The sequence below is a fragment of the Pelodiscus sinensis genome, chromosome 4 (genome assembly GCF_049634645.1).
Source record: "Pelodiscus sinensis isolate JC-2024 chromosome 4, ASM4963464v1, whole genome shotgun sequence".
NCBI lineage: Eukaryota > Metazoa > Chordata > Testudines > Trionychidae > Pelodiscus > Pelodiscus sinensis.
Window position 1 is genome coordinate 67473175 of NC_134714.1, and position 71372 is coordinate 67544546.

A 71372-nucleotide genomic window follows, 5' to 3' on the forward strand; every position below is an offset into this window, starting at 1 on the left:
TTTATCTAACTTCTCTTTAAACTCTGTTATAGTTCTAGCCTTCACAGCCTCCTGCAGCAAGGAGTTCCACAGGTTGACTATGTGCTGTGTGAAGAAGAACTTTTGCTTATTAGTTTTAAACCTGCTGCCCATTAATTCCATTTGGTGTCCTCTAGTATTTATATTATGGGAACTAATGAAGAATTTTTCTTTATTCACCCTCTCCATACCACACATGATTTTATATACCTCTATCATATCCCCCCTCAGTCTCCTCTTTTCTAAGCTGAAAAGTCCCAGTCTCTTTAGACTCTCTTCATATGGGACCTGTTCCAAACCCCTAATCATTTCAGTTGCCCTTTTCTGAACCCTTTCCAAGGCCAAAATATCTTTTGAGGAGAGGAGACCACATCTGTACACAGTACTGAAGATATGGCATATCATAGTTTTATACTTCCCCTCCTCCTTCTTCCCCTGGCTTCCCCCTTCCAGCTCCCTCCTCCCAAGTTCCCCCCCCACCCTCTCTCTTCCTCTCTCCTACCTCCTTTTCCCAGTCTCCCCAGAGGTTAATCCCCCCCTCCCAGTTTTGTTAAATAAAGGGAGTTTCTATTTTTGAACACGTGTCCTTTATTTTTTACATCAGGAAGGGGGGGCTAGGGAGGGGTAAGTGGAAGGAGGTGAGGGAGGAATGGGGCACGAGCCCCCAATGGGGAGGACTGGGGTGGCTCTGCGGGCTCCTTGGGATGGAAGCCCTCCTGCAGGGCCTCCTGGATCGTGACAGCCCCCCGATTGACCCTTCCAGATGGCAGACTGCAGCAAGCGCAGCTGGGCTGATGGCTGAGTGCTGTGATGTGCTGAGTGTAGGCACTCAGGACACTCCAGGACAGGAGTGCGTTGCTGTCCCTCGAGTTAGACAAGCAAGCGGGGAACCCTGAGAACTGTCTGTCCGGGGTGGGGGTCGGGTCCCTTTAAGCACAGCCCTCGGCTAACCTGAGGCAGCAGCTCCACACTCTAAGTCCTAACCTGATGCCCTGTCCGCACTGGTTCCGGCCAGCCTTAACTTCGGTTCAGGGTCCACTCAATGTGGACATGCTATTTCAAATTAGCAAAATGCTAATTCGAATTAGTTTTCAGGTCTAGATGCACTAATTCGAATTAGCTTATTTCGAATAAACTAATTCGAATTAAGTTAGTTCGAATTAGTGCTGTAGTGTAGACATACCCTCAGTGCCTTTGCAGTGAAAGAGGATTATATTTTGTGCCCATTCTGGACAAATCTCTTCCAATATTATCTCTGCAAGATAAGTTATTGCAGTCCACTGTGTTTCCCCAATGTGCTTTTGTCTTCTTTCTGCCCAGCTGTTGGACTACAGCCTACTTAAGGCAGGGACTGTGCTTCTGTTTGTAAATATGTGTAAACTGTTGGAACTTCACAAATTAAAATTAATAGCAAAAGTGAGAAGTTTTGTTTTAAAACAGAGTAGCTCTATCTTGAATTTAGTCTAAAAAGAATTCAAACACAGTTATTATTTTATTTTTTTCATGTAAAGAGTTGACAACACATTAGTCACTACACAAGATACATAATATAAGAAATCTCTCCTGTGAAGAATTTACAATCTGTCCTAGAATCAAAATGTAAAACAATACTGTGGGAAGACGAGCCAAAGATACGGTTATGAGAATCCATAGGCAGTGTTTATGCCAAGCAAAAATCAGATTTATTTAGGGAATGCTGATCGGATGTTAGATAGTGTGAAATAAAAGGCTCTAACAGTAACTAATAAAAAATAATGTAAAACTGAAGATTAAAAACTTCCCTAACTAAATGAGGTAGTGCTCAATAAATAAATGTTTCAGTTATTTAAAATAGGGAGCTTTATTTAAAAATAAATAACTGACTTGTAATAGGGACAAATGACACTTGATGGAACTGAAGTACATCACCAGTTGCCAGGCAACTACTGTAAACAGCTTGGGGATGGGCTTTTTAGATACAGAGAAACTGAGATTTAGCATACTGATTGTGCCCGTTTGTACAAGACCAAGACTGTGGGAATCATTCTGTAAGGTAAATGCAAAATCTTTCCTGCGTTCCTAAGTGGAGTGGGTTTTTTTTTTGTTTGTTTTTTTTGCTAGCCTCAGTAGAATTAATCTGTAGTATCAGTGGAATCTGATGGCATACGAACCAAACAGCAAGTGCTGACTGATAGGAAAAATAAATTAGATGGGATATGTTGCTTCAGGGAACTGGTAATGCTCTGAATGTTTCATCTCAATGTTTCTGATTCAAATCCCACTGAGAGTGGTAGTGAACAAAAGTTTTGTTACTACTGGGTGGATGAAGTGGCCTATATAAAATGAATTTTATAGATCAGTAATTTCTATTGGACAAATCTCTGTTATAAAATCACATTTCTAAAAGGAGGTATCGGCAGAAGGGCTGACTGAGGGGATTCTTAGAGGGCCCTTCAGGTTTGGGTGAGGCATCCTGATAGGGTGGGAGAGCACCCATGATGCCTACCTGTTCTGTGAACAAAGAGAGCCCTTCATAATTCAGTAACTTTTGCAGACAGGAACAGCTCCCTGTAAAAGGGCTAAAAGTGTTGAAATATATGTCTGTATGAGTCTTACAGCAGTGTTGATTGATGGGAAGAGTGCTAAAATATGATAGGACTGAATGAATAATGTAAATGGAATCAGTTCTTTTTACTCCAAGATAGACTCTCCTCCCTGTCAGGGCAGGATGATATGGGAGGAGTGTGACTAAATTGCCTGTGCTCTTTCTGTGGTATGGAATGTCTGCATCAAAGAGAAAAGAAAACAAGCTAACGGGAAAGAGAATGGATTTTTGCTTATTTTCTTTTCCTCTCTCTCTCTCTCGCTCTCTTTATCCCATTCTCCTTTGTCCTTCCTTTATCATTCACAGAAATGTAGGCTCCAGTTCATCAAAGCTCTTAAGTATATGCTTAAGTCCCTTTTCAGTGGAGATTAAATATGTACTTAATTGCTTTGCTGAACCGTTACCTGGGTAGCAAGTTAATTGTACCAGCTCTGTCCTGTCCTATTCCTATGCCAAATCACATTTCACTGGCTGGTACTAGGAAAGTGTGTCTTCTAGAAATGCAGACTGAATGTATCTTCACTGTTAAAAGATGCTTCTACTGGCAACAGGGGAAATTGCTATGATGGAGCTTCCCCTTCCTGCACAATGGAATGGGATAAACTGGGGTGGCCTTCTTCTTTGGAACATATGATGGACTCCAGCAATAACTTGGAGAACCATGAGATGCTATTGTATTAACGCAGCTTTTCAAATTGATCTTTATATTTTTAAGGGCCCTGTCAGCAGCAGCACTCAGGATTTTCGCCAGTGCTAGCAGGATGAAAACATCAGCCTTTTACAACAGCACTAATCAATTCCCTCTTGATGCTGAACTGAAGGTCACAGTCTCTGAGGACGGAGATGACCCAGCCAAGCACTTGGTGTTGCACAGCAGCTCCACTGCAAGTTTTCGGACTCCAAAGCCCTCTACCCCCTCACAAGACCTTTGCCTTTCCAAGCAGCACTATAGGCTCTACCAGAAAAAGTACTTCTTGAAGGTAGCCACAAACCTGAGGTTCTCCAAGGAAGTTGTGAAGCACAGAGGACTGCAAAGCCTGTCCTATAAAGAGTATGATTTCAAGGATCTCTACAATGCTTCTGACATCATCCAAAGACCAAAAAGGAAAGACCCCACTGCTAAGATAGTAAAGCAGCAACCACTCAAGCCTCGCCCTTTGAAGCAACCACCTCACAATATGAAACTGGATTATTCCCCACCTAAGGACATCAAGATTAAAGTTCCCATGGAAGAGAGACTGCACACAGCCAAACTGAGCAGCTCACTCAAAGAATCGTCTCTGCCACCTATTACTCCATCTCTTCCTTTTGAATCTCTTGCCTCCCAGACGTTCCTGACAGAACCCTGTGAAATGTTATCATCCTCCATGGCCAGAAGACAGACCAAGAGAGTATCCATGGATAACACGCAGGAATCAGAGAGTGAGGCCAAGGGATGGGAGCAAATGTTGTTGGAGAAGCTAAACAAGTCCACGGCTCAGTGGATTGTGAATCAACAGACTGCCTGGGGTGGCTGGATACAAGAGAAAGTACATGGCTTCAAAAAACAAAAGTTTGACTGGAGCAGAATCAGGGATGAGCTCTCTTGTGAAAGCGAGTTGAGATTACTGGATGCAATTCAAGCAGGAGAAGATACTGTGGAATTCAGTCCACAGAGCCATGTGGAGAAGAAAACAGAGACACTGCTTCCTGTTTATTACGGGTGAGGACTCATTCAAGAGGCATAATACTGCCTCTTCCGGCTTAGAACTGAGTGGTAAATACAATCCCAGCTCTGGAGAAAAATGTCAGAGTTTTGGAAAATGCTTTGAAAATCCAAAACCAATTATTTGTTTTTTTAAGAACTTAGGAGTGCATTTGGTTGTTTCAGAAACACTGCAACAGGAATGTGTTGGTGTTTCCGAAACAAAATGTGTTCCCAGGGTCCCCTGGCGTTGTGGCAGCCTACCATGTGAGCTGCTGAGGTGCCTGGGAGCTTGGTAGCCAAGACTTCCAGGTTTTCCCAGAGCCTCACTTGCCTGCCTCGTGTGCTGTCCAAGGGTCAGGAAGTACTGGTATTTCTGTGTGTCTGGTAGCTGCCAGATGGGATGCCGCAGATCCAGGAACCCTCAGAGCCCAGGCTGCCCAGCTGCCATTTAGCTGGACTCTCCAGGAATGAAGGAGGGGTAGCTGGAGGAAACAGGATTCTGTTTCACCAGAATTGATTCAGTCCACAACAATGTTTTGATTTTGATAAATCAGCATTATCTGAAAGAAAAATGTTTCATTGGAAAATTCCCAGCCAGAACTACAAAAGTTTTCCAAAGTGATTCAATACCTACATCTTTCATTGTCAAGCTAACATTCTTCTTCCCTTTCCCTTATCTCCTTATTGTACTACTTATATTGCCATAGTACCTAAGAACCCCTGTCACACACCAGGACTCCACTGTGCTAGGCCTTGCACAAACACAGAACACAAAGAAGGTCCCTATCCCAAGGAGCTTATAATCTAAATATAAGACAAGAGCTAACAGATAAATAGAGACAGATGTGGGAGGTGGGGCTTCAAGGGACAATAATCAGACAATATTAGTGAGCATGATAGGCAGTGGTCTCAGCACACCAACACCCTAACTGCTTTTTGTATACATCTTGGCAAAAGAGAGTTTTCAGGAGGGTCTTGACAGATGACAGTAAGAGAGTTTTGCAGATGTTTATAAGGAGCTTTTCCTGGCTGTGAGGGGATGGCTGGAAGAGAGTATGAAGGTATTTGTTTGAAAATTTAAAAAGTGGATAGTAGAGACTGTCTTCACAGGCCAATAGGAATAAAAGTAAGTATCAACATCTTCATACAAAATGAGAGATGATAGAAAGGGTGGAGATTGACTGTGATGGGTTTTGAAAGTGAAGACAAGTAGCTTATGTTTTATTGGTAGAAAAGGAGGATCCAGTGTAGGGTTGCAGAGGCATGACATGGTCAACACTATAGGCAAAGAAAATGACCTTTGCAGCGGCATTCTGAATGGATATGAGCTGGGGAAGTTTTCATTTGTCCAGGCCAGAGAAGAGCATGTTGCAGTAATTGAGATGTGACACTTCTTATTTAATAGTGACTGTCAGCATAGTACCTTTCTTTGTTTTGAAAGCTGCAAGGCGAAACATGGATGCTGTTATAAGTGCCATTTAGTCCTCAGTCAAGGTCTGGGATCCCAGGTGACTCATATTGCTCTGATGCACGCAGTTCTAGTGGAGTTGGGTTGCTTACTGAGGACCACATCTGTTACAGATGCTCAGCTAGCCTCCTCTGAGAAGTGCTTTCAGCCTGGCTGGCAGCTCCATGCAGAAGAACTCAGCAGTGGGGGATGGGTCTACTGATCCTACACACCCAGGTGATGGTAAAAGTGCTCTGATAGCAGATAGCCAATGGAGTGACATAGATGATCCTGAGATTGCTTCAGGGAACAGGAATTTTTAAAGTGACAGTCTTGATCTTTGAGACAGAATGGCCTTTTGTCTGGGAATAGTGACTGTGCACACTCACAAGAAGCTACCCTGATCAGCTGCTTATGGTGATCATTTCCCCCCTACATGCATAGGTATCCTGGTATGGACTCAATTTAAAATCTGTCTTAAAGAGATCTCTTTGTTCCCCCCTGCATGGCTAGCATGGCCTTATATTTTTAATATTTGATATGATGCATATCACCTATTTGAGCAACTCTCAAAATTGTGAAGTGCACAAATAAGATAAACATACCTCTGTCTCTCATCCCAAAATATCAGGGCTTTTTATTTTCTTTCTGAGAAAGCTAGGAAGTGAGGGCAGGGAATGAGGCTGAAGAGTATGCATTAAAGAGAAAGAAAAAATACCTCATGGTTGCACGACAGCAGCCAAAGAGTGCTGAATGAAGCAGAGGTGGGCATGCTTAGTCAATCAAGATGAGCTAGGTAATGACGATGGTAATACAAGTGTTCCTGACCATTATTGGAGTTGGTGAGAATTATAAAAGCAACAATTCAATATTTTTAGAACAGCATATAATAGATATTAAGTTAATTTTTTAAAAATACAGCAAATACTGTCCCCTTTCCCTCCTAATTGCTTCCCCAATAAGCCAATGCTAGGCTAACGGCATGTTTATTTTCTGCCAGGGTGCCTGCGTACTGTCCGAGAGTGCTTTGGACAGACGATCCAGTTGGTACCAACAGTACAGCTCATATAATAGGAACGAAGTGTCTTAGACCAGCATCTCATCGGGAATGGCTGAAGTCCCGTGTTGGGAAATATTCCTACACCGCTAAAAATGCCTTTGAGCAGGAGCTCTACTTTGGTAATGTGAACTTCATCTGAACCTCTTGCAAATTCCCATGCATGGTTTTATATGGTGGATGGCTGATCTGGCCCAGCCCGAGTATTCAGGAAGCAGCTTGTAATCACAGGATTAGTGACTTTGAATCAAGTGTTATCAGACAAAAAACATTCACATAAAAAAGAATCTGGCACATCAGAAAAGGGCAGACAAATAAACAGTGACAAGTTTTTAAAGTGCTTGTACACAAATGCTAGAAGTCTAAAAAATAACATGTGTGAACTAGAGTGCCTTGTGTTAAAGGAGGATACAGGCAGTCCCCGACTTACGTGGATCCGACTTACGTCGGATCCCTAGATACGAACGGGGTGAGGCAACTCCAGCACATGCGCAGCAGCATTCCCGGGGCTCGCTCACCTGGGTCCTAGGATCCTCCTCCTCCTCGGGCCGGCTCCGACTGGGGTCCCGCAGAGCTGCCGGGCAGAGGAAAAGTGCCTCCCCACGCCCGCTGCCCCCCCACCCCCCTGCCAGCAACAGGCTGCCCCCTCCCCTGAGCAACAGGCTGCCGAACAGCAGACAAAAGCAGCCTCTCTGCCCCTCCTCCCCTCTATACATGCCGGGCTCCCGGAGAGCAGCAGCGTCCCGGGGGCTCGCTCACCTGGGTCCTAGAATCCACCTCCTCCTCCTCTTCGGCCGGCTCCAACTGGCCTCTGCCTGCAGCAGCTGGCCACAGGGACAGGGATCCCGCAGAGCTGCCGGGCAGAGGAAAAGTGCCTCCCCACGCCCGCTGCCCCCCCCCCACGGCCTCGCATCCTGCACGCCTCCCCCCTCCCCCCCTGCCAGCAACAGGCTGCCCCCTCCCCTGAGCAACAGGCTGCAGAACAGCAGACAAAAGCAGCCTCTCCGCCCCTCCTCCCCCTATACATGCTGGGCTCCCTGGGCAAACAAAGACTCCACCAAAACAAACAAAGTGCTGGCCTCATTGTGTTAGCAAAAAAAGGACCCTCCTCCTAGAACCCTGGGTGGTGTGGAAATAAAGCTATTAGCTCAAAGCATGGTGCAGAGCTGTTTGGTATTTGACGAGTTACTCCTTTAGTCCTGAGTTTGTCACAGGGACAGAAATAGATGTGAAATCTTTTGAACAGGGGAACAGACAGCAAAACAAACATTAGAGGGGAGTTAACCTTTCCCTATGCTATCCAAAACTAAAAAAAATGTTTGGCTAGAGTTTCCCCTACAATATGTACCAGTTCCGACTTACATACAAATTCAACTTAAGAACAAACCTACAGTCCCTATCTTGTACGTAACCCGGGGACTGCCTGTACTGAAATATTAGTCATCACAGAAACCTGGTGGAGTGAGAACAATCAATGGGACACAATCATTCCGGGGTACAAGAGATATTGGAAGGACAGAACAGGTCGTGCGGGTGTGGGAGAGGCACTATATGTGAAAGAAAATTTAGAATCAAATGAAGTAAAAATCTTAAATGAATCAACACGTTCTATAGAATCGCTATGGATAGTAATTCCCTGCTCCAATAAGAATATAACAGTAGGGATCTATTATCGACCACCTGACCAGGACAGTAATAGTGACTATGAAATGCTAAGGGAGATTAGAGAGGCTATCAAAATAAAGAACTCAATAATAGTGGGGGATTTCAACTATCCCCATATTGACTGGGTACATGTCACCTCAGGAGAAGATGCAGAGATAAAATTTCTTGATACCTTAAATGACTGCTATTTGGAGCAGCTGGTACAGGAACCCACAAAGGGAGAGGCAATTCTCAATTTAGTCCTCAGTGGAGTGCAGGATCTGGTCCAAGAGATAACTATAACAGGACCACTTGGAAATAGCGACCATAATATAAATAACATTTAACATTCCTGTAGTGGGAAGAACACCTCAGCAGCCCAATACTGTGGCATTTAATTTCAAAAAGGGGAACTATGCAAAAATGAGGAGGTTAATTAAACAGAAATTAAAAGGCACAGTGACTAAAGTAAAATCCCTGCAAGCTGCATGGACACTTTTCAAAGACACCATAATAGAGGCCCAACTTAAATGTATGCCCCAAATTAAAAAACATAGTAGAAGAACTAACAAAGAGCCATCGTGGCTTACCAACAATGTAAAAGAAGCAGTGAGAGATAAAAAGACATCTTTTATAAAGAATAAGTCAAATCCTAGAGTAGTGAATAGAAAGGAGCATAAACACTGCCAAATTAAGTGTAAAAATGTAATAAGAAAAGCCAAAAAGGAGTTTGAAGAACACCTAGCCAAAACCTCAAAAGGTAATAACAAAATGTTGTTTAAGTACATCAGAAGCAGGAAGCCTGCTAAACAACCAGTGGGGACCCTGGACGATCAAGATACAAAAGGAGCACTTAAAGACGATAAAGTCATTGCAGAGAAATTAAATGAATTCTTTGCTTCAGTCTTCACGGCTGAGGATGTTAGGGAGATTCCCAAACCTGACCCGTCCTTTGTAGGTGACAAATCTGAGGACTTGTCACAGATTGAAGTGTCATTAAAGGAGGTTTTGGAATTAATTGATAAACTTAACAGTAACAAGTCATTGGGACCAGATGGCATTCACCCAAGAGTTCTGAAAGAACTCAGATGTGAAATTGTGGAGCTATTAACTATGGTTTGTAACCTATCCTTTAAATTAGCTTCTGTATCCAATGACTGGAAGATAGCTAATGTAGTGCCAATATTTAAAAAGGGCTGTAGAGGGGATCCCGGCAATTACAGACCGGTAAGTCTAAGGTCAGTACTGGGCAAATTAGCTGAAACAATAGTAAAAAATAAAATTGTCAGACACACATAAGAACATAATTTGTTGGGCAAAAGTCAACATGGTTTCTATAAAGGGAAATCATGTCTTACTAATCTATTAGGGTATGTCTACACTGCCACCCTAGTTCGAACTAGGGTGGCTAATGTAGGCATTCGAAGTTGCAAATGAAGCCCGGGATTTAAATATCCCGGGCTTCATTTGCATGCTGCCGGGCACCGCCATTTTTAAATCCCCCTTAGTGCGGACTCTGTGCCCACGGCTACACGCGGCACGGAGTAGGTAGTTCGAATTAGGATCTCTAATTCGAACTACCGTTACTCCTCGCGAGGTGTACCGGTAGTTCGAATTAGAGAGCCTAATTCGAACTACCTACTCCGTGCCGCGTGTAGCCGCAGGCACGGAGTCCGCACTAAGGGGGATTTAAAAATGGCGGCACCCAGCAAGATGCAAATGAAGCCCGGGATATTTAAATCCCGGGCTTCATTTGCAACTTCGAATGCCTACATTAGCCACCCTAGTTCAAACTAGGGTAGCAGTGTAGACATACCCTTAGAGTTCTTTGAAGGGTTCAACAAACATGTGCACGAGGGGGATCCAGTAGATATAGTGTACTTAGATTTCCAGAAAAGGTTCAGAGAAGGGCAATTACAATGATTAGGGGTTTGGAACAAGGTCCCTCACCAAAGACTCTTACGTAAATTAAGTTGTCATGGAATAAGAAGTAAGATCCTTTCATGGACTGAGAACTGGTTAAAAGACGGGAAACAAAGGGTAGGAATAAATGGTAAATTTTCAGAATGGAGAGGGGTAAATAGTAATTCCCCAAGGGTCAGTCCTAGGACCAGTCCTATTCAACTTATTCATAAATAATCTGGAGAAAAGGGTAAACAGTAAAGTGGCAAAGTTTGCAGACGACACTAAGCTGCTCAAGATAGTTAAAACCAAAGCAGACTGTGAAGAACTTCAAAAAGATCTCACCAAACTAAGTGACTGGGCAACAAAATGGAAAATGAAATTTAATGTGGATAAATGTAAAGTAATGCACATTGGAAAAAATAACCCCAACTATACATATAATATGATAGAGGCTAATTTAGCTACAACTAATCAGGAAAGAGATCTTGGAGTCATCGTGGATAGTTTTCTGAGACGACCATGCAGTGTGCAGCGGCAGTCAAAAAAGTAAACAGGATGTTAGGAATCACTAAAAAAGGGATAGAGAATAGGACAGAGAATATCTTATTGCCCTTATGTAAATCCATGGTACGCCCACATCTTGAATACCGTGTACAGATGCGGTCTCCTCATCTCAAAAAAGATATACTGGCATTAGAAAAGGTTCAGAGAAGGGCAATTAAAATGATTAGGGGTTTGGAACGGGTCCCATATGAGAAGTGATTAAAGAGACTGGGACTTTTCAGCTTGAAAAAGAGGAGACTAAGGGGGGATATGATAGAGTATATAAAATCATGAGTGGTGTGGAGAAAGTGAATAAGGAAAAGTTATTTACTTGTTCCTATAATATAAGAACTAGGGGCTACCAAATGAAACTAATGGGCAGCAGGTTTAAAACAAATAAAAGAAAGTTCTTCTTCACACAGCGCATAGTCAATCTGTGGAACTCTTTGCCTGAGGAGGTTGTGAAGGCTAGGACTATAACAGGGTTTAAAAGAGAACTAGATAAACTCATGGAGGTTAAGTCCATAAATGGCTATAAGCCAGTATGGGTAAGGAATGGTGTCCCTAGCCTCTGTTTGTCAGAGGGTGGAGGCGGATGGCAGGAGAGAGCTCGTTTGATCATTCCCTGTTCATTTCACTCCCTCTGGGACACCGGGTATTGGCCACTGTTGGCAGACAAGGTACTGGGCTGGATGGACCTTTGGTCTTTCCCAGTATGGCCATTCTTATGTTCTTATGTTCATACTAAAACACGAGAGCTACGTCTATATTGGCATGATCTTGCGCAAATACTCTTCAATGCAAGAGTTCTTGTGTTAAAGTATTTGCGCAAGAGACCGTCTACACTGGCATGTGCCTTTGCGCAAGAGATGTACTTTTGCGCAAGAGCATCTGTGCCAGTGTAGACGGTCTCTTGCGCAAGAAAGCTCTGATGGCCATTTTAACCATCAGGCTTTCTTGCGCAAGAAATTCATGTTGCCTGTCTACACTGGCCTCTTGCGCAAGAACAGTTGCGCAAGAGGGCTTATTCCTGAGCTGGAGCATCATAGTTCTTGCACAAGAAGCACTGATTTCACACTTTAGAACTTCAGTGTTCTTGCACAAGAACTCCCCGCCAGTGTAGACAGGCAGCATGTTTTTTGTGAAAAAGCGGCCACTTTGGCGCAAGATCGCGCCAATGTAGACACAGCCATGGGCAATTGTTGTAAACACTGCAAGAATGTACTGATTTAACTCTATTGACACTTTTAATCTCAAAGGACTGGTGCCTTGTAATGTAGTGCACTCTGTGGGGCCACAGCTGGAGACTATTTGAAAAAGTTGCTAGTGCAGAATGCAGCAGCATGCTTGTTAAATGCTGCTGCAAACAGAGAGCTCATTGCAGCATGAGGGGTTCTTGACTCTGGGACTCACTCATTTCATTAGTCTTACAGATAAGTTTTTTAGGATACAATGAAAAAGATCTGTCTGAGGTAGAGGATTGTATATATTAAGGGTCTGGATAATCTTATATTCTTAAAAAAATACCTTATATTCTTAGGTAGTCTGTCATTTGGCAATCGGGTTGGACTTGAATGGGCAAGTTTGTTTAGATGTCTGTTGTTCCTTGTGTGCATTTTAAATAATTGAACAAGTGCATAGAGCTTTGAGGTAGGAAGTAGTTAAAGGGGCTCCATCAAGTTAAGCATATTTTTGTTTGAAATAGTCTCCCTGCTATGGTTACAAGTAATGCTGGTGAACACAGTAACAAAAAGAGATTGAAGAAAATAATTTCTTGCTTTCTTCAGTTTGTTCTCTGTGTGTATTTGGCAGCATTTTGTGAATAGTCAGATCCAGTTTCCTCTGGATGTTTAGTTTTAAAGAAACAAGAAAAATGTAATGGTAAAGCCAAAGAAATTAGCGAGGTAAGGGCACTGGGGCAGTCTCTGAAACAATTTTTGACTTGTTATTTGGGGTTGATGGTAAGTTTTTCATTAAATAATTTTGCCATGTCCATGCTGATATGCTAACATATGGATTCTATGCTCTTATCTATGTAGACCTTGTGAAATTATGATCAGCTCCATCATCCACAGGATCTGAGAAATCAGTGGGAAAAGATCTTCATTCCCGTTTAAAAGTCTCAGAAGGGCACCCGTGTTGATCTGTAATGTTAAAAACAACTTTAAAAAAAACAAGTAGTCCTGTGGCACCTAGGAGACTAACAAAAATATATGTATCAGATCATCTCATATGGAGAAGTGGGTTTTGACCATGAAAGCTCATAATACTATACATATTTTTGTGTTAGCCTCTGAGGTGCACAGAACTACTTGGGTTTTAAGTTATTCCTGTTTAAATGAGACAAAGTAGAGGATAGCTAGCCTACCGGTTGTGTGTTTCTGGAGAGAGATGTAGCCTCAGGAATGACCCCTGTGCAATTGACCCCTGGACCGGCTTTGTTGCAAAGTTAACATACTGATCAAAAGTTATAAATTTTTTTCTGAAATGGACCCAACAGCTAGCTCTAAAGCCACAGCTACATTGTAACTGACTCTTGAAACCCTCCCTGGGCTGCATTATGAAGGCCCTCCCAACAGCAGCAATAGCATTCTCAAAAGTCTTGGGGGAAATAATAGATTTATCCCCCTCTTAGTATGTTTCTAATCTACAAAGCCCGACAGTGGATATAGACAGTGAGGATCTACTGTGTACATTATTTGTTCCTGTGTATATTTAGGGACAGTCAAGATTGTCCATCAGATAGATGAGATAGGGAAGGATCGCATCGTCCTGGAGAATCATGATGAGTACTACAAACACCTTCAGCAGCACTTCCCAAGACCTCCAGAGCACTGGAGTTTCAGGTCACAGAAAGCAGGTATGAGACTTATGTCAGCATGGGAGACACTGAATACTTCAGAGTACTGCTTTTTACAAGTAGATTATAACTCTCAAAGAGATTGTGTAGGGGAAATCATTCCTGTTTCTTGTCTCTGGCTTTCCATTGAAGTAGACTTCCTTGTTTACTTGTGATTGAGTCCTACTAAGTAGTAGCACATAAATCAATATGGTAACTTTTGTGGTGTACCTTTGAAATGCATGGGCATATAGTGCCAAAAATTCTAGGGTATATCTGAGTAGTTTTTGTTGAGAGGCGATGAATATGGGGTTAAGGTATGAAAGAGGATGAATGCTCCTGCTTTCAGTTGGACTTTCCTACTTCGTGTGACTTTTGAGGAACACCAACTGATCAAATATAGACCCGCAGACTGTCCTGTTGTAGTGACAGGCTTTTGAGCTGAGATTTTGTCTTTCTTTAGCTTTCTCTATTCTGCAAAATTTTTTTACTCATTCACTAATTTATAGCAAGACCCCCATCCCTGTATCAAATCCTGTAATAGTAAGTTATTTCATAATTGAAAAGGGGTAGAATTAAGGTTGCACAGATACTTTCTAACTTCCGAGTGCTTGATTTTGCTACATTAACTTTTAATGTGATAATAAAAAAACAGGGAGGAGGAACCCACAACAAATTATGTGTAACTCTAATGGCCCCGAGAAGAATCATCAGCAGATTTTGGACCCTAGGACCTTTAGATTTATAGGCTTAGCACAGATCTCTACAACTGGAGTTAAAGAAATACCTCCTTAGCTGTCAGAAGCAGTAGACTGTTATCTTCCATGAAAGAGCCATTTGAGGAGACTAGTTAACACATGGAAAGTACATACCTTTGGCAGTTTATTTCTGAGAGGCAGAAAGATCTGCATATTAGAGAGCTTGGTTTTGTTCCTTACCTGCTCAGTGATCTTTTGCAACCTTTCACATTCCTTTTGTAAAATGAAAAGGGACTGATACAGATTTCTCTCCTACAATAAGGGTTTGAGGCCATCCATACTCAATAAAGACTGAAGTTTGAAAAATTATTAACATCAGTCAGTAGAAGAAGTGCATCTAGAACTTATGGTCTTTTGGACAGTTCAGTGCATCCCTCCTATGCCAAAGAATATTTCAAAGGGAGAAGCGGTAAGAGGAGAAGGAGGAGGATCCATCTTATTTGGAGGGAGATAGTGTTTTGTAGGCCCTCAAGAATGATGCAGAAGGCTCAGTGGGGCCTGGGTGTATATATAGTCTAATTGTTCATAATTGTACTCATAATTAAAATTAAAGACAAGTCTTGAACAAGTTCTTCTGAATATATGCGACTGGCAATTTTCTGGTGCTCATAACTTGGCAAAATATGGACAAGCTTTCATGGGGACAGAGAAAACACCTCTTTGATCACAGACTTATCTCTTGCACTGTTTTGACTTGTGCTTTACCTGCTCTATGTGTGTGTGGAGGCTTCAGTTGTCCAAGCTATTCAGTAAAAACACACTGTATGAGATAAAACTCTTAATTCTACTCAAAGGGGACAGCTTCCAAGTCTTCATCTATCCCCAAATTCACTGTATTAAAGTAGCCAGTGTCCTGCCTTTATTTCTCTCCATCCAAAAGAAGGCTAGGTACAAAAAATTAATTTTTTTTTCAGAAACACTGAGGTGTGTGGTGTTTCTTAGTTGATCATTTTGGGGATAAAGTGGGCTGGTACTAATCTGTTTCCAATAATATTGTCTAAGCAGCTCGGAGGCCTGTGAGAGGAGCTTTCCATTGGATTGCTCTGCCTACCCTTGCTGATGATTTTGCACAAAGGGACCAGGAGTCAACTCCTGCAAAGGCCAGGAGAAGGAGAGTTAAACACAAGGAGCCTACAGAAGTCCTGTCTCAGCACATACATATCCTCAGAATTATGCTGGAGCAGTGGAAGAGTGCCTGGAAGCTGAGTGAGTAGAGGTGCTTATTGAAATTCCAGTCTCTCTGGTCTATAGTGGCTGAAGGTAGACATTAGTCTGCTTGGTGAGTCATGCAAGAGGAACTGGCAGTCTTTGATTGCCTGTCTAAAACTCTTTCCTATGCATATGTCTATAACAGTAAATAATATTTTTTATTCTAAGAGGTCACATAGTCGCATCTCCTCCATGCAGGATTGTTCTCACCTGTAGATTATCCTATGCTTTGTCCAGTTTAAAATGAACCCAGAGATGGGACTTCTTCACAATTGGTAGATGTGTTAAAGATTCCAGTTCTTTGTTATCAGAACATATTTGCTTCTGTCTCCTTCCTTCCTAATGCTCAGCTCCCCGTTGGCAGAATGCAACCATTGAAGGCTTAATGAGAGCTCTCACAGATATACATGATATCAGTCGGGTCACAGCTCTAATAACCTGTGCCACCGCAGTAGTGGAGCGACCCAGACTAGATAGTGACAGCCAGGAGTCAGGTGAGAGAAGCCTAATTTAACACTGTTGACTTACACTGTTAATGTGAGGAATCATGTTGCTGTTATATAATTGGGGTGAAAGTAACTTAAATTTTTTATAGCTACTGTCCTATTGCAACCCGGGTCCCTGCCAGCTCTTTAAATAGCTCCCTGCTGGCTTTTGCTGCAGCTCATCTGGTTCTGGCTGGAGCTACACACCAGGGTGCATGCCCTCACTTTCATCATGAAATACAGTTTCTGAACAAAAATAAAAGGAATGGCCTTATATTACTGGAAGCAGTGTTATGACATCACTGGTAGACAGTAAGAATGCTCCAATTTGGACTAATCTTTTAAAGCCATTTCATACATGACCTGTATTAAGTACCGTAAAATCAGATGATTTGATCAGTCTTATTTTTAAATATATATAAATTCTGAACACATCCTCTGCATTCCAGATGGACTATCCTGCATATATTAAATATGAGAGGAACCATGTTCTTGTGGTTAATGTACATGGCTGGGAATGCGGAGATAAGGTTGTCTCCCCTGGTTTGCCACTGACTTCTTGATGTGTCCTTGGGCAAGTTACATGCCCTCTCTTTGTCTGTGTGTCTATCTATAAAATGGATTTGAGCATGCCGTGGGTTGTGAAGTTTAATTCATTACTGGTGTGAAATGCTTTAAGATTCTCAGTAAGGGGGGAGGTATGTTTGAGAAGGGCAGTATATTTGTAAATTAACATTTAATCAAACACTCCATATGGCAAAGGGATAAAAAATATGTTGCTGTTTCCGTGTGGATAGCAGAGGGAGAAACAGAAAAGCTGCAGTCTCATTTAGAGCTCCTTATTTCCTCAGTTGTAGGACTACATGGTATTGGAAAGGCCTCAGTTATTCAGGATGTGCCTGTAGAATTACAGCCTTTGCTTAGCAAGACTTTGAGGGATGAGAATGCCCATGTGAGAATGGCAGCTGCCGTGTGCCACTACACCACTGGGATGTGGAATGATGAGGCACGGATGATCATGAAAGATGCTCTGGTGCATGGTAAGTGGCTTGGCTGTTGCTTCCCTTTGTTGTTTACTTTTCTCCTACACCTTTATCAGCTTCAAAATTCCTAGTTTGCAGCTACACCCTTCAGCCTAAATGGCATAGATACAGCTCCCTCCCAGTCCAGAGCCATTCAGTATATTAGCAGAGTGGTTCACTGGAAAGAGAGGGAAGGTGGGTCTTTCCCAGTTTGGAGTGCAGTGCCTCTGAACATTATGTGCCTTGCCAGTCACAAAGAACTGGGACTGGAAATGATAACCTTTATAAGAGAGTGTAATGTGCTAAACCACCAGTGCTCCCACACAACCACTTCATGTCATTCTGATTCAAGATAGAATGGAGGAAATCTGGTTGATCCTTGAAAAACATTCAGTTCCTTCTGCTTCAGGGCTTAACAGTTGTTCAGCAGTGCACAACACTGCTACACTATATTTAGAAGGGGAAGTAAAGAATATTGTGTCCAGCAGACAATTCTGCAGTGATACTTTAGAATGACTTTTGTGGCCCAGACAGTTAAATGTACTGCAGCTATTTTCACTGACTTTCATATAAAGAGAAACAGGTATCTGGTATTTATTAGTGTTGCTCAAGAAAAAGAGAAACATCTTTAAAATTAGCTATCTCAAGAGTCTGGGTGCATCACACACTTCACATTTTAAAAGTGAGATTGTAGTTAGTGGTCTGTCATTTCTAAGAGGCCTACTTAAAACAGTGGCACTTGCTTGGTGTCATTTTGGAATTAATATTTTATTAATAATTCTGTTGACCCAAGCATGAGTCACAATTTGGAATCTTGAGGGTGTTCCATTTGAGAGTAGAAATTGATGATGGATTATGGTGGGGGGGTTTATGTAATCTTTGTTGTATACAGGTAATATACAAATTATAGAATCATAGAAGATTAGGGTTGGAAGAGACCTCAGGACTTCATCTAGTCCAACTCCCTGCTCAAAGCAGGACCAACCCCAATGAAGTCCTGCTTCTCCAAAAGCTAAAGGAGATAGTTCCTTTGCACATTCTCTCTCTGACTTCTTTCTGCCCTGATCACGAACTTGCTTGTCAATTCTGCAGGACATGGGGGGTGACAGCCTGAGTCTTCAGTTTGGAACATTAGTGCTGGAGGTTGAACTGTCAGTGCTTTTGAGATATGCTAAAGAAAGCATTATAGCAACAGAATGGACATCATATATCCTGTGGTACAGTAACTTCCCCTCTCTCTTTTTTCCTCCTTGTTGGTAGGCAATTCTGCAGATAGCTGGGCAGCAGCACAGTGCCTGGCATTGGAGGGCATTGTCACTGTCCCTGTAGTAAAGAAGATCCTTTCCCAGATGTTTGATAACAATGACAGTACCACAGAGGAGCAGGCGTGTCTTCTATTATCTCAGCTAAGCGAACACTCAGTAGGTACCCTCACTGGGGAGGAGAAAGATGCCACAGAAAGAGAGGAAGGATCTTTGTGGCTGGGATCGGCCCTGCCTTCTGGTTCTGTCTCCCTGGGTGAAATTCACCCCATTCAGAGGTCCAGCACAAGACCTGTGCACCACTTAACTCCTTGTCCTGAATCTCTGCACAGGGGTGATTTTCTCACTCTGCAAGAAATGACTGAACAGAGTCTGTTCTGCTGTGGTTTATTTATTACTTTATCCAAAGCTCTATTTCAGGTCTTCTCAAGGTATAAATGCACTGCATGCTCCTTTCAGCAGCATGTAGAATACATATACTGCATGTCCTCTGTAAATGTGGGCATAAATAGTAGTGTGGATGGTGATACACTGTTCAGGCATGTAAAAACACATCTGAACCCTCTAAGTATGCTCCTGGATATGTACCCTTCAGGCAATGTACCCTCTAATCTTTTCCATCCATGTGCAGATTTTTTCCATCCAAGTGTAGATTCTTTTTTTTCTGTACAGCAAGGCACATACAAATGTGCACCACAAGTAAAAACAAAAAATCTAGCTGTGGGCTAATCACCTGGGCAGCATTGGAATCTGTCCTGCATGGCCGCACAAGTGCACAGATTTCAGGGAACACTGCCTACAGGGCTTTTTACTTGCCCATGCAGGGCTTCCCTGTAGCAGTGTAGTGTCCTGCTGATTCCCCACTTCTAGAGTCTTTTTCCCCACAGGGAGCTGCCAGAGTCTTTCCCTGCCACAGTGAAAGACTTAGGCAGTGGAGAAAGGCTCTGGCAGTTTCTCAATGTTGAGCCTTTCCCTGCTGCATCCCTGGTGCTGGAGTCTTTTACTGATGCGTAGCTACACACCATAGTATGGCTGCAGCCTGGTTTTCACTGTGCTATGCAGCTACACATACCATACATACCACTGCAAGAGTATGTGCAGTGCAGGATGTATCCTCCGTCATTTGAGAGCAGGAGCACTTCTCTCTTGGTTCTACATTTAATGTTGTTTATAATTGGATAGGAAAATATAGTAAAAATAAAAGCAAACAAAAATTAATTGAAGAACCAATTTTGCTATTTATCTATCTGTCATTTCTCGCAGCAAGAATTTCTGCTGCTTTCATTTCCCATCCCCTAAAAGCTGCAAAGGTTTATCGTTTCCTGTGAGCCATGTCCACGATTCTTCCTCTACCGTAAGAGAGACTGTAGCAGAGTTTTAACCCTCTTTAATTGCCCTCCCTCTTGTCCTTCTAAAGAAACCAAAATCATCTTATCTCTCCTTATGGTTTCATTGGGATTTTTTTTATTAGGTGTTTTTTTCTATACAGTGTATCATAGAAACCTTCCTGCTCTGACCAAACAAGGGCTCGTCAGCTGTGTTAGGCAAAACAGCATAAGCTAATTTCTGTAAAATATTGTGGGCATCTCTAGGCCCTTCTGGGTGAGGCTAAGCTCTTTCATTGTGCTACATGAGGCTAAGAGTGGGCTGTAAGTGACCGATACTTAGCTTTTGATGTCGTTTGGGTGTTGAATATAACAGCTCATCCAGGAAATGTCTTTGTTCAGTTCCTGGGGAAATGTGTCAAATTTCTATATGAAGGCCAGTTCCTCAGTCTCTCACTCTCTTAGTTGGTTCCTGAAATTACTCTGCAAGAGAATATCTAGCTATTATGTCAGTTCTTAGTGTACTTGTTTTACCCTGCACTCTTTATAAACATCTTCCTCCTTTTCCAGAGCTTGGTTTACTCCCTACTAGCAGCCAAACTGAACAGCTGCCAGTGGAAAGATCGGATTTTAGCCTGCAGGGCTCTCTCTCGTATCCGGGGGAATATAAGCCAGGTAAGCTTGCCTCAAGCTCCCTAGACATAAGTGACTTTCAAATTCTAGTGAGTGTTAGCATACTGCAGCCGCTTAAGAAATGGATCATTTTGGCCCTGCACAAATGGAAGTCAGTGGCAAGACTCTCACTGACTTCACTAGGAGCAGGACTGGGACTTCTTATTGTCCACACTTCTAGTAGTTTCTTCTCAGCCATAGATTACACAGTTTATTCAGGACACCACTCTTCATGACAGCTTCTACTAAAAGCAGAAGCTCTTTCTCTGTGTTCCTCTACCGGGAAGGTTTGACACACCAGAGTAAAAAGTTATCAACTAAATTGTGTTTTAATCTAAGCAAAATGGTGGTGATGTGATCTCACATTAAAAGATCATTGCACTACTGTATTTAAATCACTGCCCACACAGCAGGAGGTTGACAGGAGGAAAAGCTCCCATCAACTTTCCTTACTCCTCATGAGGAGCAGGAGTACTGGTGCCGATGGGGCACCCTCTGAGTTCAATTTAGTGCATCTTTACTAGACCCACTAAATTGAATCTGGAAAATCGACTGCGATAGCATCGATCTCCCCTATAGTGTAAACATGCCTGCAGTGTTAGTCTAATTTTACTTCTACTAAAGTCAATAGTAAAATTCCCACTGACTTCAATGGGATCAAAAATAACGGGTCTGGTGGCACTTTAAACACGAAAGAATTTATTAGGTAATAAGGCATAAGCCAGTGTTTCTTAAACTTTTTTAGACCGAGAACACCAAACAATAACTTTTATGAGGAACACTAAGGATTTTTTTGTTGAGCAAAAAAAAAAAAAAAAAAGTTGGGGGAAATATGGACGGTGGGGGGGGAGTTATTGAGCAAAAAAAAAGGTTGCCTGCCCCTTTAAGGGCAGCCATTTTGAATTCTGTTGTTCTCCGCAGCACATCTCCAACTGCCTCGTGGCACACCGGTGTGCCACGGAACACAGTTTAAGAAACACTGGCATAAGCTTTCATGGGCTACAATTCACTTCATCAGATACTGAAAAAAATTAAAAAGGATACAAAAATGGGCCTATCGAGCCTCTCCCCTCACTGTCACCAGCTAATTAAATCAGAGTAGACTTGGCTCCTCTCTAACAGTGGTGAGAAGGTAAGAGTACCTGAATGGGAAATTACCTATTGTAATGCAAGAACCATTCCATGTGTCTATTTAAACCTTGGTTTAAGATATCAAATTTGCATATAATTCTAGCTCAGCAGTTTTCCATTGCAGTCTGTTTTTGAAGTTTTTCCCCCTGACAGTGGCAACTTGCAAGTCAGAAACTGTGTGCCCAGGGAGGTTAAAGTGCTCCCCCACTGTTTTTTGTATGTTGCCATTCTTAATGTCTGATTTGTGTCCATTTATTCTTTTGCATAGAGACAGTCTGGGTCGTCCGATGTACATGGAAAAAGGGTATTTTTGGCATGTGATGGCATATATTACATTAGAAGATGTGCACGTGAATGAGCCTTTGATGGTACTATAGCTGATGTGGTTAGGGCCTGTGATGGTATAGACGTGTGTGTAGCAGAGATCGGGTCAGAGCATCTCTGAGCCCCCTACCCTCTCTCCGCCTCTATCCCCTTGTGGCCCCTATCGAGCCTCTCCCCTCACTGTCACCAGCAGTCCCACCACGGGGGAGGTCCCCTTTTCTAGCTTCTCCCTCGTCCACCGGCTCGCCTCTGGGTCGCTTGTCCAGCTGAGATGGTCCCGGCTTCCTGCCATCCGCTCCGTCCCCGGGGCTACCTTCGCTCCACCTGCTGGGGTTGAGTGCACAACCAGCTCCTGCTCTGCCCCTCTCCTGCCATCTGCCCTCCCTTTTGTATTCCCCGCGTTACGCTACGCAGCGTCCCTGCATAGGGGCCGGTAGCCACGGGGTCCTAACACCTGCGGATTCAGGCTGGGGCGCCTCTACGCATGTGTGGCCAGCTCACTGTTCACCGCTCGGCGCACCGCCAGCAGCAATGGTCGGGTGGCTTCTTGTGTGGGGGTCTGGTCCCCCATCACAATGTGGACAGAGATGGCAACAGGATTTGTGACAGTAATAGGTTCCTAGATTAGTGTTTCCATTGTGGCGTGTGAAATTGGTGGTTTTTGTCTCAAAGTGGAGGGCTGTCTATAAGCAAGGATTGGCCTGCCTTCCAAGATCTATGAGAGTGAGGAATTATCATCTATGACAGGTTGTAAATCCTTGATGATGTGCTGGAGAGGTTTTAGCTGGGGGCTGTAGGTAATGGCTAGTGATATTCTGTTGTATCTGCCCGACTTTATCAATCTGTTTCTTCACTTCTGGTGGTTATTGTAGTTTTAAGAATGCTTGAGCGAGATCCTGTAGGTGTTTGTCTCTGTCTGAGGGATTGGAACACATGTAGTTGTATCTTAGGGCTTGGCTGTGGACAGTGGATCATGTGATGTGTTTTGGATAAAAGCTGGAGGCCTGAAAGTAAAGCGGTATTTATGTGATCATCACTTATTTGTACTGTAGTGTCGCAGAAGTGGATCTCCTGTGTAGAGTGGTCTAGGCTGAGATTGATGGCGAAGTGGAAACAAAGTTAGGCCAATATGCGTTCCACCATTCACTTCAATGGCAGCAGAATTAGGCCCATGCAAAGCTTGTTTGAAAATCCCATTCTAAATTGGTGTCTTTGAATTCAAAGCCCAAGGTTGGTTAATACTGTAATGAGTCAACTTCAGCTCGTGTTGATCTTGTGCATAGGACCTGAAGAACAAGCTTGCACAGTTGATGTGGAATGACTGGAACTCAGAAGTACGCCAGGCAGCTGCCCTAGCACTGGGTCGTATGAAGCTTGGAAAAGAAGTCCATGACCAACTCAGGTGAGAGTTAACCATCATGGTAGCTTTGCTATGGTGAAATGGAGATCAGAACTATTATCACTCAAGAGTTTTGGTCACTTTTGACATCCGTATAGCACTACTTAGCAACAACCATATTAGTATTGCCTTTGCTGAATGGTGGAACCTATCTAGACAATAGATTGACAATGGCACATCCACAGGACTGCTACAGCACTATATTTTTTGGAATGATGATGTATTTTGTAATCCTAATCTATGACAGAAACTTTGCTTTCTAATACATATTGAATGTATGGGTTTCTTTGTTTACAATTACAGCCATAATAATTGCAAGCACATCCCATTGCACGTATACGACTGTTCTTGACATTACCTAGAAACTCTTGCGGGGAAGCAATTACTATATATACTTTTGAATCAGATACTTACATTAAAATTTCAATCCACTAACATGGACTCAGCCTAATTCAGTGTCTGAAAACTGTGAGACCCAAGATAACATTGACGGCTAGAAAAGTTGCATGTCGGCAGCTGAAAAAGAGACCAAAGTTAGGGGCAAATTTTATAGAGCCACTTACATGCATCACTCACTTTTGTTAGTTTCTAGATTACAAAATGATGGGCGCTATCCACTTTATTAGCCTACCTGTGAATATGTCCATTAAGTATTTACAAGCAAATCTCCTATATACTCCAGGAGACATTAGTCTGCAGTAAGGAGTATGTGAATACTCTCATTGAGGACTTGTGTGAAGTGTAAATATAGGTCTCTTGCACAGTGTCCCCAGGAGTGCTGGGACTCATTATAGAGAGACTAAAGGACTGAGTTTTTTTTTTAAAGAGCAGTAAATGGGAAAGGAGCCAAATGGGGAAATAATGAGTCTCAGTCAGTATAACGCTCCCATCTTTGTGTGACTGTGCATCTGCCTGGATCATGCAGACCCCCCACATCCCAGCAGTTGTTTGTTCAGAACTCCTTTGTGCTCTCAGGGTGAAGCTGATCAGAGGAGATTGCCGGATGAAGGTGGAAGCTCTCTCATTGATTGGCTGGCTACGGCTTATGACAGCGAAGTTGCTCCCAGGCTTCCTTAAGTGCTTCTCCAATGACTTTATTGCAGTCCGGAGGGAAGCTTGCCTTACAGCCGGAGCACTCAGAATCAGAGATGAAATGGTAAATGGTGTAAAAAAAAGTCCTGATAAATGATCCTAAACACAAAAGAGAAAAAATGATTGTTTCCTAAGTTAATGCTAATTCTAATTTGTGTATTCCTTGTTCAAGGCAGGATGTACTAATATGGAGCACTCACTTTTGATAATTTCTAGTTTATAAAATGATGGGAACTGATACTGTTAAAGAGTTTATTGTGAGTTTTGAATATTTTTCCCATATGGAATGAGAAAAAAATTATGTATCTCCAAAATATTGGGCAGGAACATGCATGCTGTAAAAATAAAATTGAAGTAAATTAAATTGAAAAACCAGTCTGCTCACCAGTATATAAAAGGGATCTAAGGGACAAGGAACGTGTTTGTAGTGAAAAGCATGCTTCCTTCCACTCCCTCCCTACACAAATCTTCACCCAGAATATTAATCAAACTGTTCTTCTATAAGGCTTGGGAAAAATTGATTAATTTTTAGAATCATTTTTTTCGGGTTTGCATTCAGTGTCTGAACCAGGGACAGAAGACTAGAAGAGAGGCTTGTGGTACAGTATGTGTGTGCTTTGCTCTACTTTAAAATCAAACGCAGGTGGTGGTCTTCAGTTGCAAATAAAAAAAGGAAAATAAACCAGACTGGTCATTCTAACACAATCCAAGCAGATATTGCATTATGTAGGAGGCAGTGTCCCATCCAGAGAACCATGGTTTTTTTTTTTTAGAGTAAGTGACTTGGTAGAAAATAAAACATTTAGGCTACATCTAGACTGCAAGCCTATTTCAAAAAAGAGAGTATAGACTGCAACCAGTACTTTTGAAAAAGCAAACTGCTTTTTCAAGAGAGCACCCAGGCAGTCTGGATGCCCCGTTTCGAAAAAGCACAGTTTGCATTACATTACATTATTCCTCATAAAACGATGTTTTCCACGGTCAAAAAAACTGCCACGTTCTTTTTATTTACTTTCAAAAGAACACGGCAGCAGTCTAGACTCAGGGGAAGATTTTTTGAAAAAAGGCTACTTTAAAAAAAAACCTGTAGTCTAGACACACCCTCACAGAGCCACACTGCTTGCCATCTCTCACATACCTAAATCTAGTATGTCCATGCAATACAGCCCCTTTTAAAAGATCTTCTGGCTCTACCCTGTATCTACTATATATTTGAAAAGTTTGTCTGTCTATGCATGAATCTGTCTCTGTCTGTCTGTTGGTTCAAGTACTCCTCCTAAAACAGGAGTGGGGAACCTATGAGCTGCCCCCAGCTTGCCTGGATCTGGCCCCCAAGGCTCAGGGCTCCTCGCCAGCATTGGGCAGCCCACACTGATGCTCCAGTGCCTTGCCCTGCCATCCCCTGCAGGAATGGAACACACAAATCCACTAAGTTGCACCCCACCCCCACCCCAGGCTTTAGTGTGTGAGGGGAATGTAGGGAGTGTCTTTCTGCTGCTCAGTTTGAAGGCCACGTCAGTGAGGGTTTGGGGTTTTTTGCTTCTCACTTATGTGCAGCCCCCAAATGATTTTTCTGTGGGTCAGCAGCCCCAAAAAAGGTTCCCCACCCTTGTCCTAAATGGTATACAGCTTCAGTATACAGCTTCTTCTTATCATAACTTAAAGCAAGGTAAGGGTTTGATTGTGCCAGGAAAGCAGGATGTGCCTGGAATGAAATTGCTTCTCATAAAATCATACAGAAAAGAGACAACCTCCAGGCAGATGAAAGTGGCTGGCTGCGAATGCTCCCCTCCCGCAGTCTGGGACTGATCCAGACCCAAGCCTCCCATCCCCAGGTGCCCTTTAAGGAGGGCAAGGGGATTGAAGCTCCCTCCTGATTCATACAGGAACGTTGCTGGCTCTTCCCCTTCATCATGGACTAAGAGGAAAATGCACGGTTTGCTGCATTCGTCACTCTGACTGGGGAGCATGGGGGGGGGGAGAAATAAACCGGGACCTGCCCTAGCCAAGGGAGATGCACCCCTCCCCGGCTGTGCTGGCTGGAGCCAAATTGCTGTGGTGAGAGAGGGCTCTAGTCTTCTCTCTTTGGGGCAACCTGCATACTGAATCCCTCCTCTTCAGCCCCACCCCAGAGCAATGATTTGAAGGAAGCATGTACATTTTCATTTTATTTTCCAAAAAACAAAAATTGAGTTAAAGATCCGAGCAGTGCTGGGTAAATCTTCTAGGATTACTGTATGTTGTGTTCTGTCCTGTATTGTTTTCACTTGTGCTTTTAGTCTCATTAGCTCTTTAGGACAGCGATTTATTATTTGTTGTCGGTCACATCTTGTATGGTATCACATGCTCATATGATCCTAAATAAATAATAAAGCATGATGATAATATCTACTAACAGCTGTATCCTTCCATCTCAGGTGCTAACGTGCCTCTTTAAGATGATGCAGACTGACTCCCATTGGAAAATCAAAGCTTTTGCCATCAGAGGTATAGCAGTTAGTTGCTGAAGACCAGTTGTCTTAATAGGCTATTTGTTTGTAAGGATTTTAATATTTTAATTTCTTAAATTATATTTAAGATTTCAAAATCTGCAAGTTTAATGTCAGATGTGGCACATGTGAACAGATAGAAAATCTAATGGGAATAGAAATACAACAGTAGGATCTTCGATATAGAGTACTAATTTAACAAAGTTCATAAACCTCTGCTGTGTGGCCTGAAAATAGTAGCTGTTAACATTTTAAATTTAACTACTTTCATGGATCCTATGCCAGGAGATAAAGCTCTTTCACTGGTAGATTTGCAAAAGGGGCACAGCAGCACACAAAAACTTCTCAGTCCGCTACAAGGAACAATTCCTCAAATTCTCGAGATTCTTTATTAACCAATTGTTAAATATCAGGGTCCTGTGCAGCAAATTTGCTTTGTATCCCCTCTCTCTCTCTTCTGTGAAAGTTTTTAAGTAGCTAAGAACATCACTAGATGACTTGGGTAGATTTATTTTGGATTTAAAAAATACAGTGATTCAAAGCAGCAATTTTATTGCAGGCTGAGAATTCTAAACTGTGTATAAGCCAGGGCCAGAAAGCATTATTCTAAAAAAATTCATATGAATGAAAATATTCTTTATACTTTTATCTTGGATTTCCTCTGAGGATCTTTGACTCGGATCCTCAAAGGTACATAGGTTCCTAACTTCCACTGAAGTCACTGGAAGTTAGGAATGTAAAATACCTTTAACTTAAGGCCCAGATCTTCAGTGTACACAACACACATTCATTCAGTCTTGCAATCCTAAGCCAAGTACTATATCCATTTTACAGATGAGAAAACAGACAAATTTGGCTTCTTCTTACTCCAGACACCTCCCAGAAAATAGCAATGGGCAATTCTTCCTTAACTTCTAAAATTCTCACCTATGGGGTTCCTCAAAGTTCTATTCTCTCATCATTATGTGAAACCGTGAGAGAAGCACGAGGATCTATGGTCTTTGGTGTCACATGCGAAAAGTACGCAGAAAGAATTCTGCTTTACATCTCCTTCACTCTGACACAAATAGCAACAAATGTCCCAGTGCCTGGCTAAAAGGCAGCTGGCTGAAGCTGGACCCAGACAAGATGGAAGTGATATTGCAGGGAAGGAGGAAACACTTTGGAAAGGAGTTAATATTCCACCTTTCTTTACTGAGGGTGTCTGTCTCCGGACAGTCAAATCAATTTGCAGCTTTGGGCTCCTTATTAATACTGAAGGGAGCGACATCTGCAAGAGAAAAAAAGCAGCCTTCTTCGACACGGGATAGTTAAAAGATTATATCCAATGTTTTGGCTGTGCTGATCCACACATTTGTGATGTGCATTACAGACTGGATTTACTGCATGTCACTAGAGTTAGATACAAGTTGCATCTACCAACCTTAAGCTTTTCTTTTTTTTAATTTGTAGTCCCCTTACTATAGGAGCCTCTGACTTTTACTGGGAGGATCCTTTGTGCTGCAATCTAGCTCTAGAGATTACAACTCCCATGAGCCTTTGGGGAAAAGGGGGAAAAACTTGCTCTCTTCTTCCAGACAGGGAAAGAGAAGGATGGTGGGCTCCATTTTGGGGAAAGGAACCAGATTGCTGGTGTGGAGCCTTTTCCAGGTCAGGAGCTGTGTTGTTGAAGTGAGAGCCTGTTACTCAGAGCCTGCTGGGGCTTGGATCTAGCAGGCTGCTTCAGGGGTTATTGGTGATTATCCCTGGAGAAGAGAGACCCTGGCTGTGCCTGTGGCTGAGAAGGGCCTGCATAAACTTGCATAGAAGTAACTGAGAGTAACTGTGGCTGTTTGGGAAAGTGCTGCCTGGGATGGAGCACAGAAGACAAACTAACTTTGGGTCTAAAGAGAGCCAGAGTGATCTGCCCAGTGAACCAGAGCTGCTAGCATTTGCTGGGGACTGCTCTAGTGGCAGAGGGATTTTGTAGTTGACTGCTGAGCTTGGACTGACACAGAACCCGCACAGTGCTGTCTCCACTCCAGCTGCAGACCTTCAGGCGTGTCCACACAAGTGTCTGGAACGCTGAATCCAGAGGAGTGCGCACTTTGGGGTGGAATAAATGGTGGCAGGGTAAATGCCAGTTAGATAAGTTTCCTTTATTTCTGTGTACTTAATTAATTGATTTTATTCACTTTTAATCTGTTAAACCCTGTTTAAATTGTTAAGTAAAGGGCTGTTAATTCTAATTCAATCAATTAGATGTATATTATTTAGAATTGTTGTTTTGGTGTTAGATCCAGATTAGTACCATAATTATTTTATTCCTGGAGGCTCCCAAGGCACACCATTAAGTGTGTACAGGGCCAGCCAGATGGAGGCACCACAATTGTATATTCCTTTAGGACAGTGGTCCCCAACCTTTAGAGGCTCCTGGGAGCCCGGGGGTGGGGCCACTCACGCGCCGGGCGCCCAGGGGCGGGGCCACGTGTCCTGGGGCACGCCAGGGGTGGGAATGCCCTTGCACCCGGCGCCAGCATGTGCCCCAGGGCCGGGGCCTCCCGAGCGCCTTGTGCCGTGGGCTGGCACCGCCGACCGAGCCGCACGCCTGGGGCCAGCACTGGCGCCAGGCACCCGCATGTGCCCCCGGGCTGGGGCTGCCTGAGTGCCGCACACCAGGCGCCGTTGCGTGTCGCGCGCCTTGGGCCAGCGCCTCCAGTGTGCCGCGCGCCGGGGGCGGGGCCGGCCCAGGTTGTCGGCAGGCACGCACAAATGCCCCGGCAGGTGCCATGGCACCCGCGGGCACCGCGTTGGGGACCACTGCTTTAGGAGCAAGGGACTGCAGCAAGGGAGTGGATAGGAGATCCCCACCTAAACAACATCACCACTGGGGTACTTGGGATCTCCTTTAATGTTAAAGCCATCAGGTGCCCAGGCACACATGTGAGTGTGGCTTGCTCTTGAGTAACCACAGGAGGAAAGAGGGGGGTTACAAATTAAAATTACCTTTAATGCAGATTATCTAACTCCTGGCATCAAACACACAAAACCCCAGGCCAAAGACAACTGCCAGGGAGAGAGAGCCGGAAAAGTTATACACAAAGACCGTGTCTAGACTGGCCAGTTTTTCCAGAAAATCAGCTGCTTTTCCGGAAAAACTTGCCAGTTGCCTACACTGGCTGCTTGAATTTCCGCAAAAGCACTGACTTCCTACTGTAAGAAATCAGTGCTTTTTGCGGAAATACTATGCTGCTCCCGTTCGGGCAAAAGTCCCTTTTGCGCAAAAGGGCCAGTGTCGACAGCTGAGATTTGTTTTGCGCAAAAAAGCCCCGATTGCGAAAATAGCGATCAGGGCTTTTTTGCGGAAAAGTGCGTCTAGATTGGCCACGGACGCTTTTCTGCAAAAGTGCTTTTGCGGAAAAGCATCCGTGCCAATCTAGACACTCTTTTCCGAAAATGCTTTTAACGGGAAACTTTTCTGTTAAAAACATTTCCGGAAAATCATACCAGTGTAGACGTAGCCAAACTTTGGTTGCAGAGCAAGTAATTGAACCCAAATCTTCTAAATCCCAGGCTAGTAGCCTAACCACAGGGCAATCCTTCCTCTCTGCAGAATATGTAACATTGCTATGGTGGCACAATTTTTCCACATTGAGGAGGCAGAGCCTTTTGACTGCTATACTTAATGTCAAAATGGTATATTTACATTAGGGATGTAAAATCCCATTTAATCAGTTAACTGGTTAAACATTTTGTTGAACTGGTTAACCTCTTAAATGGAGCTGGACTGGAGCAGCTCTCTGCCCATGGCATGGTGCAGTGGGCCAGTCGGGCTGGAGCAGCCAACTGCCCGTAGCACGGCAGGCTAGGCCCACTGTGGGTGGAGGCTGCTCCAGCCAGGCTGGGCCACCAATTAACCATTCACATCCCTAATTTACATGTCCCTATACACCTCATTTTTCAGTATTTCTGAGGCCTATTATTTACCTCCCATATTACTTTCTTAGGGCTTCCTCCCCAATATGATATCACTAAAATTAGAAAGTAATACATTTAGAACAAATGTTTTAAAATGTTACTCTCATTACCCTAGAATCTTGTAGATTTTGATGCCATAGGATGTGAATAAATCAAACTGTGACTGGATTTCTAAAAAGAATGGGATAATGTTATGATTGAGCCAATATTTGTAGATGGGTATAAGGCTAAAATAGATGTAATCAAATCCATGCAGGAGATAAGTTGATTGCTACACAGGGCAGCAAAGAATCTTCACCTCTTGCCCTTTCCCAAGCAACTCTGCACAATTGACAAAGCACGTTGGAGATGTGTTTTTGTTTTATGGGTTTTTTTTAACCTTTGCTGTTGCATGGGATATTAGCTACTTGCCAGAGGTTTCTTCTGCCCTGTTTGGAAAATCTGTGTTCCTAAGTTTCCACAAGCAGGAAGCCCTTTGGAATACTTAAGAAAGAAGCACATGAGTTAACACAACCAAATCCTGACATGAAAGCATTTAAACAAAGCAAAGTACTTGTTTTCTCATTTTGTGGCAGCACTGGGCCAAATAGGTCATGTGACCCCTCAACTGAAACATCATCTTCTTTGGGCTGTTCATCATGAGGAAGAACCTGGAGTACGAAGGGAGGCCTGTCGTAGCATTGTAGCTCTCCAGCTGCAGGATGAAAGTGTTCGGGCCGTGTTACTAGAGCGGTTGATTCTGGAACCAAATGAGATGGTCAGAGAGTAAGTAGCCAGGTTCCAAAAGCAAAACATGCTCAGGGCAAAATAAAGCCTCTCTCATTATGGTTTTTAGTGGATACTCCCCAGACTTCTGAGTGTGCGCTGTGTGCCCACCTTCTTTCTAAGGGATACTGCTTTGTTTCCTAACACTGCATCTTCACAACATAGCAGGGATGAGGCAATACATAATTTCCTCAAAGGGCTTCTAAGGATTAATTTGATCACCCCTGAATTAACCCCTCTTTTACTGTCTCCAAAACTTACCTTTCAAAGCAGCTGATGATTGCTAGGTAGGGTTGGGGGAAGATGGAAGATGGTACAAGTGTTCCTTGTACCATTATTCCAATTCTCTGCACCCACTTCATGAAGCTGTTGCCATCAATATCAGCCAAGATTTCTGAAAATATTTCCACGGGTATCCAACCTCTCTTCTTATTCAGATTTTCCGGCCCTTTCCACACTCGATTTTGAATGTCTTACTAAAGTAGGGAGGTTTGGTCAGACTTTCACATTTCACATAACTTCTCAAGGGAGACAGAATACAAATACCCCAATTCCATGATTCTTGAACTGTGGTCCATGGAGACCTTGCAGATCGTTTGGGAGAGCTGGCAAGTCATATGGTGTCAGCTGTTGTCTTTATCCAACATTAAATGAAGAGAAAAAGGTTTTCCCAATATTGAGTTTGGTCCATATAAATTATTGTCACAGTAGTCATTGATATGTGCTAAGGGCCAAACAGGAAATGCAATATCATAGGAAAATCTCTCTATTAAGCTGTGCTCCATGCTATGGCAAATATTTGAGAATTCTTGCCTTAACTGGAATGTGGGTATTACACTTCTCTTCTGATGAAAGATACTATCATATAATTAAAGACCAGGGTCCAGTTCTGATGTTACTGATGTTGGTTTTACATTAGCGTGACTCAGTTGGCTTCAATAGTTACCCCATAGATGTACCTGTGTAACTGAGATCAGGGTCACAAGTGGTCAGGATCATCATTTTTACTTCTCATCTGGAAGTGTGCCCCAGCATCACGTCCCCTAACATGTTACAGCATTGCTTCAGTATCAACACAAAGACAAAAAAAATCCTTAAATATGTTTAAATCACATGTTTAAATATATTGTGAACAGTATTGTGTTAATACTGCTTCCAGCAGCACCTAACAAATCATTAAAGCTAGTTATCTTACCTACTTGCTCCCCTCTCTCATCTGCTACCTCTATGCAATTCTGTACTTGCTCCCCCGCCAATCCTCTGAAGCCCAGACCAGCTGGTGGCCCAACCCATGCCAGTGTGGGAACACAATCCCTTCCTTCAACAGTTTACAGTGATAGTTGCTGTTAGCTCTTCTTCACACATGTATGTGAGGCAAACAAGAGAAGGCAGCACATATTGAAGGGCTTGGCTGGTTCCCAGATAGCATTTTAACTTCATTGCTCTTTGTGGCTCTCGCTTTTCCTTCAAGATTCTACCTTAGTAACAAGTCCTCTGTCACTTCTGTTTAGGGAGATGAATAAAGCTGTGAAGGCTCTCAATTTTCAACATGCAGAGGAACAAGAAATGATTCAGAAGATCAAGAATGAGGTAAAGACACTGAGACCCCAGCTCATAAATGAAATGTGGTCTGGGCTTTGGGCTGGAAGATAAGGGAACAATATAACTTTGTATTTGGTGGTGGGTAGAAGGCAGCAGATCTCTCGCATACCACAGAGCTAATATAAATTTGAGTAGAAGGAGGCATGACCATCCCAGCTAGAGGATGGATGTTCTAAGAGATAGTAAATAACCTCACTTACATGGGGAAATAGAATCTAATGTGCCCCTGCCTACGCACCACAAAACTGCATTGGCCTTTTTTGTTACCAGACTTAGATTCATTTACTGCCAGCTTCTCAGAATTGGAATATTAAATGGTGCTTCAAGGAGAAGTCAAAACAGAGAAGTCTCTGTCCCAGGTGCATGTGATCACTCATATTATGTGCACTATATAGCAAAGGCTCTCACTTTTTATCCAATGTTAGGCACAGCTACATTCAGAAAATTGAATATAAAAATATTTCTCCTTTTCCTACTTAAAAAGGAGGATTTAAAAAAATTGTCAAATAATGCTCTCTCATAGTTACATGTAGTTCATCATATATTCAAGGTGCTGTGTAATGAAGGACTGTACTGCATCATTCCATCTTTTTTTCCTGTATTTCTGGACACATCCATGGGAGGACTGCAACTCACACAGCTAGCATTCAGGCCCACCCATATCTGAGCATGGGTGTAGCCCCAGCAGCTCTGTTGGTAGACTTGCATCAAGTTTCCTGTGCAATATATAGGACTTTACATATACGTTTTTCCATTCAAACTACCAAAAAAAATCATTTGTAGATTTGCTTTGTAGGCCATGGCAATTATGATGGTCCCATCCCACACTGTTTCATTCATTTGGTACTCTCACTTTCACAAAAATACTGATAACTGGAACTACCCAGAGTGCTCTCTCACAAAGTGATAATGTCAGAATTTAATGAAAATAACTCTGCAAGATTTAATAATCCAGCCAAAAATATATTTGCCCTCCTCTTTACCATGATAATTAATAATGGAAAAAACTAGTCACTGGCCCCAAAATTGCTCATGGCACTCAATTTTGCAATTAAGAATTTGAAGAGTTATCCTCGGAGTAACTGGTCTCTTGTTCTATGTTTTTTATACAGATTTCCAGGCTAAGCCAAAAGGATTTGGTGACCCAGAAACTGATAAAACTTGAAGAGCTTATAGATCACCTGTGGCAGGAAGTCAATCGAATATATCATGCAAAGGAAGAGCACGGCTCTGCCCACAAGGATATAATAGAGAGACTCATAACTGAACTTGGATCCACTGTCTCTGGTAATGAGAATGCATGGGTTAAAAGCGATGCGTTACATAGACCTCTTTTTGGAAAAGATCGTAACAGTCTTATAAGTTACTTGTTCAGTGGGAGGAGGTTATATCATTCAATAGTTCTTCCAAGAGATTCTGCATATCATTCAAAGGCCAGGAGAGTTGTAGATGCAAAAGATATAAAACACGATTTAATAAATTTTCTGGGCTGCTAAGCTACCTTGCACTGCTTGGCTTTAAAATGGCTGGAGCTAATCAGTATAGAATTCCTCTTGCATAGGGAAAACTCTTCACACCTAGAACACTGACCTCCTACTACCACCTGCTAGTGCAGTGTTGGACAGAACACATAGAAGCACTTCTTACCAGTCAGGAGAATAGAATGTGCTGAGTAAAAAGGTTCTGGTGGGTGGAGGTGAAACTGCCATTGTCATTAGGAAGGCAGACAGGGAGCCAATTACCCCAATTACCAATTACCTGGTAATTGCACATACCAGCCGCAGTCTCCAGGAGAGGGGAACGGAGAGCACAGTGCAGGCAAGCTGGCTGGCCTGCAGGAGGGGAGCTGCACTTGCGCCGTGCAGCCGCAGCCAGGCACAACCCACCCTCCTCCAGGAGGGAGGGGAACGGAGAGCGCGGCGCAGGAGAGCTGGTCTGCCTGCGGGAGGGGAGATGCACTCGCGCCCAGGCAAGTAAAAATAAACTTGTATACCCCGAGGACACGTATACCCCGTGGGGCGGTTGCGGGGTTTGTAAAAACTTTGTATAACCCGCAGGTTATATGTGCTAAAATACGGTATATAAATCCCTTCCTCATAGAGAAAAGTTGCTGATAGAGAGGATTCTTTACTGTTCCTCTCCCCTGACCCCATTTTCAGAAACTGGAACAGAATCCAGATCTGATCTGTCAAGAGTTTCCTTGCTCAGATCTGAATATTGTAGAGTAGGTGGATTTGAGGACTGGGCCAAGGTTGACAGTATATAGGGAGGGAATGATGAGAGGGGTCAGGGCATCTGACAAGAGCCAAATGATATCCTACCATGAAGGGGACAAAGTCAAAAGGCCTACAATTTTCATGGCGCAATAAAAAGTGGGTTCCTCCTTCTAACCCAATGAAACACTCTCCGCAATGATTGTATTAGGCTTGCCATTTGAGTGCTGACCACAAGATCAAGAGAACCCAGAAAGCTATCAGTGAAAACTATCACTCCCAATTTACAAGATCTCAATGGGGGATTGGATAGGCAAACAAAGATGAGATTTAGGTAAAAGGGAGTGTTCCTGTGGTCTGAATAGACTGGTAGAATACCAGCATTACACTATTTGAGAGAAGAATTTGGCCTGGTCTTTTTCATTTCAGTACTAAAATTATCATCATAATCAACAGCATGGAGTCAGGGGTGGGCAAATTCCAGCCCACGGGCTGGATCCAGTCCACAGGGTTAGTCCCTGGCAGACCCCCACCTCCATGTCTACTTGTGCCTCCACAGGTCTTGAAGGACTGGAGTTCTCATTGGCTGCGGATTGCCATTTGGGGCCAACGTGAGCTGCAGGAAGCGGCATCCTGGTCCGTGACGCTTCCTGCTGCTTTCATTGGCTGCGAATGGCAATTTGTGGCCCACCAGAGCTGCAATCCTCCAATTACCTGTCCATCCACAGGTAAACATAGTGGCGGCGGCCCACCAGAGACTAACCCTACAGGCTGCCATTCTTTTATTACCCACCCATGTTCTAGGGCTATGTCTAGACTGGCATGATTTTCTGGAAATGCTTTTAACGGAAAAGTTTTCTGTTAAAAGCATTTCCAGAAAATCATGTCAACAGAAAAGTTTTCCATTAAAAGCATTTTCAGAAAAGTGCGTCTAGATTGGCAGGACGCTTTTCCGCAAAAGCACTTTTTGCAGAAAAGCATCCGTGGCCAATCTAGACGCGCATTCTGCAAAAAAGCCCCGATCGCCATTTTCACGATCGGGGCTTTTTTGCAGAAAACAAATCTCTGCTGTCTACACTGGCCCTTTTTCGGAAAAAGATTTTTGCCCAAACGGGAGCAGCATAGTATTTCCGCAAAAGCACTGACAATCTTACATGAGATCATCAGTGCTTTTGTGGATATTCAAGCGGCCAGTGTAGACAGCTGGCAAGTTGTTCCGCAAAAGCAGATGATTTTGCGGAAAAACTTGCCAGTCTCAACACAGCCTCGGTGTTTACATTACATTAATGCTTATATTAAAATTTTTCAATTCTACCTTATGCAAAATAGATTTGACTGCACTTATATTTACTAGATGTAAACATTGGTTAACCAAATCATTCTATAATAGGAAATTTATAAACTGTCTAGGACTTTGACCTAATGAGGAGCTTTAGCTGGATTCAAAATGCTTAATCATTAAAAAAATTCACAAAACACTTCATGATATCAAAGAATTAATTTCTGTCATTTCCAAAATCCGTTCTGGTACTGGCCCCTGCAAAAAGCTTAAGCTACTACTGCTGGTGTTGCAGCAGCTATTGACGTCCTTATTTCCAGTGTTACATAAACATCAGCTTCAGAGGGGTAGCCGAGTTAGTCTGTAACTGGAAAAACTTAAAAAAAGAACAAATAGTCTTTAAGGTGCTGCTAGACTAACAAAACATGTACAGGCAGTCCCCGAGTTACGCGGATCCGACTTATGTCGCATCCGCAGTTACGAACGGGGCCGTTCCTCTCCCTGGTCTCCAGCAGACCAGGGAGAGGAAGCAAAGTGGCGGAACACGTGGGCAGCGGACAGGGCTGTCCCCTGCCCACGCACTCCGAGGCTTGGCTCTGCTTCCCCCCCCCCCGTCCTCCTGGTCTGCAGACCAGGGGGATGGAACGGGGGGCAAAGCAGAGCCAAGCCGCGGAGCGCCCGGCCAGCTGACAGCCCAGACGCGTCTGGGCTATCAGCTGATCGCGCGCTCCGCGGCTTGGCTCTGCTTTGCTCTGTTTCCCCCCCCCCCCCCCCGTTCCCCTGGTCTGCAGACCAGGGGGACGGGGGGGCAAAGCAGAGCAAAGCCACGGAGCACGCGGGCAGCGGACAGCCCAGACGCGTGTGGGCTGTCCGCTGCCCGCGTGTTCCGCCGCTTTGCTCCCCCTCCCCCTGGTCTGCAGACCAGGGGGAGGGGGAGCAAAGCAGAGCAAAGCCACGGAGCCCGAGGGCAGCAGGACAGCCACGGCGTGTCTGGGCTGTCCCGCTGCCCCCGTGCTCCATGGCTTTGCTCCGGACACCTGTGGTACAGCAGCTGGGGCGCTGCCAGTTGGTCCCGTAGCGCCGCTCTGGGCGCTACTGGACCAACCGGGCAGCACCCCAGCTGTTCTGCCCCTGATTCAGCCACTGCTGGTCAGATTCAGCAGCGGCTGAATCAGGACGCCTGGGGCAGAGCAGCTTGGGTGCTGCTGGGTTGGTCCAGTAGCGCCGAGGAGCGGCGGCGCTACTGGACCAACCCAGCAGCACCCCAGCTGCTCTGCCCCAGGCGTCCCCAAGTCAGCTTCTGCTGAATCTGACCAGTGGCTGACTACAGGAAGCCCCTGCCCCGGGCTTCCTGGAATCAGCCGCTGATCAGTTTCAGCAGCAGCTGACTTGGGGATGCCTGGGGTTCTTAAGTTGAATCTGTATGTAAGTCAGAACTGGCGTCCAGATTCAGCTGCTGTTGAAACTGATCAGTTTCATCAGCGGCTGAATCTGGATGCCAGTTCCGACTTACATACAGATTCAACTTAAGAACAAACCTACAGTCCCTATCTTGTACGTAACCCGGGGACTGCCTGTAGATGGTATCATGAGCTTTTGTGGGTACAACCCACTTCCTCAGATGATACTACTGCGTGAGCAAATTTCCCAATCTTTTTAATAGTAGGGGGAGAATGTGGTAATGAATGCATAAGTCAATCAGATGTAAATGAGACTAAGACAGTGCAATTAAGGTGTAAAAATCAAATCAATCTCTCTCTCTCTATATATATATATATATTTTAAAAAGTTTTTCCTGAAGGACAGAGCGACATCACCACATCACTCTGCATCCTGCCTGCCTTCTCCCGCTCTCCCCTCCCCCATATTGAACTCAACCTTGCTGCTTCCCTTTGCCACTTGGAATTGCTATTTTAAACCAAGACCCTACTCCCCTTCTGGCACCTCCACCCTGCAGGGCTTTCAATGCCAAGAAACATTGCACAGTAGCCAGCAGACGCCACATTGCAGCTGAGACAGCCCAGTGGTGGGAGGAAGAGCAGCCCAGGGACAGGCACTAGGAGTGGGGCTCCCAGCTGGTCTTATGTGTCAGCAGCAGGTTCTTGGGGGCTCCCCTGCTGCCAGGCTCTTGGGGAGCCAGAGCATGGTGCCCAACCACCCAGAGTCTGGTTGCCCCCACAAAGACTCACTCCCTCCCTAGCAGTTGCACTTACCATAGTGGTCAGAGCACTCCTGCACCATCCGGAGGAGCCACCGCACTGACCTGTCTGCTCCTTCTCTTCCACTCCTGGTGAGCAGCTCTGAGCTCTGCGGGCAGGGCTAGGGCACTGAGCAGTGCAGGTGGGAACACATACGGGGGAGGGCAGGACACTGCTGCTTTCCCCACCTCAGCAGGCTGCACTGCCCCAGAGCACCACATGCACACGGCACTACCTGTGCCCCACACAGGGCGGGTAGGCACCCCTGTGTCTCCCTGGCCGCCAGGGTTAGAGCCAGGCCTGATGCACACTGTGCCCCGGGTGGGGGGGGGAGGGAGTTAGGATGGGCAGGAGGCTGGGCTGAAAGGAGGGGGGGGGGGGAAGGGAGAAGGGGCCCAGGATGATGTGCAGACAGGGAAGAGGCCTGCCCTCCCCAGTGGCCAGAGGGGAGAGATGAGGTTGTCTACCACTCACGAGATGGGGGCTGGTGAGCACAGCGAACAGGGGGCACAGCCTCCTAGTATAATCTAATACCCCAACTTTCTTACAGCTCCAAGACCTCCCTCTCCATTGGGCAGAAGCTAGAGACAATAGGGGGGCAGCAACATGACCCCAGATTTTTGCCAGGTCTTGCCTGGCTCCACTCAGTCACATGCTACTGCTGGACCCCCTCCCTGCATGACAGCTGCTGGAGCCAGGGAGCTGCAACCCTGGGGAGAGGTAGGGGCCAAGAGCTAGCAGCTGAAGGGAAAGTCACTGTTTTTGCTGCAGCTGTTTTACTCAGGGAGCTATAGCTGTGGCCCTTCCCTACAGCTTCCAGCTGTTAGCTCCACATGGAGAGGTGGGGGCAAACACCTGGAAGCTGCACAGAGGGACGGGTGCCAAACTGGTGAGGTGGGGGCACGAACCTTTAAATTGTGCCCCCACCAAGTATCAGTTGTCTCTGGCAGAAGCCTCCAGCCTCACCAACCCACCACAGAAACCCTGAGGTCCCCAGCCTGCCCTTAGTCTAATGGGTGGAGAATGGGGGCTCCATGAGTGGCAATTAATTATAAAAGATGCGCATGTGGCTTGCTAGTCACAGCTTGGCCACCTGTGCTGTACTATGCCTGGAATCGTAGGCTGCTACCCTTTATTTTATCCCATAAAAGGTAAAGAACATATAAAACTAACTTTCAGAGGGTATTGCAGGTACACTAAAATGGCAGGGAAAACAAAATTTAATTCTATGCTATTTTGGATAGGCTATATACCTACTTGTATGCATATCCTTTAGAAAGTGTTTAATCTGTCTACCCAGGTCAAAGCTGTTCGAACAGGATGAATTTTCAGATCTGGACCTCCGATTCAAATTTACCAGTAAGTGTAAGATAGCAAACAGATTTTTTTCTAAACAATATATTTACTTTGATCATAATTCAACAATTACATAGGCACCAGAGGTTTCTTGGTAATCAGCAGGCCCTTTTCAAACAAGAGGGTAGCTAAGGAGATCTTATCATCCAAGGTGTCACATGGAAGGGTATCCACACAGACATACTTAGGATATGAAGAAAGCAGAAACTCTATACCATCTGTAAACTCAGGATCTATCTCAAAGTATTTGGGTTCCTCCTTGTGGTACACTCTTGAGTTTTCTGTTGTGTAATACAGCAGCACACCATTTCCTTCATTACACAACCTAATGATGCCATGACGGAGCAGCCGTACCTGAGTCTCTTTCTTTATTGGTATATCAACATCACGAATGTCTCCATCTTCCCACCTGGCTGGAACACCATGTATACTCAGTGCCCTTTCATGCTCAGTTAGCACGGGAGGGAGGCAGTCATGAAGAAACAACTTTGCTTTCTGATCCACTGCAGCATCAATTGGTGCATAGTCCACTACTTTCTTTATCAAATTCTGTACTCTCTCTATAAAGGCATCTCGGCGAGAATCTACCACATCTGAATTCAGGACCCCCATATATTCTAGGTAATCTAGAGGGAGCCCTCGCCTGTACTCCACATCCTCTTCTATGGCCATCTGCAAGGCAGCTGGGAGGAGTTTCTCCAGCAGATCTCCCCAGGAGTTCCTCTGATAGGAAGAAACAGTTATGTGGAGTGAGTGTGCATCAGGAAGACAGTCCCCCTGATGGATAAATCCACGGGGAAAATAAAGCAGGTCCCCGGCTTCAAGTACTGTCTCCAAAATGGGCTCTCCAATCTCTTCCTGAGCAAAGTTACAGCTGGAGAACTGGGGCAACACCTCTGTATCATCCCTAGGACCATAAACCCGCCAGTGCTTCTTCCCTTCAAGCTGGATCACAAATGCTTCAATGTCATCGTAGTGTGGAGCAAAGCCCTGTGTTCCTGCAGGAGTCAGATAAGTGTTTGCTCCAGCCATGCTCCCAAACTGCTCCTGTAGGATGGAGAGGAAGTGCCATACAGTGGCAGAGAAGGCTTGTGGATTCAGCATCCGTAGGGAACAGCCATTCCTGTAGAAATCCCACACAACAGCAGGCAGCGCCCTACCAATAGGATTGTGGGTCTCCCTCGTCCCATCCACATAGCTTGTTACGTCCAAGTTGACCCCAAACTTAACAACATTGTCCCGCAGGATTGCATCAAAAGTGGAAGTGGAGAAGAGCCCCTGGTAATATGCTAGATTGCGTCGTTGGATCAAGAGGGGTTTCTTTTCCCAGCTCTGCTCAAAGAATTGCTGTGGAGAGATGGGTGCAATCAGCCACCCAAACAGCTTTGCTGCACGCTCTCTGCTGTGCTGGACCTGACCCAGCTCCCGGAGAAGGTCAAGCAGAGAGGGGCCAGTGACAGGCTCCTGGAACTCCAGGCTACTGTCCCCAGTCTCTGCTGCCACCAGTTTCTCCCCTGCCAGCTTTGGTCTAGAGTTTCCCTGCAGCCCCGAAGTTTGGCTTTGCCAAGGGACCAAAGAGCTGTCTCTATTCTTCCCTTTCTGGGGTCTCCCCAGCTTTCCTCCTGCTGCTCTCCGGGCAGGACCAAGGGCTCCGGGCCGCTCCTCCTTGCTGGGCCCCTCTGCTGCGGGGCGGGGGGGTCCGGACTGCTCCCCATTGGCGGGTCCGGCTGGAGCAGGACAATCCCCAGCCAATCCCCTCTTGCTCTGCCTGGGCCGCTTCTTTATGCGTTTGCCCCGCAGGGAGATCGCGAGGCCGGGACGCCGGGGCCCCGCCGCGGAGCGATACACCCAGAGCGCCGAGACACGTGCGCCGGCCTCCATGCTGCTGCCGCTGGGTGCGCCGCGGTGCGCGCTCCCGCTAGACACGTCACCTCCGAGTCCGCCCCTCCCCAGCCCGAGCGCGCGCGCGCCCCAGAGCCCCGTCGCTGCCGCGAGCCCTCAGGGGTTTGGCTTTGGGATGGCGCTTTGCGGTTCCTCGCGGCCCGGGCTCTGGGGATCGTTTTTTGCAGCCCCGCTTTGCTTGGGACTTTGCGGTTTGTGCGGGCAGCGGGCTGGGCTTCCCCCGCGCCGGAAGGTTTTCGGATCGCTCAGTTTCCCAGTTCCTGGGTAGTCGCCCGTGGGCCGCCGCGGACATTACGGAGGAGCCCCGGGAAGCTGAGTTCGGATCCCGCCCAGGAACCTGCACGGCGCAAATAACCAGCTTAGCACGCTCCGGTGGTGCATCGTGGATAGTTTTGAAGTCTGAGTTTCAGGTAGTCACACCACAAGCAGAGGGTGTGGCGTGTCCTAGATCAGTGTCTCAACTTTTTTTTTAAATAAAGTATCCCTTTAAAAAAAATTATAAGTACCACCAGTACCTACAGTTTTCAGCCACACACTTTTTTTGCTACCATTTCAAGACGTTTGTTTAAACAATTTAATCGTAGCTGGGCAGATGATGAAATTTTGGGTGTAAAAAGTACAAAAATAATAAGTGCAGTAAAATTTAAAACAAAAATTCAGTTTTCTCCAAATTTCAGTTGTGTTGACATACCCTCCAAACTTCTCCTGAGTACCTCTAAGGGTATCATAGAATCATAGAATACTAGGACTGGAAGGGACCTCAAAAGGCCATCGAGTCTGGTCCCTTGCCCTCATGGCAGGACCCAGTACTGTCTAGATCATCCCTGATAGACATTTATCTAACCTACTCTTAAATATCTCCAGAGATGGAGATTCCACAACCTTCCTAGGCAATTAACCACCCTAACAGTTAGAAACTTTTTCCTAATGTCCAACCTAAACCTTCTTTGCTGCAGTTTAAGCCCATTGCTTCTTGTTCTATCCTCAGAGGCCAGGAAGAACAATTTTTTTCCCTCCTCCTTGTGACACCCTTTTAGATACCTGAAAACCACTATCATGTCCCCTCTCAATCTTCTCTTTTCCAAACTAAACAAGCCCAATTTTTTCAGTCTTCCTTCATAGGTCATGTTCTCTAGACCTTTAATCATTCTTGTTGCTCTTCTCTGGACCTTCTCCAATTTCTCCACATCTTTCTTGAAATGTGGTGCCCAGAACTGGACACAATACTCCAACTGAGGCCTAATCAGCAAAGACTAAAGCAGAAGAATGACTTCTCTTCTCTTGCTCACAACATACCTGTTAATGCATCCCAGGCTCATGTTTGCTTTTTTTACAACAGCGTCACACTGTTGACTCATATTTAGCTTGTGGTCCACTACGATCCCATGATCCCTTTCTGCAGTACTCCTTCCTAGACAGTTGCTTCCCATTCTGTATGTGTGAAACTGATTGTTCCTTTCTAAATGGAGCACTTTGCATTTGTCCTTATTAAACTTCATCCTGTAGTTCTCATACCACTGATTGAGAAACACTGTCCTAGGTCAGTCTGAGTGCAGTCCCATCCCAGGTAAGTGTGTGGAAGGAAACCCCACAAGGCCTGTCCCTCGAATCCGAGTGACTTGCAGGGTGGCTGGGCATAGATGTTCCACAGAAGTTCTACTCCCCAGCCCTTTTTTAATTGCCCGCTCTAGTTCTGTGGCATATAACATTGTTACACATTACAACGATTAAACAAATACATTTGAGTGTATCTACATTAGAACTAAAAAGCCTCTGGAATTTACATAAGCACCCTCATTCTCCTCTTTCTGAAATAGGCTGGGCTAGTTTTGCAAGGCAATGCTTTTTTGCTCAGACTTGGCTATGAGCGGAGCAGGGCTGAGTTTTCCTGTGGCAGGAAATGGGAGGATGTTTGAAATGTGACATTTTGTCCTGATCCCTGGATCCCCTTCAGTTTCCATTGTGTATGGTCCATTACTTGGACTTGTGATTTACACTGCTAACCAAGGGCAGTTGTGATGCTGTTTCTGAGCTATCCAAAAGGAACTGGACTGAGATTCCTTCTCCTCTTTCAAGTCACATCATCCAGGCCACAAAATAGAAATCAGATGCTAACATCACTGACAACAGATGCTTGCTCTACTTATCTGAACTGGTTTTCCCTGGGGCTCTGTATCCTTGTCATGTGTTAAACCCATGACATATCCAACCTGCCCAGTTCACTGGTAATGTGTTTGGATGGCATTCCCAGGACAATCTTAGCTCAGATTTCCAATGATGTATGATTAGGACCATGCAATATTGCCAATCAAACATGCAAACTGAAGAAATGAGTGTCTGCACATTTTGTTTCAAATTCATAAAACTTTCATTCCACAAAGTTCCTTAACCTTGTGCCTTTTTGTTAAAAAAATAGAGCTTGTCGTAAATGAAAGTGGGTCTGTTATTGAGGGGGAAAAGCCCTCTGTTTTTTAAAGTTTAATTTTATTTCAGATGAAGATTGATGTTCATGAGTATTGATGAGAAACTAGCAGTGTCATGAAAAGGCAGAACATTTGGGGATGGTGGTGGCAGGGAAATGTTCCAGTATGCCAGTATTATTTTGTAAACATTTGCAGTATATTTTTTGTTATTTTTGCACACCAATTTTTGGGAATCTTTTTGTAATTTTCCTGGCTAGAATTATTTTTTTATGCAGAGCTATGGCATTTAAGGCCAAAAGCACCAGCTCATCTAGTCTCACCTGTATATCACAGGCTAGGCACCAAGTCAGTAACCAGACCAAAGTAGTAAAGTTCTCAGGAAACTAAACTGTTGTCTGCCCCCTGCAGAGAACAGGAGGGAATCCAAGGAGCATCAATGCATGAGGCCTCTGCAATAGCAGGGAATAGATACATGAGATAATCCTACCAAGTGACCTGTGCCCAAAGCTGCAGAGGAAATGATGAGTTGAAAATGATCAGCCTGACTAATCCCCTGTACACTCAAGGGCAGAAATGATAGAAAGACATGTTCAAGAATAATCTGTAAATGTTGTTTTAGAGCAGGGGTGGAGAAACTTTTTTGGGTTGGGGACCGCTAACCCCCAGCCAAGCAGATTGTGTGTGCTCTAGCCCCATAGTGGGATGGAGGGGGAGAGGACCATTAGAGTGCCAGTGCAGAGGGGGGAGACCTGAGCCTAGGGGGCGGGACCCCTGTTTTAGAGTCTTTCCATGAATTTTACTGCTTTCTCTAAAATACAAGTTTTCACTGAAGAAAATGAAATTTCTAATTATACTAACTGTGAAGAAAACTTGGTGTCTGTAACTTGAGGTGCTATTATTCAATTGATTAGAGGAAGCAGACCAAAAACAATACCAGTAAGGGTCGAATCTTTTCCTGTGCAGAAATAATTTAAACAGGGGTTCTGCACAAGGGCTAAGGGAATAGAATCCTTTCCCTGGGCTGTTGAAGATGAACAGAACCACTTGGCTACAGCAAATGCTACATATGGGACTACTATAAGGCTACAGCTACATTGCCTTTTTTTGTGGAAGAGGATATACAAATTGCACTCGCATTTGCATATCTTCTTCCAATTCTTTTTGCGGAAGAGGTTTTGCCGATAAAAAGCCCTGTGTAGACGGGGCCATTTGTTGGGGAAAAAAACCTCTTTCACAAGATCCTGTAAACCTCTATTTTTGAGAAATAAGGGATCTTGCGAAAGAGGGTTTTTTTCCGACAAATGGCTCTGTCTACACAGGGCTTTTTATCGGCAAAACCTCTTCTGCAAAAAGAATCGGAAGAAGATATGCAAATGTGAGCACGATTTATATATCCTCTTCTGCAAAAAAAGGCAGCATAGTCATAGCCTTCGTGACAAGTAAACTTGCATAATTATGTACCCGTTGATTGTGCCTCCTTCTGTAGCCAAGAAACCTTCCACACTATCACAGAAGGCATTTTCACAAAGCTTGTATTTACTGCTGATCAAGGAATGACAACAATACTGTGTGACTTAGGTGACAGACATGTGGTGCAAATTAGTACACACTTATTGTGACCAGTTCATGAACAAACCATAGATTGACATTTGTTTGCACCAACTAATCATCAAACAATTGCAGTTAGTGAACACATATGTAAAATCCATACTTTGTTCAAGGATAATTTGCAAAAAGAAAATAAGGAGGAGATGTATTTAATACATTGTTTTCAACTAGTTTTAGTTGTGCATCTGTATTGTTTGTTTAAACTTTATAGTATAGGTTGAACCTCTTTAATCCGGCTCCCTCAGGACTTGATTAGTGCTGAATCAGAGAATTTGCAAAACCATGGGAGGTCAATATTGTTTAGCAGCATTACCAACACTTCCACTGCTTACTAGGCTCTTAGAAGACATTTAAGAGTAAATTAGGGCTAAAGAACAGTACAGAATATTCAGGCACCAGGACTGGTGGCTGTAAACAAACTTTATGGAACCATAAGAAACGTGGCCACTCCCATGATAATGGACATCCGGCTAACTAAAATCATGCCTGACTACGGATGTTGCCAGCCCAGAGAGTGCCAGACTAAAGAACACCTGGAAAAGGGATGCAGATTAGACACTTTGGAATAGGCATATCCGCGGGGGATTTAAATATCCCCGCAGCATTTGCATTAACATGGCTGCCGCTTTTTTCCGGCTTGGGGATAAGCCGGAGAAAAGCGCCAGTCTAGACGTGATTCTCCGGAAAATAAACCCTTTTCCGGAGAATCTCTCACTTTCAAGTAAGATTTGCCTATTCCAAAGTGTTTAATCTGCATCCCTTTTCCGGAAAAGGGGTGCAGTTTAGACACAGCCCTGTAGTATCTAAAGACCGTAATTGGCTATGAAGTATAAAGTAATATATTTGTATGAAAAATACCAAATAAGATCATATGACTATACTGAGTGGAGGTAGAAATATCTAACAGGTGTTTAGTAGGGGAGCAGGAGTCATTTCTTCTCAGTTCTATTTCCAATTCTGCTATTGCCTGACCAAATCTTATGAGCTTTAGTCATATGAGAAAGTCCACTGAGTTCAGTTAGATCTCTCATTTCAATTAGTGGGACCAACACTGAAATGCTGTGTCTCCCCCCTTCAAAAGGTATGTTAAAAACATTGGAAGAACTCAGGAAATAGCTACAAGAATGATTGGAAGTTTGTATAATGGGAGGCTTAAGAAGCTCAGTCTACTTAGTTTATCCAGAAGACGATTAAGAGGTGACTTGATAGCAGTCTACAAGTACCCCCGGGAAGAGACTTTCTGATAGCAGATGGCTGTTTACTTTATCAGAAAAAGGTGTAATAAGGTCCAATGATTGGAAGCTGAAGCTAGACAAATTCAGAATATCAATAAGGTATACATTTTGAGACGTGAGGGGAACTAACCATTGCAGCAACTTGTGTAGGGGCATGGTTGATTCTTGGTTTAAATCAAGATTGGCGGTTTTTCTAAAATATATCATAGAGCAGTTTTTCTCAACCAGTGGTATGAGTAACCATGGGGTACTCAGGAGAACTTTGGGGGGTATGTCAACACAACTGAAATTTGGAGAAAACTGAATTTTTGTTTTAAGTTTTATAGCGCTTTATTATTTTTGTACTTTTTACACCTAAAAACTTCATCACCCGCCTGGCTATGATTAAATTGTTTAAACAAATGTCTTGCAATAGTAGAAACAAATGTTGTGTGTCTGAAAATTGTAGGTACTGGGAGCATTTATGTATTTATTTATTGGAAAAAGGGGTATTTTATTTAAAAAAAAGTTGAGAAACACTGTGATAGAGCTCAAAAGGAAGATACAAAACACTCCCAAACTGCTCCTGTAGGAATCACTTGGTGCAGTTCTATGGCTGGTGCAATTCAGGAGGTGAGACTAGATGATCTTATTATATATTAAAAGTGTTTTTAAATGCTTGTACAAAAAATGTTGCAAAAGGACAAAATATGTTTATTTATATTGTATTACTATTACTTTCCTGTAAAAAAAGCAACTCAGATTAGATCAACTCAGACTTTAATTAATACTAAATATATATCTGGGCATTTGATCAGAAATATTTCTTCAGTGATAGTGTAAAGAAGCAGTCACACAGTTCCTCATCCAAGGTTTCATCTTTGCCTTGATTCAAATTTTACTTCAGTTCTTTTATTTCAGCCATTTATGAAAATCTCTTCAAGGCCCTGGACACGAGAAGCCATTTTGTCATCAATGGACTCTCACCACAGCGATATGGCATCATGTATGAGTGAACGGTCAAATCCAATGGAAAGAGGACAGTCATCAGGATCACTTTGCAGAGAGAAGAATTCATTAAACCTCTTTAGCCCATGACAAAAAACTAGATGGTTACTTAGCTAAACCTCACATATACTTTATGGGGAAGGAGGTACAGGAAATCTGACTGATCCCCAAAGTCATAAAGACATCCCGTTAGACTTTGGAAGCTGTGTTTGACCTTTGGCTGAAAGCATGAAATATGTTTCAAAAACAGGATTTTTTTTCCCTATGGCTGGTTTATCTGTAAATTAACCCTGCTCTGCAAGAGAAGTATATCACTTTCTTTCTCTATTATCATTGGTGTATGGAGGTGGTAGATAATGGGATATTTTTTACTGGACCAACAAATTATTTTTACATATATGACACAAACTTTGAAGCTAAAAAGTTTTTCTCAAACCCTTTTTGTCTTAAAATACAGTGAGCTAGCATAAATGAATCTTATTACCTACCATGAATTCTTCTTAAGAATGAAAAGAGCTACTTTTTTTTTGCATGTCTTTTAATTAAGATGGATAGGTAGAATTAGGCTCTGCAGGAAAAATATCAAAAGCACAACATCAGTCTAATAGAACACCATAACCTCCTTCAATAATGTAAAAGAGAGGAAAGTATTTGAGAGACCAAGGCTAAGGTAGTTGAAGCAAAATGCAGGACAATGTAGCAGGTGAGTCACACCCTTGACTCAATCTCAGGTATTTAGGGAGCATATATTTCCTGACTGGAAACCACCTTCCTATTAATGTGCTACAATTTGGCCTACAAAAGGTTTTTCAAAGTATCATCAGGTGTTATTTTGGGCTGTGCTCAGTTACTTTGTAACCACACAGAGCCTGATGTGGGCAGACTTACTTTACAAGGTTATATTACACCTGGAATGGAATTTGAGTTGGGTAGGATCCAAGTTCTATTATATTTCTATTCAGACACCAAATTTTGTTTATAATGGAGTTGGGAGACTTCAGGTGCCAAACTATATCCTCTGAAGGAATTCCAAGAGCAAAACGCTCTGGCATTACATAGCATTTTATGCCAAATTCATTAAAGTATCCCCGTTCCAATCATCCTTGTCTGTTCTCTCCCAGGACTTCAGACTTTCCAAAATGATATAAATGACTGTAAACTTACACAAGTTTAGGGAAATACTCCCGTTTTTGAAATGTCTATTACACAATGTTAATTCTACGGCTAGGGGAACTTTACTCCCCTGTGCTCCCATGCAATTGTTATTTCAGCCATCAAGATTCACTTCAGATGGAAAAAGGGCTAAGACGTTTAATACATTTCAGTGTGTTTCTATGGTGAATCATTAAAGCCCTTTTGGTCAATAAAAAAATTTCCAAATGCCTCTCTGGCATACTATTATTATGAAAAGTTTCTTGAGGAGCTCAGTGAATCAGAGGACAAGTATCCTAGGTTGGTATTTTTGTAGAGCTCAGCACAAATCCTCTTTTGAATCTAAATACAGTTAGGCCCAATGTAGGCTTCATTGTTCCATGCCACAAAAGCCCTACTCAGTTTGGCATGCTGAAACATTCTGTGGCAGAGAGATCATAATTCCAGTAGCACAAGTTTGCTGTAATGTAGGATTTAGGCAATTCAACAGATCATTGATTGGGGAAACTTGCTCAGCACTTGCCTACACTGTATCAGACTTAAAAGAATGTTATTAGCCTTTTGCAGTCATGAATATGAAACCACAAAGACAATAAGCAGCTAAAATTCACAAAAGTATGCAGGAATCTTGTGCTGGATGCTTAGCAAGAAAGATGGGCCCAAGATACAAAATTCAGAGGTGAAATACTCGCTCCACTGGAATCATTGGGAGTTTTGCCATTGACTTTTGGGAGGCCAGTATTGTACTCCATGTCTGTATCTAGACTCCCACTTAATCCAAATTTCAGAGCTGTTCAGAGTAGGAATAATGATTTAGTCTAATACAGAAATAAGATCTAGTTGGAAAATTTATATCCAGATCTGGATCCAAAGTTCTTTATAATTCAGGATTGTTAGGTCTGAATCAAAATCCTAGTTCCAATTTCTAATAATAACAAACTACAATATATTGTACTAATAATATACATACAATAATCAATTGTGCTTTATTTTGGTGTGTGAGGTCAAATAATGGGAAGTTTCAGCTAAGTTTATCTCCTACTGCCAAGTAAACCCGGTAAGTATCAACAAAGAGCATCTATCCCTTATATTTGTTGCTTGAAAAACACGACAGCCAACAAATGTATGTGAAGCGTGATTGTAGGATAGCACTGTGAATATCATAAGTCACTCTTCAATGGCTAGTTGTAAACCATTCATTCTACTTCAGCTGTGATGTTTCTGACTACCCAGTTCTACCAGCTCTAGAAACTGTCCTTGTTTATCATTTACAGCAGGCACCAATGATATCAGATGTGCTCCAGAAGACTTTGTACTGGTAGCTACTGTGACCCAGCCAAAGAAATCTGGGGGTGTATTTTAGAATTCTTAAGACACCAGTTGCAGTGCACTGAGCAGAAACAAGAATCCCAGTGTGTCTACACTGCGCCCTTACTTTAAAATACCGTATATTCCGGCGTACAAGACGACCTCTGATGTTAAAAAACATCCCCCAAAAATCGGGGGTCGTCTTGTACGCCGGATGCCCCGCCGCCGGAGCCTCTCCGCGGCTTTGAAAGCCTCGGGGGAAGCCGGCGGCGGGGCATCCCAGGCGCGCATGGGCTGCCCCCCCGCCGGAGCCCCTCCGCGGCTTTGAAAGCCTCGGGGGAAGCCGGCGGCGGGGCATCCCAGGCGCGCATGGGCTGCCCCCCCGCCGGAGCCCCTCCGCGGCTTTGAAAGCCTCGGGGGAAGCCGGCGGGGGGGCATCCCAGGCGCGCATGGGCTGCCCCCCCGCCGGAGCCCCTCCGCGGCTTTGAAAGCCTCGGGGGAAGCCGGCGGCGGGGCATCCCAGGCGCGCATGGGCTGCCCCCCCGCCGGAGCCCCTCCGCGGCTTTGAAAGCCTCGGGGGAAGCCGGCGGGGGGGCATCACATGCGCGCCTGGGATGCCCCCCCGCCGGCTTCCCCGGAGGCTTTCAAAGCCGCGGAGGGGCTCCGGCGGGGGGGGCAGCCCAGGCGCTCCTGGCGGCTTTGCTCCCGGTGCCTCTGGTCTGCTGGGGACCATCTCCAGCAGACCAGGGACACCGGGAGCAAAGGAGGCGGAGGGGCGCTGGGGTATAAGATGAAACCCTATCTTTTAATTAAAAAGATAGGGGGTCGTCTTATACACCCAGTCGCCCTATACGCCGGAAAATACGGTAGTTTATTTTTTGCACCAAATTTTGAAATAAAGTGCTATTCTGAAATGTCCTTTAACCCTCATGGAATGAGAGTTAAAGTGATGCCAGAATAGCACACCCGTGTCTACTTTTGTGACGGGGCAGCCCCCGCGGCCCGCACTCACTGGGTGCTGTCGCCGGCTTGCTGGGGAGAAGCGGCGGCCCCGCGGTGGCCGCGGGCAGGGCCAAGCGGCAGCCCCAATCAGCTGCGCCCGACTCCACCGCCGCTTCCCCAGCTGTGCCAGAGCGCCGGACGCTGACACTGCCTGTGGCGTCGACCTGCGCCGGCGCCCTGGCGGGCCAGCCGCCCCCACAGAGGGGGCGTGCCAGCCCCACTACGGAGGACGTCAGTGCGGCGGGACGCTTAAAAAGAGCGCCGCCGCCAGAGACAAGGGGGGAAGGCAGACACGCAGCCAGGAGGAGGAAGCACCGACAGAGGCACCTCGGATCCCATCTGCATAGACCCCCAAGACCCAGTCGTCACAGCGGCCCGGCGAGGGAGGTAGGAAACGACCCAGGCCAGGGTGCTGGAACCCGGGGGGTTGGTGTGTTTAGGGGGTTCTGTCCCCCACCAACCAGGACTGAGGGGATTGGCATATCCCACCAGACCTTAGGGCCCTGGGTCGGGGCTTGGAGTGAGGGTGGGCCCGAGCTTCCCTACCCCCCCTCGCGCCAACGCGGACGCCACTCACAGTAGACCAAGCGTGGACAGACCCTGTCAAACTCGGGACAGGGATCTTGGGTGATCGGGGAGCACGAAGAGGACGAGACCTCGGGTGAGGGAAATCGGAGGGGAGTGCGGAGGACCCTGCGTGGCCCTCGGGGAGGGCTGCGCCGACGCCGCGCCTCTCCACAACTTTAAAGACACGGAATAGCTATTTCGGGATACTTCTGATATCCAGAAATAGCTCCACAGTATAGACGTAGCCCCATTCTTGAAATAGCAATGACAAATAGGAGTCCAAGTGCATTATAAAACTGCTTTAGAGAAGTGATAGGATCAGGTTTGGGCAATTGTCTTCTTTGTTTAGAACACTAGAAAAAAGTGTATCTGTCTATTTTGCTAGATCTACACACAGATTTTGTACAAGTATAACTCTTTAAGATAGGGGTGTTATCAGTTTTTACCAAAGTGATTATACCAATACATCACTTAGAGTACGTCTAAATTGCACTCTAAAATTGAAATAAGATACGCAATTTGCATAGCGCAAATTGTGTATCTTATTTAGATTTTATTTCTAAATAGGTTATTTTGAAATTTGGCAAATCTAAAGCACTATTTTGACACATCCCTTATTCCTCGTGCAACAAGGTTTACAGGGATGCCAGAATAGCGCATCTATTATTTCAAAAATTATTTTGAAATAGCAGATACATTCCTTGGTAGCTATTTTGGGACATCTCCGATATCTTGAAATAGCTTTGTAGTCTAGATGTACCCTTAGTGTTCCATCTCAAACAGCAATAGTTATACCAGTATAAAGCTCCTTTATACTAACAGAACAGCACTGATATGGCTAAAGTAGTACAATTTTTTGTGCGTGTAGACTAAATCTTAGTTCTTGTCTCTAGACTCGTTAATTTTCTGGATGTTTGATATCTTGCCTGTAGGTGGCAGATCAAGAATAATATTTCATACATTTGTTTTGATAGTCTATATTCAAACATTATGGGGAAATTATTAGAAAAAATATATAATGTTGTAAAGGTAATATGTAAATTTTCTGGCAGGACTGATAGTTTGCATTGGAATCTGAGTGTCATGAAGATGAAAGCAATGCATATGTGTGCCTGCGAGTAACATTATATGATTTTATTGCAGCATGAATACTTGTAGATGGCAGCTTAGTATAGATTAATAGTAAGACATTTAAAAATCTCGCCACTTAGATTATGTGGGAATTACTGCTGGAATTAGTCTAGTGTATTAGTCTTTCGCTGAATCAGAAGAATAATTTGAATGACTATACTGAAATTTTTCTGGTTACCACTGTAACTCAGATCAGAACCTAGCTTCTCAGCTCTAACATTAAAGTTTGTCAATTTCTACCAGCATAACTCTTAACTTTCCAAAACCCAAAACAATTGACACAGGCCTTTTTTTAATATATGGCCAAGACTCAAAACGAAGGCTATAATGAAAAATAATGGAACTGGAAGCTTGAATTGATAGGGAGTTCTTGTCTCTCATTATGTAATGTTTTCTATTACCTGGTTTTGAGGTAATGATGTCAGTAATTTACAGAAATAAACATGGAGTTAACTAGTTCTCTATAGGACAGAGGACGATGAGAATTTAACTGAGCCTCAGCTGTACCTGCTGCATCTTCAGGATGGCTAAATGCCTTGTAATTTTAATGTTGGATATGGTGTGTAGATATAGTGCTCCAAACTCACCTGGAATGAATTTGGCCTATTATTTCTGGTTACCTTTTCAGACAACTGTACCAGTTCTCCTAAGACTAGGCTTATCGGTTAATCTAGTCCACTACTTGCATTCCCTCCCCTTGCTGCCTCTGTATCAATGGCAGCAAGGGGGGGAGCAGGAGCTGGTGTTGGGGGGAGCCATCTTAAAAGCTGGTTCCCCCCAGCACCAGCTCTACGGTGCCACCTGTCCCCCTTCTGCGCTGCTGCCTCTAACAGAGGCAGCAGCACAGGGGCGGGGGCAGGGAAGGCTGCCACAAAACAGCCTCTGATGGCGGTGGACAGAGGCTGCTTCAGGACAGCCTCCCCAGCCCCTAACTGCCTCCTCAGCAGCTTCTCTTTGCAGGGAGCTCAGACTCCTCTTGGACAGGAGGGGCTTCTGCCACCTTGCACTGCTGCCTTTGTATCAGAGACAGCAGCACAGGGCAACAGGCAGCTGGTCTGTGAGGGGAGCTGGTATTTAAACTGGCTCCTCTCGTGGACTGGCTCCTACCTGGCATCCTGCGCTGCTGCCTCTGATAGATAGGCAGCAGCGTGGACTGGCAGGGGACTCCCTGGGAGTGGAGCCAGAGCACACTGGCTGCTGACCCCATTCCCTGGGAACTACAGAACAGTCGACTAACTGCTAAGAATTCATGTATTTAGTCAACTGTTCAATTAACTGATAGCTAACATCCCTACTTTGTGCACGTTCATATCTTCAAATGGGTTTGTGTTGCTCTAGAACCCGTCTCACATGAGGATTGGGAGTAACTCTGGCTTCATAATATTTGGATAGGAGGAACACAAGGCCGATCATGGAGGTTCATTATTGAGGACCAAAGTCTGCCTCCTCTGTGTCATGGAAAGCTCCAGATGCAGCCGAAGCACAGGGCTATCCAGGAGGACGGAGTGTTTTCAGGCACAAAGAGATCTGCAGTCACTCTATGGGGTGGAGCTCATTTCTATGACAATATCCCCTTTGTTGTTGTGCAGCAGGGTTGGGGTGGGAACAGGAATGTGCCAGATAAGAACTATGAGGGGGATTAAATAATCCACTGCTACAGAGTTTCACCAAGCAGCTTGACTCCCTCTGCAGCTGGAGAAAGTGCAGAGTGGTTACAACCAGATAGCCTATGAATGACTCAATGCACGGGAGATCATTTTGATTTCAGGCAGGGAAAGGAAGCCTAGCAAGAACAAGTCACAAGAGCTGTAAACACTAAAACCAGAGGCTAAGAACCATAAACTCAGAGCTGTCCTTGCTCTCATTGATATGCTGTTATATTTGGCAAACGGAAAGAATAATGTAATTTAAAGCTTTTTTAAATGGAGGAAGCACAGAATTTCTGTGAATGAATGGGTAGTGTTCAGCAGCTGCTTGCACATACATACCGGCAACAGGAGGTTTAATTAAACATTGTAATTAGAGCTTAGCACAATGTTACTTCAGTTTTATGAGTATATAAGCCTCATTGCCAAGAGCCACTTACATTTTATTTTATTTAAGAGGTCAAAAAAGCATGTTGAGTAACTACTTATTAGAAAGCCACAAGTGGCTTCTGAACAGGGGGGTATTAATGACACTTCAAAGAGATTTTTTTTTTTTTAACTGTATTTAGGGGCTCTCTGTCCTGAGAATTGAAATCTTGAGTTTTAAAATGCGATACTTAATTCACAGAGAGACTGATCTTGCCATGTATGAGTGCCCTTAACTTTTGGAAGTGGAAGTTGTGTGGTACCTGGATTGGTCCCATGATGATCAGTCTAATTTTTACCCTTTGTACTGGAAGTGCAAATCTGCTTTAAAGTTGAAATGCATTTGGCAGGCCCAAAGTAGGCTTTATTTTTCCACACCATAAAAACCATACTCATTTCACTATAGAGTAAATTGCTTGGCACATCCTCCTTTTTGGTTTCTGTCAAAGCTCTTAATACCATTCAGTCACTTTTAGAAAGTCAGATTAAGTCACATTCTTTTTCTTGTTATTGCTGCATCAGCAACCTGCATCCTACACTGCCATTTTTCCTCTAGCACCAAAAGCGATGCCCACCCTAGAAGAAGAGCATTTCAAGCCTTTTGCAGTAGGTTTCCATAAACCAAGAGCCCTGACAATCTTTTCCATTCAATCCAATGACACACGCTGTGTCAGCACTGTCAGGACATGGTCAGGATTGTGAAATCTGCTCCTTATTGTGGTCCCTGTAAAGTCCACAGCCAGATAAAAAGACTAAGAGCTAATTCAAAAGCCTGTTTCTCAAGAGCTATTCAGTAATTCTCCCCCTCCATCTGTATGAATGCACTCACTCAGTGAAGCATCTCTTACCAGTAATATTGGCTTATCTCCAGACACAACTCTCTCTCTTCTTAGACATTTTTCTTATTCTCTGTTGTCTTTAATCCTGGTTTTCTTGGACACTGAGCCCAAGGAGAAAAAAAGTTTTTCCCTAAATTTGAACAATCCGATTAAAATAAAAAACTAATACAAATAATAATTAAAAGGCCCAGGGCCACTGTGAAATAACCAGATGGAAGAGAAGTCTAAACATCTTCTCTTTCCCCCTACCAAAAGCAAATACATAAAATCTTTACAAGATAAAGCTGAAATTGTGCAAAAGATGTGAGCAAGATCTCCAGTTGAGTTGTCATGTCTCCTTCTCAGTGGGATCCTGCAGTCTATTTCATTGGGATTTATTAAGGTTATTTTTATGCTCAGAATGCAGGCCATCCAAGGCTTGGTAATACTGAACAGATACCATCTGCAGTGTCTCTGTAGCCAGTGTCTATACATAAAACTGCAGACTCCCAGACTCCAGTCTTCTTGCTTTTCAAGGGAGGGAGGAGTAAGTGTGCATGAGGGGGAAATCCACATCTTAAAATGAAAGAGAAGAGAAACTAGAAGAAGTAATTACATGATAGGATTACTTTATGTACGCACAATTAAGACATGGGATACAATCTAGTTGACCCCCCATCTCTGTCCCACATCTAGTCTCAGGACAATAGACTTTTAATGTGCACAAATCATGTTCTTGACAAGCTATTTGGGCAAGGCTTTTTCCCCAATAACTATGTTAAAGGTTTCAGATCATATTTTACCTATCTCACAGAGGACACGTAAAAAGCAGCCTAGGATAGACAGGGATAGAAAAGTGTTGTTCATGCCTTAAGCAATGTCATGGGGCACAGGAATTATACAAATTCCTTCTGTATTAATAGTGACCTATTGCTATACAGCCATTTGTCATTCACTCTTTAAGTACATTTCTTAAGCAGAAAATATCTTAAGCAGAAAATAATATGATTTTAATTATCTGTGTTTGAGATGACCACTGGACTATAAGATCTTACATGCATTACATTTTTTTCTGAAATCTTCCCACCATTCCTCCAGCTTCAGTGCAGTTCCATTAGTGGTAACGGTGTAAATGGGATGCCAGTGGGTGCTCAACCTACCTAATCTGCTCCAAGTTCTGCCCCTACCAGACCCCTTCCCTCCCAGTCCCCATACCAATCCTGCTTCTTAGCTCTGATCTGCCCCAGACCCCACCTGACCCCAAGTCTCCACCTCTGTCCCTGAGCCTCCTGAACATCATGAAATAGCTGGTGGTGGCGGGCGGTAGGTGCTAGCAGGGAGGAGGAGAAGTTGATTGGCAAAGCACCGGTGAACAGGAGGTGCTGGGGAGTGCATGAGGAGGGAAGGGGCTGAAGCTGACTGCCAGTGAGTGCTAAGCACTATGGAATCAGCACCTATAAGTTAACCACCAAGTCATCTAGATTTGCTCACAGCACAGTTTGATGTCAAGCTGGTGAAAATACCTGCACCTTGCTTACACAATGCTTTCACTTTTGCTAACAGGAGTGGAGCTGCTCTAGGGCTAGGGAAGCAGTGAGAAATTTAGAAAAATTCTCAGGGCTCACTCACACACAAGACTGTACTGACTTGACCTATATCAGTACAGTCAAAGTGGTAGAACATTTCCTCCTACCCATCCGCTAGTGTGGACACAGTTATATGGGTATTCAGATACTTTTATTGGTAAGCATATTCCAGTAAGAAATAGTGTAATGTTCTTGCCCCATTACACCATTTATAACAGAGTTAAACAACTTGAGATTTATGAAGTTACAAATGGTGGATTAGTGGCTGTGCCTGGGGGCCCTGGAAAAATGGGTCTCCCCACCCCTTACCCACTCTCCAGCAGGAGTGCCAGGTGGGTGGGGGGAAGTCTGAGTGCATGGATCTTGGCTGGGATCCTAGGACTGGAGGAGCTTTAGTTCCCTGCCATGGCCTCAGGGCTGGGAGAGCTCTCACTCTGCAGTGACTCTAGGGCAGCGTGTATGTGTGCGGGAGGGGCGGGGGAAAGAACTTCTCTTGTCATGGGGCTGCAGTGGAGAAGCAGAAAGGACCAAACAGGTTGTAGAGCAGTGGGCGATGGTGGAATGGGATGGACCGTGGGTGGAATGGGCCCCAGATTCAGGGGAAGGTGCAGAATCTGGTGGCACCATGAGCAGAGCCACAGGCAGAAGGGGTGGAATGGGGTTGAGACTGCAAGTGGAATGGATGGGGAGGGCCCCCTTCCACTTGCTCTAGCCCAAGGCACCATGAAACCTTAATCTGCCTTGGTAATAACACTTTAGAATCAGGGTCATAAAACTGCAGGGATGGGAAGGACTTCAAGAGGTCATTTAATCCAGACCTCTGCCAAGTACACTACCTTATCCCATCCCTGAAAAAACACTAATTGAAAACTGAGGTGAGAATATGGAATTTGTACAATATGTTAAAATGGTTTTAAGAAGGTTGGGAACATAGAACAAATCTTACCTCCTCCTCTGTTACCAAGGAAGGTCTTGCCTGGAATGAAATTGAACCAAAGCACTTCCACTGGGTAGAAAAGAGCAAGAATGAGGAGTGCCTACTCTATACTCACGCATGCCACATGGATCCTGTTCTGCAGGGATTTCTCCTGGGCAGTGAGATTTGGGGGACAGGATGAGGGATGATAATGTTTGGGCTTTTAGATCTTCTGCTTAGCAGACTCTACCAGTCATTGATTACTCCTAGAAAGCGTAAGCATTCCTCCTCCCACCTTTGCTCCCAACGTGAGGACTTGAGGGTGGATTCCTTTCCGCCACATCTGTGGAAGTCCTCTGTATAAAAGTTGGCTCCATGCTGCAGGAATTTGCTTTCAGATCACTGCACTGAATGAAAAAGCAGTTCAATTAAATACTTCCTTTATTGGCATCTTTCTTTCGTCCTCCATCATCCTCTTTTCCCCATCTCTGACATAAAACACTACCTAGGGGAGCCCAATTCAGGACCTGATGGCACCAGCAGAACCAAGAAAAGCAGCAGTGAGTTAATTTAAAACCTAAGGACTGTATTCAAGATAGATAGATGTATACATTGAATAGAACAGTAGTGTATATTTGGACTTTTTTTTTACATCTGATAGCAATATTTGTTGTTTATATTTAGTAAGCATGACATTGCTTATAGAAGTGAAAGTCACCCCTGGACATAATGATAATATATTCCTTTGGAGTCAGGGTTAAAGGTCAATTCTTAATCTCAAACTCTGTGTCAGAGATAGTGAGTCCAGAGTCTAGCTTCAGTAAATAGGATGAGGAATTCAACCAAAGCCTTCTTAAACATACTTGAGTGAAGTGTCAAGTCAGAATTGGTTTATATTTTGAGAAAATGAGGGGTTTTTAAACAAAATTAAGATCAAAGATATGTTTTAATTACTTTTTAAAAATTTCAGCTGAAACATTTAAAATATATGTTAACACGTATGCTTGGAATCCAAACCATTGCTTTATTGTGTTAGTGTGTCAGAATTGCACTGTGAAAGTGACTAGAAGCTGACTGTAAAAAGAAGTGAACCTAACTAGTTTGTTTTCACTTTCCATACTGAGTGATAAACAAAAGGATAGTGAAAATATTAGACTTCTTTTCAGTATTACTATTTTAAGAAATAATGATTTTGTGAAGAACAGGGGCGGCCCTAGACTAGCTGCCAGCAACTGGCGCCCTAGGAGAACCATGCAATCGGTGCTTCCCCCTCCCCCAACCCCAAGGGCAGATATCGACTGAGGGTTTTGGTTCTGTGCTGGGGAGGGGAGGCTGGGAATGGAGTTCTGTGGCTGGGGGCCGAGGGGGTTGGGGGCTGGGGGCCAGGGCTTGGGGATGGAGTTCTGTGGCTGGAGGCTGGGGATGGAGTTCTGTGGCTGGTGACCGAGGAGCCAGGGGGTTGGGGATGGAGTTGGACTTCTGGGGCTGGGAGCCAGAGGGCTGGGGATGGAGTTCTGTGGCTGGTGACCGAAGGGCCAGGGGGCTGAGGATGGAATTCTGGGGCTGGTGGCCGAGGGGCTGGGGATGGAGTTCTGGGGCCAGGGGCCGGGGGATGGAGTTCAGGGGCTAGGGGCCGGGGAGAGGGAACAGGGTGCCAGTCAGGGGAGAGAGTCCCCTGCACCCGCCTCCTCCCAAGATCCCCACCCCCAGAGAGAAGCTGGCATGCGCCTCTCCCAGGATGACCCCCCCTCCCGCGGCACAGAGGAAACCCCCGTGTTCCTCCTCCCCCTGGGCTGACCCCCCCCACGGGGCAACCCCCCCGCGTTCCTCCTCCCCCAGGGCTGACCCCCCCCCACAGCACAGGGGAACCCCCCCCCCACGTTCCTCCTCCTCGGGGACGACTTCCCCCCTCCTGTGGCCCAGGGGAAACCTCCCCACGTTCCTCCTTCCCTGGGGCCGACCCCCCCCGCGGCACAGGGGAACCCCCCCAAGCGCTGCCTCTCCCAGGACTTACCCCCCTTCTGGCCACACGGAAGATGTGCTCTAGGTAAGGCACCGGAAAGGAAAGGGGAAATGGAAGTGGCAGGGTTTGGAATTTGGTGCCCCATGCAACTTGGTGCCCTAGGTGGCTGCCTAGTTTGCCTATAGGCACAGGCCGCCCCTGGTGAAGAAGGCACTACAGTGAGGGCCAAGGAAGTCTGAGTTCTGTTCTCAGTTTTCTCAGTTCTTCGACAGACTTCCTGTATGATAGCGAGCAACCAATTTAGCACACAATTTTCATAAAACAGCATTAATTTTAATTCTCATTTTTGGATGCTCATTTTGAGACCTTGTGGCCTTCATTCCCTGTTGCTTCAGGAAAAAGGGGTGGGAGAGGTGCTTTAAGTACCTTTTGCACTTCTATTTTTGGGGTAGTTAGAGACTCTGGGCTGCTGTGATTTATATTTTGTCTGGATTAGCATCCTAAAGGATTTTAGTTGGTGAGACTAGCTACTGCACAATATATTCTGGTCATACCCCTTCCAAGTGTATATGTGTGTCATGCAAAACATTTCCACATATCACTTCTGCTTAATTTTCAGTCTAGATTTCAGAGAGGGACAGTAGTTAGTTGAGGAACTAGAGAGAACGCTGTCTTGAAAATGCAGAATTAAAAGCATTAGTCTACCACGGGAGTGAATATGTAGTATTCCCGCTTGACCAGACAGGCCTGGTCAAAATCTGTCCTCTGGATTAATGGTTTCTGTATTCTATAGAACTTGTCATTGTGTTATCAAAACATTTCATAATGCCCCTATGAGGTAGAGAAGTCTTATTACTTCCATGTTATAGAAAAGGAAATGAAGACAAGACTAATGTAATCTGTTATTCAGGAAGCCTGTGGTAGAGGAAGGAACAAAAGTCTGATCCCCTCCCACCCATTTTCTGGGAAATGTAATATGCAAGTGATGGGTTTAATTTTAGATTTCTTGCACAGCATACATTGTATTTTATTACACAATTTTGACAACATAACTATTTTGGTATCAAAAGCATGTGAGATTTAAAATGCCAGATCTGAAGCCCCCTTTTGGTGGAAAGGTGTTTCATTTCAGTGTGAAAATTTAGAGAAACATGGCCAATTGTTTTGGATTAAATGGATCCGTATGTCAGTTCCTACATTTGCAACCCTTAATGTGGTAATAGTTTCACCTTGCCTACAATGAATGACTGAAGCCTATCTAGAGCTCCACCTCCACCCCTCCGGAATGACACAATTAAAATGGCTAGAAGCACATCACCATACATAAAACCTCTAGGAGCATCCATAACTCGAAGGGGATAGAGGAATTGTTTCAGCGAATTCTCTTCAGCCCACACAGGGTTAATTCTGTCCAGGTACTTTTTTTTCTCTCTGCTCCTTCCCCCCTGCCCTCCCACACTGTGCAACCGAACTCAGCGTAGTACATCGACTTCTACTGCAGAGGAGGGAGGCAGGCGTATCGCAACAGCTGGCATTCCTATCAGCCTATCCTAACTCTCAGCCTCAACAGCTTAAGCCAATCAGAAAGGCGAAGAGGAGTGGGCGTGTTCCAAACCGCTGAAGTGAATAAAAAAACGGAGGGCAGGGTGGGGTCGAGATCCTGACAGCCGTTTTTACCCCCCAATCACAGTCAGTATTTGTCACGCGGACGGCCAATGGGATGTGAGGATGGGCGCGGCGGAGAGAAAAGGGGCGGGAGCTGTTGTTAGGGGCGGGAGGAGGTGGCGGCGCTGCTTGGTGGCGACCGGCGGCCGAGGCGAGGCGGCGCTGAAGGGAGGCGGCTGCGGGCAGCAGGTGAGAGCAGCAGGGCCTGAGAAACGGGGGGTCCGGGATGGAAGCGGGCGGGGGCCGGACCTCAAAGGCGGGGGAGGTGAGACGCGGGGGGGGCGGCCTGAGGGAGGCCCCGAGCGCTGCGAAGAGGCAGGAGCGCCCCGGGACCGGGGGGGGGGGGGGCAAGGGCCGGAGTCCGGGGCGGGTTGGCCGGAGTAGCTGGGGGAGGCTGAGCTCGCGAGGGAGAGCGACGGGGTTGGTTTGTGAAACTGGGGGGTGGGGCAGAAGGGTTCGGGTTCTAGAGCAGGGGCGCCTTGATCCTCGGGGGGGGGGGTGAGGCTCTGGAAGGGGGGTGGGAGGGAACGAGAGTGCTCAGGAAGGGGGGGGGCGTTGAGCCCCTTGGGGACGGGACGGGTGGAGGGATTGGGAGACGGACGCCGAGCCGTAGGCACCAAGCCCATCTTCTTAGAGAGTTACCCAGTTGGGAGCGCTTCAACTTCCTGATTCACTCTCCTGGGGTTGCCTGGGACTTGGCTTTCTTCTAGGCCTTGGGTTCTGCTCCCCTCTAGGCTTTGTGAAGGGGCTTTTCCAACAAGATTACTGGGTGGGGGGAGGCGCTTCTTAGGGTGCAAGCTTTATGCCCTGCAATCCATTTGTGGTGTATGCGTGAAATGGTTCTGGACTTGGGACTCTTGAGGTCTAGAGTACGTGGGAGAGAGAAGGCAAGTACTTGACTGGAGAGGATTATGTTGGTCTTCATTTTTCGCCCTCCCCTTTCCTCGTGTTGTGGTTGTGGATGTAAGAAGTGAGGTAGGTGTATGCGGGGTTAAATATGAGAGAGAACCTTTTAAACACCTATAGTGAGAGCTTTGTAAAATTGTCTGAGATAATGTAAAACTGACTAATTTCAAAATGTGTGTTCTCCTGTTAGGGAGAGCATTGTTCTTGAGCTCATAATTAATTCCCCCCCCCCTACCTGTTTACGTTCATGTAATAGGCTGCAGTATAGTGCAGAGGCAAGTACAGAGTGGCTTTTTTTCATGCAAAATGCAGGAGAATTAGGTGCACAATGTTTTGTGTTTTTTTTTTTTTAAGTACTCTGAAATAAACATCATTTCCTGAGGTAAGGTCTGGGAAATTTAATTTAAATGAAGGCTTGGTTTAGAATGAATTGGTATTGGTAGTGAACGTGAACAGTGTTGAAGGAAAGCAAAGGTTGACATTTTTGTAGCTCTCCTCTAAAACTCTGCTAACCCTTGAGATTTATGTAACCTGATCATTCATGAAACTTGTAAGGGGGCTTCTGGTTCTATTTCTTCTGTTTAATGTGTGTTATGATTTCTAAGGCTGAATCAGGCATCCACTGTAGCAAATTGTTGTCACTTTTAACTATCTTATTATTACAAATATTAGCTTACATGTTTGGTGGTCTTCCCATCTGTATGTGTCTGCCACTATAACTCTGTCTATGATGATTATGGGCAAGTTCATACAATACAGCTACAGCATTGCTCTGGGTAATGCTTGTAGAATAAAGTGTAAACGTAAATGGGTTAACAGACTTACCAGAGAAAATCAGCATTTTGTTACTTTTCCCACTCATCAATACAGATTTTCCATTTCTTCATTTTTTGGCTATTCTCTGTGGAAACTCTCAAAGTATTTGAATATCAAATGTGAACAGATTTTAAACATAAATTGAATTAAGGATGTGAGATCAATCATCCTTGCTGATTATCCTTAAACAGTTTTGCTTATCTCTTCCTACAATTAACTTAATTAATCTATAATTGAATAAAATAGTGGGTTTAAGCCTCATTGAAAATTCTGATTTGCAGCACAATGCTGTAACAACTCAAAGATCACATTACAAAGAATGTGTTTTCAAGTATTTAGGTAAGAAATGTATTTAGCATCAAGCACACAACCCTGTTCATGTTGGCAGTTGCTGAACAAAATACACTTTTCCCATTATTTTATTTCTGAGGCCTGGTCGATACCTAAAACTTAAGCTGACCTAGCTATAACACTTGGATGTGAAATTATCCACAATCATTATATGATGCAGTTAGGTCAACCTAACCCTAACTTGTTGTTGTATATCTATATTGTTGCTGGGAGTATGCCTTCTTGCCTGGGTTCACAGACATTCACTAGCTCTGTTTGGTATATTTAGCAGTCTAGCTCAGTGTGGACATGGTAGCAGAGACAAGCCATGAACTTTCTCTATTTGAGCTGGGGCTCTAAAAATAGCTTTCTGGATACTGCAGCAGAAGCTGGCCACCTGACTACAAACTAAGGACATTAAGTACAGTGTAATTCACTAACTGAAGAGTCAATGCATTTTTGCATCAACTATTGAATTAGTTGATAGGGCGGAGCTGCCCCTTTTGAAACACCTCAGTGGTGTTTCAAAGGGGCAGCGCTACACAGTTGATCCTGGGTTCTGTGCAGCTCTGCCCCTTTGAAACACCACTGTGGTGTTTCAAAGGAGCAGCACCACACAGAGTCTGGGGTCAGCTCCATGTGGTGCTGCTGCGGCATTTCAAAGCGGCAGTGCTGCATGGAGCCTGGGGTCCTGGTCTCCATGTGCCGTTGCTGCTTGAAGTACACCCTCTTTCCCCACCCTTTACTGCCACTATCTAATAGAGGCGGGGTGGGGAGGGGAGAGAAGCAACTAGTTGACTCGACTAGTCCTTAACATTCTTACTATAAACCCAGAGTTTTGGTTTCTCTTGCATTTGGGTCGCCAGCCTGTCCTGCAAAGTCCATCGTTTTTGTTGTTTCTGTTTTTGGTAGCATGATAGTTTGATCCTTACTCTGTATTTTTCTTTCTCATCCCTTCTAAGTTAAATTTGTGTAAAAGAAGGTGTTTCTGACCTAGAAACTGTGTAATTGTTTCCTAGTAATAGCTTTCAAATATCTTTTTGCCATTGTCATAAAAAGCTTTTCATGGTACTATGGCAGTGGTTGCCAACTCCAGGCATTCAAGTGACTCATCTGGTCCCTAAAAAATCCTAAAACTGAAATGACAAATGTTGATTTGCCTTCTGGTTTCTGAGTCTTTAAGATTCTCTCAAGTAATGTTTTAGGAGGTTCTTCACAACTCTGGGGCTAGAATTTTTTTTTAAACGAAAGCTGAAATACTTGTATAATCACTTGCATTGTGGAGTTAGGGCTTTAAAAAGAATCAGTATTCAGAGTCTTGTGATAGAACTACAAGATTTGGCAACACTGGTAAATGGTATGTAAGATCATGAAACCTGCATACAGTTCTAATTTCATTTCCAGTATTGGAAAACCAGTACTTTCCTAATGTAAACAGTCTTAATGTAGTCTCCTGCCCCTTTAAAAATATTCTGTTCTACCCATTTACATTTTGTAAATTGTCCTTGGGCATTACCTTTGCCCCTGACATGCAACAGCCCTGTGCACACTAGGAAAAATCAGTATTTGTGTTGGCTTATGTAGGTAAATTTTAGGGTTTACCGTGACACTTTAACATTAAAACTGTAATTGCTTCTTTTGATAAGATCTTAAAATTTGCTAGCTAATGTTGGGTGAAGACAAGACCAATCCAACTAATTTTGCAGTATATCCTGTACCACTCAAGGGCTGAAACTTCTACCAGTCCTTTTTGTTGCAGTAGAGACAGCAGTTTTAACTTCTGATTTTTCTTTGGTGTTCAGCAGAAGACACAGTCCTATGTACTTGAATTGATTCAGAGTTTGTTCTGATAAGCTGCTAACACTTGGAGTTTCTAAAGGTTGTCTGGCATTTCATACTATCTGAAGAAGCTTGTAACTTTACAGGAATTTCACAGCATATTGTTTGATGTGCTCCTTGTTTGGCAGACCTTGAAGTCCATGAAAACCTGTCAACAATCTGGGAAAAGCTCTGCATCTTTTTTCTTTTGTATTCATGTGCTGGTCAGCTTTTATCCTTAATATGCAAACACACTGGAGAATTCTGATGTCTTGGAGTTATCTTGTCTACATAAACCTGTTTCTGGGCAATGAGTTACATCCAGTCCATCTTGCCTTCAGGCCCATTATTATGGATCATTGAGACTCAAATTGTCTAAGGAAGCAGTTCCTATGGGGGAAGGACAAATGCTCTACCCCAACAACTGATTGTGGCATTTGCAACCTCCACTTAAATTCCCTTTCATAGTTACTCTAGAGCAGTGGTTCTCAACTGGGAGTATGCAGAGGTCTTCAGGGGTACATCAGTTTATCTAGATACTTGCCTAATTTTGCAACAGGCTATGCAAGAAATACTAGTGAAGTCAGTACAAACTAAAATTTTGTGATAGAAATGTAGCCGTGTTAGTCTGGTGTAGCTGAAGCAAAATACAGGACTATGTAGCACTTTAAAGACTAACAAGATGGTTTATTAGATGATGAGCTTTCGTGGGCCAGACCCACTTCCTCAGATCAAATAGTGGAAGAAAATAGTCACAACCATATATACCAAAGGATACAATTTAAAAAAAATGAACACATATGAAAAGGACAAATCACATTTCAGAACCAAAGTTCAGAGGATTCCCTTTCAAGTGCAGATTTGAAAGGTCTTTGAAGCAGGATGCAGGTGAGTAAGTCGTTGAGACAATGTCCTTTCTGGTTGAAATGGCAAGAAACTGTTTTTAAAATTTTATGCAGTGACTTGTTTATACTATTCTGTATACTATACATTGAAAAGTTAAGTATAGTATTTATATTCCAATTGATTTATTTTCATGGCAAAAATGAAAAACTAATCAATTTCAGTTGGCGTGTTGATGCTTCTGTATTTTGATGTCTGATTTTTTTTTTTGTAGGCAACTAGTTTTTAACTAAACTCAGTATCATTAGAGTATTGGAACTTGGGGTATGAAAGACAAAGCAGTGTCCTGAAAGGGGTACAGTTATCTGTAAAGATTGAGAACTACTGTTTGGGAGTATTGAATTTAGGACATTCCTGGAAAACTATTTTGGGTCTAACTTCAAGGCCAGATTCAACAGTCTTGATATCATCTGGTAATCTGAAGTTTTTTAGGCTCAGATTTAAAATTGCTTATCTACAAAAAGATATACAACTTCTCAGAACTATTTCTGGCTAGCATACCTTTTCTTGAAGAATTAAACTGGGGATTTTTGGTTTGTTAGGTCCTAAACACAGCCCTTCTCTGCTCACAATCTGTATTGGTCTGTATGCCAAGAGAATCTGTTAAATGGAGCGGTTTTTGTATAATATCCAGATTTCTTGGGTTTCAGTGCCAGCTGCAAATCTATGACACTTGTGGTTTCTAATCAAGCAGATATTCTATATTGATGGACTGGGCCAGAAGCACACCAGCTAATTCTGACCTCAACAACTTTCCCTGATCAAAGCAAATTAAATGTAGATTGGGGGTAGTGGCAGAGAAATGATGCTTCTTAAAAAAAGATTAGTTTAGCAGTTTTAAAGGTGCTATATTTGTTGATCAAGTTAGCTTTGTTTCCATGATAGATGATAGGGATTTGAAAATGTACATATAGGGTAACCTCACGGTTATACTGAGCGTGGCGCCACGCACCCCCTCCCCCCCGCACCTCTACTTACTGTTTTTGTTTTGGTGGAGTACTAGAGTTGACGGGAGAAGGCTTGGTAGTCAATTTAGTGCATCTGATCCATTGCTGCCTGTTGATCCAGCCCATAGTGAAGACATGCTCCTAGATGCTAAGTGAATTTCTTTGAGTTATTCACCTTAGGTCACAGTGAGGATAGTCTGTCTGTAAAGTCATTCTTCCATTTCAGAAGAATAATTTTGTGTACAGGCTTATGAACTTCCTCTCTTCCCTCTACTGAGGAATGGTACAAAATAGCATTTTTATTGCACAATTGATTAGTTGGTTCTCTTTTTTTTGTTTGGCAATAGACACATGAGCTCAAGAATACTTTAATGTTTTACTTCTGTACCTATTGTATTCATAATGGTAACTTTTCTTTAAGATATTGAAAAGTCCCTCTTAATTGTTTAGTTTTTGTAACTTTTATTTTGGACTCTTCTGATCTTGGAACTCTGTATCATTGGAATACTTAGGAATACTTAAGTGAAGCACGTGGCTTGCCAAATAAGAAGCAATTTCCTGAGGTCAGGTTGCTATATTGACTCTTTGCTACACTCCACTCCCCTTCCCTTCTTTCCTTAGAGCTGATCTATTTTCTGTGGAAAATCACTAAATCAGCTGATTCATATAGCAGTCATGGTTGTATAAGGAAAAAGAATTGTACTGATTTCTGTAGTTTTATGGCTGTAGAGTTGAGTATTTCTCAAGGTATTTTTGTGAGGGGGAGGAGGTTGGATATGTGGTTTGCACACTCAATTTTGATTTAAAATCTTTGTGAACTAGTTTGATGGGCAATATCTTATGAATGTAAGTGACTAATTGATTAGTGGACTATTGATAAGCAAAAATGTATCAGTCGACACACTAGTCGACTAGTTGCTCCCTCCCCTCACTCTGAGGGTGCTGAGGAGAGCTGGCTTAAAAAGCGATTTCTCCCCTGGTCCAGCTCCGTGGGAGGGGACAGAGGGTCTTTGGTGGCATTCCACCTTTGAAATGCACAAAGTTCCCTGCTAGGGCTCTTGTACATTTCAAAGGCAGAATACAGCAGGGCACTTTTGCCTTTGAAATGTAGCAACAGCTGGGTGGCTCTTGCTATATTTCAAAACAGAAGTGCCCTATCCACTAGTTGATGGCAATCCTATTGACTATTCAATTAGTTAAAATTAGATCAACTAGCCTACAATAACTTTGGTTTGTTATTACATGAGGGTAGACATGTAGGTTTCCTTTTTTAGAGTTGACACATTTTGTCTAATTTGCAAGACAAATTAGATGTTCTGTTATCGGTTTTTCATTTGTGAGATGTGACAAATGCCTTTACTAAACATCGGTAAGGCTTAATATGTTATAGGGTTAAGTACTTTAGAGAGAATTTACTTTGTATAGTATGGGAGTATGATCTTGACCTAGCATTTTGGATTAGAATTCTGTTTAGATTATTTCTTGTATCAAAACGTATACAGAAACTTGTGTCTTTGTGTTATGCAGGTGACAATCAGACATTGAGGGATGAGTGTAGAGTCCAATAATGAACCCAAACCAGGATTCCATAGGGTACTGTAATGACTAATGATTTATGAGCTTTGTTTGTGTAATTCATGAGCCTCTGTATATGAATAGAATGTACATGACTGGATCAAAAATACTGATTTGAAGGAAGTTAACTGCAGCATTGCCTTTTTACTGTTATAGCAAGTGTTTAAGTACTTATTGAAATTTATTTTTTTCCTACTGTGCTGGTGGTCATAGAGCTGGAAGAGACCTCAGGAGGTCATCAAGTCCAGCCCCCTTCCCAAGGCAAGACCAACCCAGCCAGGGCTTTGTCAAGCCGAGACTTAATCTCTAGGGATGGAGATTCCACCACTCCCTAGGTAGCCCATTCCAGTACTTCACCACCCTCCTAGTGAAATAACTTTTTCCTAATATCCAACCTAGACCTCCCCCACTGTAACTTGAGACCATTGCTCCTTGCTCTGCCATTCATCACTACTGTCTTCATGTTCTTTGGAACCTCTCTACAGGAAGGTGAAGGCTGCTATTAAATCCCCCCTCATTCTTCTCTTCTGCAGATTAAACAACCCAAATCCCTCAGTCTCTCCTCATAGGTCATGTGCTCCAGCCCCCTAATCATTTTGGTTGCCCTCTGGTGGATCCTCTCCAATGCGTCCACATCCTTTTTATAGTGGGGGGGGGGGGGGAGAACTGAACACAGTACTCCAGATGTGGCCTCACCAGAGCCAAATAAAGGGGAATAATCACTTCTCTAGATTTGCTGCCAGTGCTCCTCCTAATGCAACCTACTATGCCATTAGCCTTCTTGGCTACAAGGGCACACTGTTGACTCACATCCAGCTTCTCATCCACTGTAATCCCCAGGTCCTTTTCTGCAGAACTGCAACTTAGCCAGTCGGTCCCCAGCCTGTAACAATGCTTGGGATTCTTCCGTCCCAAGTGCAGGACTCTACACTTGTCCGTGTTGAACCTCATCAGATTTCTTGCATCCCAATCCTCTAATCTGTCTAGGTCACACTGGAGGGCAGGGATAGGGTCCAGAGTATCTACCTCTCCCCTTAGCTTAGTGTCATCTGCAAAATAGCTGAAGGTGCAAACCATCCCCTCATCCAGGTCATTAATAAAGATATTGAACAAAACTGGTCCTAGAACCAATCCTTAGGGCACTCCACTAGAAACCAACTGCCAACCTGACATTGAGCCGTTGATCACTACCTGTTGGGCCCAACAGTCTGGCCAGCTTTCTATCCATCTTACAGTCCATTTATCCAATCCATACTCCCTTCACTTCTTGGTAAGAATATTGTGGGAGACCGTATCAAAAGCTTTGCTAAAGTCAAGGTATATCACATCCGCTGACTTTCCCATATTCACAGAGCCAGTTACCTCATCATAGAAGCTAATCATACTGGTCAGGCATGACTTGGTCTTAGTGAATCTATGTTGACTATTCCTGATCACTTCCCCTCTTCCAAGTGCTTCAAAATTGATTCCTTGAGGATCC

At 44.1% G+C, this 71372-nt stretch overlaps 3 protein-coding genes across 9 annotated transcripts in view; 2 read left to right on the forward strand and 1 right to left on the reverse strand.

The window, feature by feature from the left end:
* Positions 1-1904: 1904 nt before the first annotated feature.
* HEATR4 (HEAT repeat containing 4) lies at positions 1905-49801 on the forward strand. 3 transcript variants are annotated; one of them, XM_075927262.1, is made up of 17 exons: positions 1905-2050; positions 3318-4304; positions 6737-6915; positions 13605-13745; positions 15485-15688; positions 16042-16185; positions 17028-17216; positions 18459-18619; positions 20356-20460; positions 23196-23314; positions 24287-24467; positions 26821-26890; positions 31425-31614; positions 33126-33204; positions 34329-34503; positions 40207-40265; positions 48331-49801. In XM_075927262.1, the coding sequence occupies exons 2-17, from the start codon at positions 3364-3366 to the stop codon at positions 48505-48507; spliced, it is 3114 nt and encodes a 1037-aa protein (XP_075783377.1). In that variant the 5' UTR covers positions 1905-2050; positions 3318-3363; the 3' UTR covers positions 48508-49801. The 3 variants fall into 3 exon arrangements, with proteins under 3 accessions (XP_075783377.1, XP_075783378.1, XP_075783379.1); XM_075927263.1 differs by having other exon boundaries at positions 15488-15688; XM_075927264.1 differs by having other exon boundaries at positions 48317-48457.
* RIOX1 (ribosomal oxygenase 1) lies at positions 40283-42335 on the reverse strand. The gene has a single exon (XM_014576277.3). It carries the CDS (start codon positions 42141-42143, stop codon positions 40332-40334), a length of 1812 nt encoding a protein of 603 aa, XP_014431763.2. The 5' UTR covers positions 42144-42335; the 3' UTR covers positions 40283-40331.
* Positions 49802-62658: 12857 nt separating the features above from the next.
* The window catches only part of NUMB (NUMB endocytic adaptor protein), a 124552-nt gene continuing 115838 nt past the window's right edge, over positions 62659-71372 (forward strand). For 3 of the 5 annotated variants that reach the window (XM_075927268.1, XM_006128599.4, XM_006128597.4), the window contains exon 1: positions 62659-62786. The gene's annotated coding sequence lies outside the window, so the exon portion shown is untranslated. The remainder of the gene's footprint in view (positions 62787-71372) is intronic. The other 2 variants (XM_075927270.1, XM_075927269.1) reach the window with 2 other exon arrangements.

Excerpts from the sequence above, each read along its gene's own strand:
- HEATR4 (XM_075927262.1), top strand. The coding sequence starts at position 3,364 with ATGAAAACATCAGCCTTTTACAACAGCACTAATCAATTCCCTCTTGAT. Across the intron at positions 23,315-24,286 it reads GAAGTCCATGACCAACTCAG|GGTGAAGCTGATCAGAGGAG; the intron begins GTGAGAGTTAAC and ends TTGTGCTCTCAG. Across the intron at positions 31,615-33,125 it reads CCAAATGAGATGGTCAGAGA|GGAGATGAATAAAGCTGTGA; the intron begins GTAAGTAGCCAG and ends ACTTCTGTTTAG.
- RIOX1 (XM_014576277.3), bottom strand. The coding sequence starts at position 42,143 with ATGGAGGCCGGCGCACGTGTCTCGGCGCTCTGGGTGTATCGCTCCGCG.